The sequence below is a fragment of the Ceratotherium simum genome, chromosome 39 (assembly GCF_057802395.1).
Source record: "Ceratotherium simum simum isolate JZ-2026a chromosome 39, ASM5780239v1, whole genome shotgun sequence".
Lineage (NCBI taxonomy): Eukaryota > Metazoa > Chordata > Mammalia > Perissodactyla > Rhinocerotidae > Ceratotherium > Ceratotherium simum.
The window spans coordinates 16,414,915-16,475,862 of record NC_141938.1 but is presented as its reverse complement, the minus strand read 5'-3'; the positions used below and the strand labels follow the sequence as shown (position 1 = coordinate 16,475,862).

The window sequence follows — 60,948 nt, the reverse complement described above, 5'->3', positions numbered from 1 at the left end:
GAGGGTCCTGGGGAGACACGGGGGTCCCTCTGGGAGGGCGGGTCTCAGAGGTCACGTGGGGGAAGGTCTGGAGGAGAAGTCAGGCATCGGGGACAAGTAGGGGCTTTGAGGGCGACGTCTGGAGAAAGACGTCTGGAGAAAGAAGTCGGCCGTATTTGGGGTAAGTCAGGAGCAGTTTGGAGAAGAAAACAAGAGGCTTCTTGCCAGATACATCGGAGAGTCTTAGAGTTTTGCGGCATTTGGAGATAAACTACGGTGTTTCATAGAGAAGTCGGGGTGTGCTTTCTCTCGGGATAGAAACGGGGGTGCCTGAGAGATGGGGGGACTCAGGAGAGCGTGGACGCACCCACAGGCCCAGCTCCCCGTCTCCATCTCCCGCCCTCGTCCCCGCCTCCTCCAGCCCCGGGGAGGCCAAACCTGGGCCCCCTCGGCTTTCCCGCGGAGACTGACCCGGCCCCCCAGCCCGGGGGGCCCTTGTGTGCAGGGGGCTCACGCTCCTCTCGGTCATTCCCAGGTTTAATTACAAACAGATTCCAAATGTCGGGTCCAGGCTGACAGCCGGGAGGGCGGGGGCCTCACCACCCCCTGACATGTGTCAGTTGTCTTGGAGTTGCCTGGATGCCCCCCTCATCCCAGGGGTGCCCCGAGCTTGCCCCTCACTTCCAATCAGCACGTACCCCGGCCTGAGGACGCAAACCACCTCAATTCTCCCCCAAAAAGACAACTGTGCACCAATTTTTCAGGTGGAAAAACCGAGCCCGGGCAGGACAGGAATCCATGTCCACCAGAGAATGGGGAACCCCCTCCCCCCCATTCCAGGGAGAGACGCTGAAGTCCAGCCAGGAAGGGACGGGGCCTGCTGGCCCATCGGGGACCTCGGCCAGCACTGCTTTTCGATACATTTTCTTTAAAGGCAAGAAGAGGCCCTGTCTTTGGTATGTACACCCCCGCTCCAGGCGGAAGGCAGAGGCAAGCAGGGGGCTCGCAGAAAGGAGTCTTGGGCCCCGTCTCCTGGCCTGGTTGACCCAGCCCAGCCAGGGCCGGCTGGAGGAGGAAGATTCCAGAAGCCCACGCGGAGGAAGGAGAGACAGCGGCATTCCGGACTGACCAGGGTCCAGAGAAAGGCTGAGGAGCCCATAAGGCCACGACAGGGGCGTCTGGGGAGCTGGACACGAGCCAGGGCTGAGAACCATCACCTGGGGAGAAAGCAAAGGAGAGGTCAGGGATCAGCTGAGACAGCAACCAGACCCCTGGGTCCCAGGCTCGGAACCTCAGCTACAGTGAGGGGCCTCAGGCCCAGGGGCCTGGGTTCGAGTCCCAGTTCTTGCTGTGTGACCTAGGGTCGTGCCCCGAACTTCTCTGTGCTGTTTCTTCTTCTGCAAAACAAGAATGCTAATAACAGTGCCTGTCTCAGAACTGCGTGGAGGTCAGTGAAGATTCAGGGAGGGGAAGGCACGGGGCCTGGACACAGCTGCGTTGGCAGCTATCATTACTGCCGTCGCTATTATTTCTTGGTTCACAAATGCCTCTGGGGACAGGAGGGGAGCAGGCGGTACCCACAGCCCCACAGCGCTGCGGGTCATCTGGGTGTTCCGTGGGACCGCCCCCACCCCCGAAGCCGTTCCCCAGATTGGGAACCCCTTCTCTGCCTTCGTGAGGCCTGGCTGGGGGCAGGGAGGAGGCCGGGCGAGTGGGGGAGGAGACAGGAAGGAGACCGTTGTCATGGGGACCGGAGAGCAGCCCAGCCAGGCCCAGAAGCTCCTCTGGCTCAGCCCCTGGGGAAATTCCACAGCCCCTTCCCCTGAGGCCCCTCCTCCCCAGCTCCTGGCTTCACCGTATCCCGGTCCTGTTCCTCCCCCCAAAGTCTGCTCTGCCCCCCCACCCCTCTGCACCCAGTTCAGACGCATCCTCACCCCACAGCCCCCCCCTCACCAGAGACGTCCTGGAGTCGCCCACAGCTGCCTGCCCCCCCACAAAACCCTCCCATGGCTCCCGTCACCCAAAGTGAAAGGGGCACTTGTCCATCTCAGCACCAGGACCCCCGGGCCAGGCCCCGCCGGCCCCTCCTCCAGGAGATTTTTACCAGCAGTCAGTCACAGAGTTACCATAACAACTCAGCAGTTACACCCCAAGGGCAACGAAAACACACATCGGCACAAAACCTGCACACACACGTTCACAGCAGCATCATTCACAGCGGCATCGTCCATAACGGCCAGAAAGTAGGAACACCCAAATGCCTATCAACAGGTGAATGGATACACAAGACGTGTCCACCCACACACTGGAATATGATGCAGCCGTGAAGAGGAGTGAGGCCCTGAGACAGCCACACCGTGGACGGACCTTGAACACACGACGCTCAGTGAGAGAACCGGACACAGAAGGACACACGGTGTGTGATCCCATTGATGTGAAATGTCCAGAACAGGCGCATCCACAGACAGAACGTGGGTTTGTGGTTGTCAGGGGCTGGGGAGGGGGATGGGGAGTGACTGCTGATGGGGACGGGGTTGCTTTTGGGGTGCTGGAATGTTCCGGAATTAGATGGGCGATGGTTGCACAGCTCTGTAAAGATGCTAAAAGACACTGAGTTGTACCGTCTAAATGGGTGAGTTGTGTGGTATGTGAATTCCTTCCCAATTTTCAAAATGAGAAAAAATCCCGGCGACAGGGCAGACGCCGGGAGCCGCGGGCCGACCGCACACCTGGCTCAGGGCTCCCGCTTGACCACGCCACGCAGGTGCAGCTCGCTCTCGGCGGCCACGATGGGCTGCCCGTTCTGCAGGTGGTAGTCGATCAGGTGGCTGATGCTCTCGAACAGCACGTCCTTCGTCCGCACCTGCGGGACCAGAGGCTCCGCATCAGCACCACGGGGGCCGGTCAGAGAGGCAGTCACTCGGGCCAGCCCCAGACCTCTGAGGCGGGTTCGGCGTTCTCACGAGTCCTACGGTGGCTCCCACGCACGCTCACGTCTAGAACCACCGGATCAGAGCCTGCCAGGACCCCAACTCCAGAACCAGCCTCAGGATTCCAGAACCATGTATGGACACAGGCTCCAAAACCACTAGGATCCTGGGGCCACACTTCCTACAGGGGTTTGAATCGTGGCCCCCAAATGATGTCTACGTCCTAACCACTGGAACCTGCGAATGGGACCCTGTTTGGAAAAAGTGTCTTTGCAGACGTGGGTTTTTTTTGTGTATGTGAGGAGATCAGCCCTGTGCTAACATCTGCCAATCCTCACTTTTTTTGCTGAGGAAGACTGGCCCTGGGCTAACCATCCGTGCCCATCTTCCTCCACTTTATATGGGACGCCGCCACAGCATGGCTTGACAAGCAGTGCGTCGGTGTGCACCCGGGATCCGAACCAGCGAACCCTGGGCCACTGCAGCGGAGCACGGGCACTTAACCGCTTGCGCCACCGGGCCGGCCCCTGCAGACGTGTTTAAGGGAAGGGTCTTGAGATGAGCTCATCCTGGGTTACCTAAGTGGCCCCAAATCCAATGACTGTCTGTGTAACAAGAGCAAACGTGGACGCAGAGACACAAGGAGGACACCGCGAGAAGGCAGAGGCCGCGACTGGAGCGATGTGGCAACAAGCCGGGAGAACAGCAAGGATCAGCAAGGATCGTGGCAGCCACGAGAAGCCAGGAGAGATGGAACAGACACTCCCTCACGGCCTCACAAGGAAGCAGCCCTGAGACACCCTCCACTCAGACCCCTGGCCTCAGAACTAGGAGAGAATACATCTGTTGCTTTAGGCTGCCCAGTTTGTGGTCGTTTGGTGGGGCAGCCTTAGGAGATGAATACACCCCTGGAATCTTGGACACACAGGTCCGGAAATCAGAATCACCAGATCCAAAAGCCACGTGTGTCTTAGAATGAGAAACCCTCGGCACCACTGTGAGCGGAACCGGATGCAACGCTGTCTGCAGATGCCCCTGGACGCTGCTGGGCTCAATAGACACACCACCCGGGGAGGAGGCTTAAAATGCACATTCCTGGGCCTGATGGCAAACCCTCTATTTCCACGGCACTGGGGATGGGACCTGGGAGCCTGCATTTTCACCAAGTATGAGGAAGTTCTGAAGCTTTTCCAGGGTTGGGAGCCACTGGTCTAACCCTGGAGGCCCCTTTAATGGAGAGGAACGCAGGCCTGGGAGACACCCCACGCCAGGCCAGAGGTTGTGGCTGTGAGCAGCGAGACCCGACACAGGGGAGAAGGTGGCTCAGAAACCGAAAAAGCAGGCACTGGGGACACGGCCCTAGTGGCCCGACGTACGACCGCCCCCCACCTGGGTGTACCCCATAGAGAGACAGCAGCACCCAGCCACCAACGGCAGGTCTGAGGATTCAGCTGGAGGGTAAACTTGGAGAAGGCTCTCAACGCCCCAAACACCTTCTCACCTGGGGAATAACCTGTAGGGCCCGAGGCCCTGGGACACTGAGAAATGCTTCATAAACCCTACAACTCCTGGTAAGTTGGAAAATGCTTTGTAAACCCTAAAATACTTTAGGAACTGTAGAATACCAAATCTCATCGGCTTAAAGCAACTGTAAGATGCATCACTATTTTATGCACCACAAGGAGACAAAAAAAAAAAAATCCCAATTAAATAGTGATGCAGTTCAAAGACACAATTATGGTTAAAAAAAATCCAGACTTCAGAGATGTCAAAATGAGAGACAAGAGAGCTGTGGACCAGAGGCTTGAAGCAATTCAGTAACTCGACCCCACAACTCGTAAACTGAAACGTGCTTTGTGAGCCCTAAAATACGTCAGAAACCCAAAATACCGTATTTATCACTCCAAGATATCACTCCTTGTAAGATGCTTTAGCAATGATAGAATGTAGGGGGGGAAGTGCATCTTACAATTGATGAAATAGGGCACTTTGTATGAAAGCATGAAAGGCCTTGAAATTGGAAAAGGTTTTGTAACTCCCAAAATGCTTTATAGACTGGGAAATCCTTTGTAAACCCTAAAATTCTTCTTCAACTGGAAAGTACTTTGTAATTCTGGAGTACCTGGTAAACGGGAATAGAATCTGTAAACATAAAGGGCTTTGTAACCCAGAAAATACTTCCTTAAACCTAAAGGACGCTAAGAAGGTGGGCGCCCTAGGCCCTGGGCGGAGAGGAGCTGCCCCCGCCCTCCCCGCCTCGCCTCTCCCCCTCCCCTCCCGGCCCCGCCTCGCCCTCTTTGGCCACGCCCTCTTCGGTCCAAGCCCCGCCCCACCAGGCCCGCCCCCACCTCTCTCGGCCCCGCCCCTAACCGCCCCCTCCCCTCAGGCTCCCCGCCCCGCCTCCAGCCCCTCCCCACGCCAGCCCTGCCCCCTCCCGGCACCATCCACCGCCCCCGCGCCCACCTTACCACGCCCTCGGGGTCCACCAGCAGCAGGTGCTTGGGCTGCCCCGCGTGCATGCCGGTGAGGACGTACTGCCCAGGGTTGGTGACGCTGTCGCGCACGAGGAAGTCCCCGTCGGCTCGAAGCAGCTTCTCGGCCGCCCGCCGGCTCATCTGGCCGTGGTACCAGGGCTCCTGCCGCAGCTGCTCCTCCGTGGGGGCGATGGGCGCCCGGCGGGTCGGGGGGCTGGGCCACTGGTCCTCCACGGGGAGGGGGGCTGCCGCCGCGCCCGCCGCCACGGAGCACTCGTGCAGCTTCAGGGCGTCCTCAAAGGGTCCTGCGGGGAGGACGCGGTGGGAGTCAGGGGCGGGCAGCTGCCTCCTGCTGGGAAGGGGGGGCTGGGCTGGGAGGAAAAACCTCCCCTGGGGGACTGGGCAGCACTGACGGACCACCCGCTGTGCAGCAGACCTTGCAGGGAGCCCGCCCCAGTGCGTCCTTGGCTGTGCGCCAAGTGTGCTGTGTGTGCTGAGTGTGCAGTGTGCACTGAGTGTGCTGTGTGTGCATTGAGTGTGGGCTGAGTGTGCACTGAGTGTGCTGTGTGTGCGCTGAGCGTGGGCTGAGTGTGCAGTGTGTGCGCTGAGTGTGCGCTGAGTGCGCTGAGTGTGGGCTGAGTGTGCTGTGTGTGTGCTGTGTGCAGTGTGTGGGCTGAGTGTGCACTGAGTGTGCTGAGTGGTGCTGTGTGTGGGCTGAGTGTGTGGTGTGTGCACCGAGTGTGCTATGTGTGCTCTGAGTGTGCAGTGTGTGTGCTGAGTGTGCTGTGTGTGCGCTGAGTGTAGGCTGAGTGTGTGGTGTGTGCACTGTGCAGTGTGTGCACTGAGTGTGGGCTGAGTTGCTGTGTGTGCACTAAGTGTAGTGTGTGCTGAGTGTGCTGTGTGTGCGTTGAGTATGCGCTGAGTGTGGGCTGAGTGTCCTGTGCGCTGAGTGTGCTGTGCGTGCTCTGAATGTGCTGTGTGTGCTCTGAGTGTGCACTAAGTGCACTATGTGTGCACTGAGTGTGCTGAGTTGCTGTGTGTGCACTGAGTGGTGTGTGTGAACTCAGTGTGTGGTGTGTGCACTGGGTGTGAGCTGGATATATACTGTGTGTGTGCTGGGTGTACGTCCTGTGTGCTGTGTGTGTGCTGTGTGTGCACTGTGTGGTACCAACCTTGTACCCGGTCACGTCTTCCCAGCCTCATTGGCTCTGTCCCTTATTGACCGTTCTCTGCTGGGTTTCCAAGCACTGTGTGTGCAGAGAACGGCAGCATTTCTCTCTCCCCAATGTGGACAGTATTTCTTTTTCGTGTCTTGTTACATTGGCGTCCTGCCCACTGTTTGTGCCTGGTGTTCCGTTATCCTGTCTGACCACACTGGCCACACCTCCCATACAACACTCCATCTCGGGGGCGCGGGGCAGCAGGCACCCCCTCCTTCCCCAGACTTTCACAGAAAAGCTTCTGCTGGTTTGCAGAGGTTTGCTAAGGCCCCCAACAGGCACCAGTGTGACACTGGACAAGCCACTGGCCCCCTCTGAGCCTCAGTGCCCTGGTTGTAAAGTGGGGATGTGGGGTGGCACAGCTCAGCCCTGACCCCTCCTCCGGTGCATCTATGCTTTGGTCCCCACTTCTGGTCCCTCGGGACCCCTCCTCCCTGACTCCTCCAGTGGCCGGGGTGAGGCCCAGCCAGCCTCCAGCGCCCAGGACACGTGACCGAGCCTGGCCAATCAGCATATTAAGCTCACCCTCCTGGCCGGTGATTGGCTGGGGGGTGAGTACATGACCCAGAGTGGGCGAATCAGAGGCAACCCCAGGCTATTTAAGGGAGCCTGCAGGGAGCGTCTGCTTCACCCGGGTGGCTGGGCCGACTGGTGCCCAGGGGGACATCCTGTCTCTGAAGGTGCCCGCACCTGGAGCCCCTCCGCTCCCACCTGAGAACTGTGGGTCGTGGGGCCGGGCTCCTCGCCCAGTGCCCGGCGCACAGTAGGCGCTCAGTAGATACCAGCTCGTGTCCTTATCGCTGTGACAAGAAATCCAGCTGTCAGGTGGCAGGGGAGGGGGCTTTGCAGACTTTGTGAAGGAAGCGACGTGCAGCTGGCTGGGAGGTTCTGGGGGCTCTCCAACTAGGGAGGCGTCCCGAGGGAGGGCGACGCCCCCGCCCGGGCCCCACAGTGCCCGTGGGAGAGGGCGGAACCGATGTGGTGGGAGATGAGAACATTTGGACACAAGCCTTCTCCTTCTGACCAGTGGTCCCCAGGCTGGGGCTTCCCCCAGGGCGGGAAGGAAGGGGCTCCATCAACATGTGGATTCGGCCTCCCTCATCAGTCTGGGGGTCCCCCAGAGAGCAGATGGTGCCCCCCTCTTAGGCTGGGATTCCCACAGAAGAGGTTGGAGCCTCCTCCCTCAGACCAGGGAGTCACAGGAGGAGGAAGCTTCAATGCCCTCACCAGACTGGGGAGACCCAAAGGCAGGGATCAGGGAAGGCCTCCCCCATCACACCGCCCACTCTTTCAAGGTATGAACTAGGCCTCTCCTGTCAGACTGGGGACTCCCCTGGAGAGGAAGCTGGGTTACCCTCAAAAGACACCCTGATGGGGTGAGCCACCCCATCAGACTAGGGAGTCCCATAGGAAACAGACGTCCCCACCCCCGCCCACTCAGAAAGTCCCCAGGGGAGAAAGCTGGGCTGTCCCCCTGGACCACAGGTGGCACAGTTGTGGCCTCCCCCCGCCCCGGGCTGGCTTGCCCCCACATACGCATGTCGAACAAGTCCTTCTTGGGGCTGTCCTCGGGCTGCAGGGGCTCCGGGGCGTCCAGACCCTGTGTGTTGACGTACAGGTGGTCCTCGTAGTCTTGGGGGCCCCGGGCGTCTGCTTGCACGTAGCCGTCTCCGGGCGGGGCTGGGAGGGCAGGAGGGGTGGAGGGTCAGGTGGGAGCAGGCAAGACCCCCCCTGGGAGCCCCCTCCCCCGCGCATCTGTCTCCCTCCAGGAAGGAAGCCACATGCCTTTTTGTGCCGCACCATTTATGGGAGTGAAAAACCCCATAAATGCCCACCCAGGGGCTGGGGGGCACCGAGGTCCACGCCCAGGGAGGGGGCGGCCACCCACCCAGGCAGGAAGGCGGCCCAGCTTCCAAAGAAGCCAGAAATCCGATGTTTATGTTCAATCTCCACATTTAAAAGATAATAACAATAAACTCTGCTCTCCCTGTAATTACGTTATCAACACGATGCATAGGTCATCCGCTTGTTTGCGTTCTATTTTAGGATTCGCTTTCTTTTCTCTTTTGAATCTCGTTCTGAATGTGTAAAGCATTTACATGGTTCAAAAGCCACATTGAAAGGTATCCTTGGAGGACGTCCTGGCTGGGTCCACTCACTCACCTGGCTTTGCTGGGCCCTGCCCGGGGCCCCTGGCCTCCCCCCAGTGTGTTATCAGACTTCTTGGTTTTTGCTGACCTAGCAGGGCACAAATGGCATCCTGGGGGACCGTAACTCCCATTTCTCTAATTTTGAGTAAGGTGGGGCATCTTCTCCCAGATTCGAAGGGCATGCCTCTGTCTTCTCAGAACTATCTATTCATTTCTAAACGTCTCCATTTTTAATCCTTGGCAGGGAAATGACAATCTCTTAATACCCCACGTAGCCAGATGCAGCCCGAGGGCCTGTAGTTTGCAGTCTCTATTTTAGGCCAATTATATGGTTAATCCTCCTGGACACCTGAGCTTTCGTACCAGCTCCGCCCGAGGTGGGCGTGGGCAAGTTAGTAACCTCTGCGCCTCGGTCTCCTCCTCCGTCAGACGGGGAGAACAGGAGGGTCTTCTTCATAAGCAGAGGTGAGAATTAAAACCTCAGAACAGTGTCTGGCAAAAGCTATGATTCAATACAACTGCTCACGCTGTGCCAGCCCTGGGTGGTGATGGGGGCAGAGGCTTCCTAGTCTGCCCAAAGGAGGCTCAGATTTTCCCAGCCTCTTACGGTCAGGTCTGGGTGAGAGGGAAGAAACCCAGGTTGCAGGAATCCAGAGTGAGAGAGATTCCTGGACATTGGAGCTGGGGCATTGACGTATTGGTAGGAGTTCTTGGCCAGAGAACTGAGAAAGGCATGACAAGCAATCACAGCATGTGCAGAGGTTCAGGGGTAGGAAATGCTGGTGAAAGGCTGGCAGTCAGGGGTGAGCAGCCCTAGTCCCCGAGAAACAGTAGACCAGGGCCTGATTACAGCTTGGCGCCTGGTGGGTGGGCGCCCGACGACACGAGTGTTCTTTAAGCACAGGCTCTAGGAGCCAGTGGCGGTTCTGATGGTTGGCAGTAAAATGCCCAGATTATTTGGGAAGATCTAAAAAAAGGCCCCCACAGATGTGAGCAAGGCTGTGAGTACACGGCAGAGCTGGTGGGCGAACCAGCTGGCACGGCCATGTCGGCGAGCCGTCTGGCAGCCTCCAGGAACGTGACTGAGGTCTGCACCCCGGTACCAGCAGTGCCACAGCTCAGCATACGCGGGAGGAACACACGGGTGGGCCTAAGGGACGTCGGCCGCTGTGTGTCTAAATGGGGAGCTGAAAGAGACTAATGCCCATGGAGAGGGGGCCGGGGAGCAGCACGCAGCTGTTCAAAAGACCGCACGGACGTGGCAAGGACCCTGGAGTGACCGAGGGTGCCCGCGGCAGGCCCGAGGGTCGTCGTTCCTTTGGGGGCCTCTCCCTATAAAGTCTGAAAGCAGACGCAGAGGTGCTGGGGGGTGAGCTCCCAGCCTGGGAGCTGGGGCCAAGGCCATTCGAGCCTTCTCTGTCATTTTTAATTTTGTTTAACAGGATGAAATGCTCGTGGGCTGAAAACTTAATCATTTTCTTAAAATAAAAGCTCGCAGCAGCAGGTGTGAATCTAAATCAAGAGGGTGATTTTGTGATTTCTGTCAAAATGGCCGGAGCAGCCGCCCTCCTGGGGATGGACCCTGTTGAAATCCTTGACCACGGCTGAATGACAAGCGTCGCACCCCTGCCGTCACAGCAAACGCCTGGGAACTGCCCGGTGTCTGTGAGTGCGGGGAGGGCAGAATAAAAGACGGTCCCTCGTGTGATGGAGTATTATGCAGTGATGAAAAAGAGGGAGGGTGTCTGGCGGGCACTGATATGGAAAGAGCTCCTGGGGCAAAGAAAGCAAGGCGGGCACGTATACGGGAACCCCCATCTGTAAAAACGCAGACAGTGATATAACCTGAATTGGCTTGACTATACATGGAAAATTCTGGAAAAATAATGGACCCTCCTAACTACTGACCCGACAGGGAGGTGGCTAAAGCAGGTTGGGGCAGGGACGAGAGAGTGACTTTTCAGGGAGTGCTTTTTGGTGTGTGTTTGAACCATGTGAACGCAGGATCTGCCCCCAAAATGCAATGAAACTCGTCTGTACAGAAAAAAATAGAAACTGAGGCAGGCCAACCTCGTAAGAGCTTGGGAGTGAACACAGTCCCGGAACCGTGAGGGGGAGGCAGTGGGGGACCCAGGCCTCCGGCGGGAGCAGCTGGGGCGCCCCCGTGGCCCCGAGGGCATCCTACCTGTACCTGAGGGGCCCAGGTCCCACTGCAGGCCACAGGCGTCTCTTCGAGCAGGAGATGCTCCCTGAAAAAGAGAGCGAGGGGTCCTCCTGCGATGCGCGAACCCCAATTTTGAGCCGAGTGCCCCTGATCTCCCCGCCCCGACCCTCCTAAATGGCTGGAGACGTCAGTCAGAGGGGAAGCTCGGCTCTGAGCCACCTAAACTCTTCCCCCGCCCCCTCAACTCTCAAACTGCCCACGGCCCCACCCCCCTGCTCCTCATCTGCCCTCTCCCTCTGGAAGGCGGTCTGCACCCTCCTGCCGCCTGGCACATGCTGTTCCCTCCACCCAGACACCCTTCCCTGCACTGCTCGCCTGAGGAACTCCTATTCACCCGTCAGGGCCCAGCCCAACGTTGCTTCCTCCGGGGAGGCCTCCCAACCACAGACAAAGTCAGTCTCTAGTTGAACGTTCGGGTAACCTTCCTCGGAAGCCCTTTCACGGCCCTCGTTAAATCGCTGGTGTGATTTTTACACAATGTCTGAGGGCAGGAGTCACGTCTGAAGTGTCTAAGGCCGAGTGGCTCTGTGCAGCTTGGGGAAGGGGAGAGGGACGGGTGGGGCGTGAGGGACCCTCCTGGCCGTTGTTCCCCCGAGTCCGCAGAGGCTGACCTGGCCGACGGCCCCGAGGGCGCAGGGCTGCGTCAGGGCGAGCCTGGAGTCCACCAGCCCGCCCAGGGGCGGCTCCTTCCCAGGGATGCTGTTGTAGTAATTGTGCTCCGTCTCCTCCTCGTCCCCCCAGGCCGACTCCTCCGGCCCAGTCAGCCTGGGGACAGACAGCAGGCAGGAGCCCAGGCCGGGCCCAGCGCGGGGGCAGAAAGAACGGGGCTCCCGGGGCCACCAAGGCCTGGCGTCTGAGCTTCCCGGCGGGTGGGACGAGCCAGGCCCCAGGGTCTCTGACCCCCCAACCACGAGCTGGGCTAAACTACGGCATGTCCTCAGACGAGCGGTCCCCACTCCTTCCCGCCCACCTCCGGCCGGCCAGGCAGCCGGGGCGCAACCCCAGCCTTGCACCAGAGCCGGGTTAGGTGGCAACACCCTCGGCATTGAAAATGCCCTCGCCCTCTGGCCCCGTGGAAATCGATCCCATGGGAGCTCAATCAGGCGGGCGTGGTTCCTCAGAGCAACACGGGGAGTCCCGTGTGCCCCCCAGTCGGGAGGGACAGCAGGTTACATGCGGCACCGGAGGGGGGCCGTGCAGCCCGAGAGGACGGGGCAGCTCCAGGTGCCCAGCTACGGGAGGGGAAAGCCAGCGCGTGTGTGATGCACACAGGCGTGCCAACCCATGTGCGACACCGTGGAGGCGTGCCAGTGGGGAGGGTGGTGGGGAGGAGGCCCACGTGGGGGTGTGTACTTGTGCCCACCGCTCCTGTCTCTTATCACGTGCATATTTGAGTTTCTCGAAACTCATTTACTTGTCATCTGTTCTAACGAACGTCTATTAAGATCTTTAAGTTGGCGACGAGGGGGTCGGCGAATCCGGCCGCCGCCTGTATCCGTGCAGCCCGGGAGCTAAGAACGGCTTTTACACTTTCAAACGGTTAAGAAAACATCAAAGAGCAATGTTTGGCGACACGTGCAAGTTACGTGAAATTCAAGTTTTCGTGTCTATAAATAAAGTTTTGCTGGCAGACGGCCAGTCCATCCTGTGACGTGTCTCCCCAGCTGCCTTCTCACTACGATGGCTGAGACAGGCGGTCTGGCCCGCAGAGCCAAGAACACTGACCCGCTGGCCCTGTGCGGAGGTGTCGGCCGCCCCCGTCCGACTGAGGACGGCGGTAATGACGGCAGCCGCTCCCTGAATCCCTGTCTCAGCCGGGGAGGGGGCTGTTCTGATCCCGGTTTTACAGACGAGGACGGGGGGTCCCGGTGGCTGAGCCGTGTTCCCACGGGGGAGCCCAGCAGGAGGAGGGACAGGCCAGGGGGAGGAGGGGAGAGCTGGGAGCTGCCCCGACCGGGGTCCACGGGGACGGGAGGAGGCGGGCCTGGTACCTTTCCGGGGGGACGGCCACCTTGGGCGGGCTGTGCACATACTGCTTGAAGCGCAGCTCGAAGGCTTGGCCCACGGTGCTGATGACGCTCTGGGCGAGGCCCTCGCAGCACTCCAGGATGTGGCAGGCTGCGGACGGTGGTTTTGTGACAAGGCGGCAGCGTGGCCTCAGCCGGCTGACAAACCTCGGCCTACAGGGCCCCACCCGACCCCACTGGGCCTCACCTCTCTGGTTGATGGGGTCCTTAGCGACGTAGGCCACATAGTCCGTCATGTCCTGCGGACACAGGGGATAATGGGTGGGAGGGTCAGCTGGACCTGCCTGGACCACCCCAGCCAGGATGCCCGGCCGCCCGCCTCCAGCGAGGGTCTGGGCGGAGGGTCTCCAGGCTGCAGGGGACAGAGAGGCCAGAAGTCCACCTCCCCCGTCCGGGGCCTTACCGTGTCGCCGCCCGACGCGAAGGAGATGGACTGCATGTGGTGGTTGGCGATGATCTGGCCGGAGAGAGACACACGCAGTCACGGGGGCCGTGGTTCCAGGGTCGGGGGCCCTGGGGCTCAGGTGAGTCACTGGACCGGGGCCACGGGAGGGGACCGGGAAAGGCAGGGGTGTGGGAATGAAGACGCCCCCTTGACTGGGCAGAGATGACCGAGACTCCAGCGGGACAGGAGCCCCCCAGCCAGGGCGGGATGCAGGGGCCACAGCCACACAGCCACATATGTGAACGGACACACCTGCCCCTCACTGGCGGACACCCTCTCACGTTCACACAGCGGAGCCCAGACACGGACACGCGTACACGTCCCAACACACAGATATACACGGACACACACAGATACACACGGACACACAGACGTACCTCTGACACGGAGACGCATAGACACACACTAACACACGGAGACACACACACAATCCTCACACAAACCACACCATGCGCACACTCACAGACACACTTCATTTGCCGGCACACACTCTCCCACACACAGATGCTCGAACGTCATCATGTCCAGACACAACCACTCAGACGCACTCAAGCCCACCTTCACACCCCGACACATCACAGACTCGCCCTCACAGCCTCCCACACAGATGCCCAGGCTGGCACTCGCACACTCACACACACTCACACACACACACACCTTATGCAGCCCTGGAGGTGCTGAGGGGACACGAGCAGGACCCACTGCAGGCTCCTGACTCTGCGCTATCACCCCATCAGCATCACCTGCATGCTCATTTGCATGCTCACCTACATCCATGCACTCATTTGCATGCTCATTTGCATGCTCACATCCATTCCCTCATTTGCCTGTTCACTACACCCATGCACTCATTTGCATACTCATCCATTCCCTCATTTGCATGCTCACATCCATGTGCTCATTTGCATACTCACTTGCATAATCTCTTCCATTCCCACATTTGCCTGTTCACTGCATCTATGTGCTTATTTGTATACTCATTTGCATAGTCACTCACAGCCATTCCCTCATTTGCATGCTCACTTACATCCATGTGCTCATTTGCGTGCTAATTTGCATGCTCACTTACATCCATTCCCTCGTTTGCATACTCATTTGCATCCAATGGCTGCCGCTCATCGCATTCCTGAGTGCTCACATCCCTCCACGACCCAGTGACCAGCAGCGATGGGGCCAGGCAGGGCTGAGTCAAAGCACCAGGCACCTCCCTGGGTCCCCCACAGATCACCCAGCCGGTCTCGCCCACAGGGATCCTCAGGGCTCCCCCCTTGCCGGACCCCACCCCACGGAGGACCCAGCCGGTGGGCACGTCACTCCCCTCTCAGCCCCTGTGTCCTGGTCTGCAGGCAGAGTCACTGTGGAGATGGGGAGGGGCTGACCGTGCTGGCAGCTGCCCCACACACAGCTTCTTCCCCAGGGCCGGTCCACGCCCTCCTCCCCAGGGCCCTGGCTTTTTCAGCTCCCCTCCTGTGTGCGCCCCAGCAGCCAAGCTCATACCAGACCACACATCACAGCACTTCCCTGCCTCGAACTCCCCAAGATCGCAGTGCCCTCTGGACAAATCCCAGCTCCTCACCGTGATCCTCACTAACCTCTCCAGCTCCGTCCTCCCAAAAGCTGACCTCTGCCAGGGACACCCTCTCCTCGCCTCCTCACTCAGCGCCAGCATCACCGCCTCCAGGAAGCCCTCCATGACGCCCCTGCTAGGTCACAGTGCCCTGCGCATGCTCACAACAACCCCTGCCTGGCCTCACAATGCTTCTCAGAATTTGTAATCATTCCCTCATTTCCGCAATTATATTTTGATTGCTTGTTTCCACCAGAAGATTCCAAGCCAGGGTCTCTCCCCCTCGGCACTGCTGACATCGGGGCCGGGTCATTCTCTGTGGGGGGCCGTCCTGGGCACTGTGGGGTGCTGAGCAGGGCCCCCCCACTCGATGCCAGGAGCCCCCCAGTCATGACAGCTGTGGGGCTGCATCCGTCCTCTGCTGGCTCCAGGCGGGGCCCCAGCAGGTCTCCAGGTGAACACGTTCATACCAGTACCCACAGGTCACAGGCAGCCCTGCACCCACCGTCCCTCCAGGCCTCACAGACGCTGCCCTGCAAGGGGTCTGGGGAGCTGGGGCAGCACTCACCTGGCGCGTGGCAGGCACCGAGAGGTTGAGCCCGTCGATGGAGATGCTGACGGCGATGCTCATGCCGGCGAAGCGAAGGTTGCTCTTGCCCAGGATGGAGGCCAGCGCCTTGTTGGGGGCCTGGGGGGGCGGGCAGAGGGCAGTGGGGGCCTGCTGGGTGGGGCTGCAGAGGGGCTCAGCCCGGGGCAGGGTCTGAGGACGGCCAGAGCGCCCCCCCACAGGCTCCAGCCGCGCCCACCAGCCCCACTCGGGGACCACGAGCCCCTCACCCACCTTCTTCTTCCAGGAGCCCCGGACGCCGGGCACCACCTCGTGGAGCCTGTTGATGGCTTCCCTGTGGGGGGAGGGCGGAGGGGCTTAGAGAGCTCGGAGGGGAGGGGGCTGGGGGGTGGGAGCTCAGAGGAGGGAGGGGATGAGGGAGGGAGGGATGCTGGGCTGCCTGGAGAGAGGGGGAGGCATGAATGGGGCTCCTCGGGCACCCGGCCCCCACCCCGTTTGCATCCGGCGGGTACCCCACCCTCAGCCCTCTCCCCCTGAGTCTGGACCCCAAGTTCTGTGTGGCCATAGGCCGGTCAAGATTCCCATTGGTGGCAGGAGAGGTCGACCTCTGCTCTGAGCTCCCCCAGACGGCGGCAGGAAATGACCCCCAGAGAGCATGGGAGACACCCCTGCAGAACTGCTAATCCCCCGGGAGCGGCCAGGACTGTTACAGGATCCTGAAGGTCAGAAGGTCAAACAACAGGCTCTCAAAGATGCTGGTGCCAAAAGGAGAAACTAGACACTCACACCCGGCGGGCGGGAAGGTAAAATGGTGCAGCCGCTGTGGAAAGGGCCCAGCAGGTCCTCGAAAGGTTAACAGAGTCACCACACAGCCCAGCCGTCCACTGCCAGCACACACCCAAGAAAAATGAAAACACACATCCACACAAAACCTGCACACGCGTGTTCACGGCAGCACGATTCACAGTAACTGTCAAAAGGTGGAAACACCCAAATGTCCATCAACTGATGATGGATCCACACGTGTCCACCCACAAGATGGACTATTACTCAGCCATGAAGAAGAGTGAGGCCCTGACACAGCCACACCGCGGATGGACCTTGAACACACGACGCTCAGTGAGAGAACCAGACACAGAAGGACACATGGTGTGTGAGTCCATTGATGTGAAATGTCCAGAACAGGCACATCCACAGACAGAAAGTGGGTGCGTGGTTGTCAGGGGCTTGGGGAGGGGTGGGAGTGACTGCTGATGGGGACGGGGCTTCCTTTATGGGTGATGGAATGTTCTGTAACTAGAGAGAGGTGTTTGCATAACTCTGTGAAGATACCAAAAACCATTGAATTGTGCACTTTCAGTGGGTGAATTGTTTGATATGTGAATTATGTCTCAATAGAGTTTTTTTAATGCATTTCCATATGCGAGAAAAGATGCTGGTCCCTCCTGCCTGAGCCCTGCTTGTCTCCTGACTCCGTGACTCCGTTCCAGGCGGCTCAGAGCATCAGGAGAGCGGCGTACCTTCTCTGCATTGAAAACATCAAGGGCGACGGAGATGCGGTTCCCGCCCTGGACGGGCCCCCAGCCCCCCAGCCCTGACCCGACTCACGTCAGGAACGAGCCAGCACCCGCCCGTCCCCCGAGGTGCCAGGGCGTCTCCCAACACCCCCGTGGAAACCGCACACCCTGCGAGGGGAGACGTGTGTCATTCCCAGATGCTGCTGCCGCCTGCCGAGCCGAGCCCCAGCTGCCCGTCCCCAGGGCCCCAGCAGCCCGGCCGCAGAGGCTCACCTGGTGACCTGGGTGCGAGTGTTGAAGTCCAGGGAGCGCATGGAGCGGAGGACTTCGATGCAGCCCATGTACTGAGGGGAGAGAGGACAGGCGTGAGCAGGCGGCCCGCGCGCAGCCCAGGAGAGCCCAGCCGGGGACCGGCGGTCGAATCCGGTCCATCCCCCAGCCAGCTCTCCACTCTCCTCTCCTGCACCCACTGGGTTCTAGCCCTTTCCTCCGTCCTCGATGACGGCTGGCCTTGTTGCCCCAGGGCCTTTGCACCTGCTGTCCCTTCCCCCAACTATTTGTGGACTGGTTCCTTCCTCATCTCAAGGCACCACGTCCCCTCCCCGGAGCCGCCTGCCCCGCCTGTAAGTTGTTGCACAGAAGCTGGTTGTTTCCTCCAGGCTGTTGGTTGAACCGTCTGCTGTTGACTCTCTGTTTCTGTTCCTCGAGAACGTGAGCCCAGGAGTGGGATGGTGGCGGCCTTGCTCACTCCCGCATCCCCAGAGCCCAGCAGAGGGCCTACAAGCAGACGGACGAGACCCTCTGGCCCATGGAGCCCAGAGCATTGACCCTCTGACCCTTTAAGGAAAAGTGCGCCGACTCTGGCCTAGACCACCGTTTCCACGGAAAGTAATTCAGAGTCTCCGGGAGACAGAGGAGGCGAAACAGCCAGCAGAGCTCCCAGTGGCTTCAGCCGCCGCCAAGGAGGGGGAGCGAGGACCAGACGACGACCACGAGCGTCCTTCCATCACGGCGTCCGTGCCGCTGGGAGGGTGACGGGACCACGTGGACGGGGGGCCACATGCACGGAGGGCCACGTGACAGCATCTCTCCTACGATCCCATTTAGATGAAACGTCCAGAACAGGCAAATCCGCGGAGACAGAGAGTGGGTCCGTGGTTGTCAGGGGCTGGGGAGGGGGATAGGCGTGACTGCTGATGGGGACGGGGTTTCCTACCAGGGTGATGGAATGTTCTGGAATTAGATAGTGTTGATGGTTGCACGACCTTGTGAATGCACTAAATGGCACTGAATTCTACACTTGAAAATGATTCATGGTTCATTTTGTTATGTGAATTTAGTTCAATTTTTAAAAAATGATAAATGCACGCATGCGGTGTCCTTGAAATTCCATTTTTAGGACTCTACCCCACAGACCACCAGCCGTGGGCCACCGATGTGTGTGCAAGTTACTCTGTGGGGGGCATGCTCCACCCTTCTCCGCTGGGCTGGGCTGGGGAACCGGCGGGCTCCAGCCCCCCAGAGACAGTCCCAATGCCTGCTGATTCCCTCTGCCCCCCGAGCTGCCCCTCGAGCGGCCCCAGGACGCCCTGCGTCCAGGCTGGTTCCGACACCGGCCCTCCTCCTCTCCTCCGCGAGTCCTGAGTCCCTCGGTCTCCCCTCAGGCATGCACGGGACATCCTTACACTGAAAATTACCTGTGTTCACTGCAACTTTACGTTTAACCGGGCGTCCCGTATTTTCACAAAATCTAAACAAATCACGGTACTCGGGATGGAAGAGTGTGCGGTTGTAAAAAGAAACGAGAAATGTTTTACGTATTGGTGTGAAATTATCTTCGAGATACGGCGCTAAGTAGCAAAGCGAGGCGCAGAACGGAGGCGCAGAGTCACCGTTCGTGCAGATGAGGTCACAGAGGAGCGTGTGTGTGCACAGGCGTGTTTGCACGTGTGCATGTGTGTGGAGGAATGGTTCTGGCAGGACAGGGCGCTGCTTCTGAGGAGAGGGACCGGACGCCATTGGCCAACTGTCTAATGGCCACAGGTTGCCCCTCCCCCGTCCGGGCTCTCGGCCACGTGACTTGTTTGGGTCAGCAGAGGTGACACAAGCAGAGGCCTAAAGGGCACTTGTGCTCCGGGGCTCCCTCCCTTGCTGCCCTCAGGACCCTGTGACCTGCCGGGCCAGCCTGCCTGACGATGAGACACGGGACCCGTCCCTATCACCCCAGCTGACGTGGAGCCCGTCGCCACGTGGACAAGGACACTGCTCAGCCCCAGCCAACCCACAGAACCACAGGAAACAAAAAATGTTCGTTGTTTTCATGCACTAGATGGTGGGGTTGTTTGTTCCACAGCAAAACCTGACTGAGACAGTGACCGGGGAAGAGAAGGAGAAGTCAGACGAAGATCCAAACACAAGAACAAGCGCAGAGGTGGAAGAAGCTCGGAGAGACCACGGTCTCCAGAGAGACCGGAGCAGAGATAGATGAGAGGACGGAGGCCAGGGGGCAGAGGTTGCAGGACCCGGGGCTGTGACGAGGGGTGGGGTTTCATTCTGAGCAAGCTGGGGAGCCACGGGGGAGTGTGAAGCAGAGGAGTGAACTGATTCATCTCACCTTTTTTTGGTTGGATGGATGTATGATGAATGGATGGATGATAGATGGATAGAGAGATGGATAGATGGATGAAGGATGGGCGGATGGATGGATGGATGGGTGGATAGATGGAAGGACAGATGGATGGATGGACAGACAGATGGATGAATGGATGGACAGTTGGATGGATGAACACATGGATGATGGATAGACAGGCGGATGGATGGATGGACGGATGGGTGGATGGATAGGTGAATGGATGGACAGATGGACAGGTGGATGGATGGACGGATGGACAGATGGATGGCTGGATAGACACATAGATAGATGGATGGATGGACAGGTGGATGGAGGGACAGGTGGATAGATGGATAGGTGGGTGGATGGATGGATGGATGGATGGATGGATGGATGGATGGATGGACAGTTGGATAGATGGACAGATGGACGGATGGATGAGCAGGTAGATGGATGGATGGACAGATAGATGGATGGACAGGTGGATGGATGGACGGATGGATGGATGGATGGATGGATGGACAGTTGGATAGATGGACAGATGGACGGATGGATGAGCAGGTAGATGGATGGATGGATGGACAGATAGATGGATGGACAGGTGGATGGATGGACGGATGGATGGATGGATGGATGGATGGACAGTTGGATAGATGGACAGATGGACGGATGGATGAGCAGGTAGATGGATGGATGGATGGACAGATAGATGGATGGACAGGTGGATGGATGGACGGACGGATGGATGGACAGATGGACGGATGGATGAGCAGGTAGATGGATGGATGGATGGACAGATAGATGGATGGAGAGGTGGATGGATGGACAGACGGACCAGCATGGACTACATGCTAGGCACATGTTAGACACGTGGGACCTCACAGGGCATTAGCTGTGGTCCCTGCCCCCAGGAGTGGTTCTCCCTCTGAGTAGACGGAGGTGATGGGGCGCTGGCTGCCCAACGGTATCTTCCCTCCAGCAGAGCGTGCATCTGTGGGGTGGGTGTCGATGGGCCCGGGGTGAGGGGGTCTAAGTCACGTGCCTGCCGCAGGCTCACCCTAATCAACGCCCACTCTGGTCGTGCGGAAAATCCTCCTGTGAGCCTCTCCCTGGATGAAGCGTGGGCCCTGATGGGAGGCACGGGAGAGGCAGGGGTCCACACGAGAGGAGGCGGTGGGGTGTCACCACCCTGCAGGGCTGAGAACAGCGACAGCAAACTCGGAGCCCACGGGCCCAGGCGGGGCAGGTGGACAGCGGCTGAGTGGTCCATTTAGGGAGACACCGGTCAGTCACTAACACGCCACACGCCACGCCCTGCTCCAAGCCTCTCCAGATGTGACCTCTTAACCCGCCCCCCAAACCCCAGGCCACAGCAACAACTGTCACCTCTCAGGAAACAGACGCGGGAGGTTAGGGAACCTGCTGTAAGTCGGAGTAAGTAGGCGGCAGAGGCAGGATTTGAACCCATACCCTCGGGCCCGGAGTCTCACCACCACAGTACAGGATGTGGTGGGGGCTGCGGCCAACCCCATACTCCACGGCCAGAGGGGCCGATGTTGCCAGACCACCCGATTGTATCCAAGGAGACCAGAAGTCTGGGGCTTCTGTGTGAAACCCCCCAAATTGTGAATGGTGACCAGAAATGGAATTTTTATTTTTAAATAGAAGGGCAGAAAAAAGAAGGTGAAAGGTCAAATCAGCCTTGGGCCAGCCAGATGACCTCTGACCCAGAATCACAAACTCTCCAAACACTGTCATGGGTTAAACAGCGGCCCCCAAAAGGGTCCGTCCACGTCCTCGGCCCCAGAACCTGCGAACGGGGCCTTATTTGGAAAGGGAATCTCTGCAGACGAGATGGACACCCCAAGACGAGATCAGGATGGGCCCTTATAAGACGGATCCCGATAAGAGAAGAGCAGAGGGACGTGCAGCCACCAGCCGAGGGCGGAGAAAGCCTGGAACGTTCTCCCAGAGCCTCAGGGGGAACCAGCCGCCGACACCTCCATGTCGGACTTCCGGCCTCCAGGACCCGGAGAGAACAACTTCTGTTGGTAAGCCCCCAGTTCACGGTCATTTGTGACAGCGGCCACAGGAAACTACGAGAGAAGGTCAGGGGAGACCCAGGCGGCTTTGCACCCACCCTCCGCTCTGCAGATGCAGAAACTGAGGCACCCCAGAGCCCACCCTGGGATGTTGCAGGGAAGGAATCAGTTTACAAGTGGGGAAACTGAGGCCCAGAGAGGGGAGGGGACCGGGCCAAGCTCACACAGCGAGCCAGGGCGGATAGAGAGTGAGCACCCGGCACACCACACTCCCAGTGTGGGAGGCTCTCCCCCACTCCAGCCCACCTTCCCAAGTTGTGCCAGAGGGCTCGGACTATTATTTACTTAATACTTTTATTTTAAATAAACTCCATTTTTAACATAACTGTGCTTATTTTTAAAGGAGACTGCAAGAAATGACTCAGACGTCCATCAGCTGATGAATGGATCCATGCAACGTGTCCATCCACACGCTGGAATATGATGCGGCCATGAAAAGGAGTGAGGCCCTGACACAGCCACACCGTGGATGGAGCCTGAACACACGATGCTCAGTGAGAGAACCAGACACAGAAGGACACACGGCGTGTGATCCCATTGACGTGAAATGTCCAGAACAGGCAGATCCACAGACAGAACGTGGGTTCGTGGTTGTCAGGGGCTGGGGAGGGGGATGGGGAGTGACTGCTCATGGGGACAGGGTTGCTTTTTTGGGCAATGAAATGTTCTGGAGTTAGATCATGGTGAGGGTTTCACAACTCTGTGAATGTACTAAAAACTTCTGAATTGTACAGTTTAAATGGGTAAATTTTGTGGTATTGAATGATATCTCAATTTTTTTAAAGTTTGTACAAGGAAACTGCACGTGGCTGCCATCACCCCCTGGTTTGATGCCCAACCGTGTTTTCCTAAGAGCCATTAAAATAATCATAAAATTATCAAAATGAAAAGCGTCCACCCAGGCAAGAATCCTCGCTTTTTGCTAAAAGAAATTAGTGAAAGTTTGTCAGGAACCAGGCTGTGAGCAGAATCTGAGTCTCCGTCCCAGCTGAGGGTCAAGAATAGACAAACCAGATGGTGGTGACCGGGCTGGGACGGCGGGTGGTGCGGGCGGTGCCGGCCGGGGGACTGGGCAGCTCGGGCCGGACGAGGCTGCGCTGGGGCGCACGCACTGGAGACTTCCTTACATGCCTCACCTACGTCATCCCTCAATTCTAAAGGTCCGACCAAAAAAAACAGTGCACCCCACAGATCCTTATAAACGGTAAAGGAAACAAACAGGACCCTCACCAGGGAGAGACGTCACCTTAACCAAGGGTGTCAGTCTCCCGAAACAAAGCAACACAGACGGCGGCTTGAAAGATCAGGAGTTTATTCTCTCGGTTCTGCTGGCTGGACGTCCAGAATCAAAGTGTTGGCTGGGGGGCTCCGGCCGACAGCTCGAGGGGAGGGTCCTTCTCGTCTCTTCCAGCTTCTGGCGGCCCGCAATCCTTGGCTTGCAGAACATCACTCTGTCTCCCTCTTTACGTGGCCGTCACCCCACGCCCGTGTCCAAATTCCCCTCTTCTTATAAGGCCACCAACCATTACCACCCTACTCCAGGACGGCCTCATCTTAACTGGATTACACCTACAAAGACCCTGTTTCCAAGTATGGCCACATTCACAGGTTCCCACGGACGTGAGTTTGGGGGGACACTACTAGCCGAGTACCTGGGGAAGGGGGACAAGAGGTGTGGGGTCTGTTGTAAAGGAGGCAACGACTTGACCGGATGCAAACACAAACTTCCCGCATCCTGGTCCCCAAAAGCCGACTGAGGAGATGGGAATCCTGCGGGGGGCTGAGGACATCTCGGAACCCCTGACAGTTTTCTCGGATGTACAGTGCGCTGCGGGCGAAGGAGGACGCCCACCTCGGAAGACTTGACGGCGAGCGTCATCCGAACCCACACGCAGGGACAGAGGTACCGAGCAGAGGGAACGTGCTCAGTCGCAGGCGCGGGGACGCGGGTTCACTCCAACTTCTCTGTGCGTTTGAAAGGTTCGTAATAAAAAGCCGGGATAATCGAAGACCCGTTTCTTTACACCACATTCCAAGTCCCCGGACGGTCGCATCCCGAATCCTGAGGTCTGGCCCCGTTCCGGACGCCCCTCCCCGCGCCCCCACCTCAGGCCACGGTCTCTGCACGTTCCGATTCTGTCGTCTGCCAAAGAGCTTTCAATGCGGGTTCAGCCCCCAGACTCCCGCCCATCCAGAACCGGGGCGACGCCTAACCTGCGCATGCGCGCCCCCCACCCACCTGCCGCCCTCTCCCCGCCCCTCCCCACGTGACGCCGTGGGAACCCCGACCCCTCCGCTGGGTTCGGGTGGAGATGGGGGCCCGGGTGCGGGGAGAGGAGGAAGGATGGAGAGGAGAGACCAGGCTCTCGGGTCCCGGGTGTCCAAGGCACAGAAGTGGGGGAGGGAAGCCCAGTCCCCAGGCTGGGGGTCCGGGGAGGATGCGATCTGGGGGACCCGGCCGGCGCACTCACCCGCACGATGTAGGAGACCCCAGGCCCCAGGACCCTGGCGTCTGGGTGGAGCCAGCCGTGCGCCGGCTTGTGGATGAAGCTGCCTTTGCGGATCCACTCGGCGGCGGCGGCGTCTGGGGTCGCGGCCGCCCCCCGCGCGCCCCGCGGCCCGCGCGCCCCGGGGGTCCGGCAGCGGCTGAGCGCCGGCAGCGGGCAGGGCGCGGCGCAGCGCGGCTCGCAGGCGCCCAGGACGGCGGCCGCCAGCGCCGGGACGCTCGCGGGGCCGGCCGGCTCGGGCTGGGGTCGGCGCCCCCCGCCGCCCGCGCCGCCGCCGGGCTGCGGCCCAGGAAGCCGGCGGGGGCCGCGAACTTCCACTGCGGCATGCGCGGCAGCAGCGCGCAGAAGGTGGTGGGCGCCTCGGGCTCGGGGGGCGCGGGGGGCGCGCGCCCGCCCGGACCCTGCGTCATGGCCGCGGCCGCCCGACCGAGCCCGACCGGGCGCTGCGCCTGGCGCGGAGGCGGCCCTCCCGCTCCCTCCCGCTGCCTCCCCGCCCCCGGCCCGGTGATGTCATCCGCCCGGCCCAGCGCGCAGCCGCGGGGGGCTGCGCCCCTGGGACCCCGGCCCTCGGCGTCCCGGCGCCTGGCGGGGCGCCCGGGGAAACTGAGGCCCGCCGAGGGCGCGCGCGCTGACACGGAGCCGGCAGCCGGGGAGGGAACGATGTTTCCAACCCAGGACCCGGGCGGGGACCCTCTACTCCGCCCCCCACCCGTCGCCCAAGTTCCTAGAAGGACAGAAGTGGGAGAGACTTAGAAATCACCTGTTCTTCCCTTTTTGACTTATGGGGAAACTGAGGCCTGGAGAGGGGCAGAGGCGTGGTCTGGGAGGGAGAGATCCCCAAACCCTAAGGTCAGCCCCTTCCCTACCCACGGTCCCAGCCAGAAGGTACTTGAAAACCACGCCCTGCTTTATTTCCTAAGGGGGAAACTGAGGCCCAGAGGGGGAAGGGGCGTGCCCGAGGGCGCACGGCGGAGACGCGGACCCAGGAGCGCCGGGCTGGGCTGCCTGGGTCTGGGACGGGGAGGGGGACTCAGGGCGAAGCCGAGTCCCCGTCTGCTGCCTTTCTCTGGGCCTCAGTTTCCCAGCCTGGAGGGTCACGGGTTCCTCCGTTTCTGGGCAGCACTGTCCGGCATCAACCAGCTGAACTCTTGGGCCTCAGGCTCCCAGGCCCGCCGGCCCCGCCGGCCCCCCTCCAGGCCTCCTGGGTCGATTCCTTCTGCGCCGGGGATGGGATGCGCGGTCACCCAGGCCCCAGGCCCCCGGCCGCAGTCTCGGCCACCCCTCCCCCTCCCCCTCCCGGCTGGGCCGACTGCCGGGAAACAAAGGAGGGGCCGGGCGCGGGCAGGTGGGGAGGCGGGGCGAGGCCGGGAGTCGGATCAATAAATCAGAGAAATGAGATCACCGCGCCCGGGGGAGGGGGAAGGGGAGGAGGGGGAGGGGGAGGAGCGGGAGGGGGAGGAGGCCGCGGCGGGAGGCGCGCGCGGCCGCGATTGGCCGGCGGTGGGGGCGGGGGGTCGGCGATGCTGCCCGAGGCCGAAGCGTGAGGCCGAAGCGTCACACCACGTCACATTGTGCTGCGGTCCCGCGGTGAGCCGGGGGGTGTGGAGGGCGTGGCTTCGGGCCAGTGTAGGCGCGGCGTTTGCCAAGCCCGGAGCCCCCGTCTGCACTTGTGTGTCCCTGTGTGTCTGTGTGGTCCACACCCATGCGGACTGTGTGAGGGGTGGGTTGTAGTATATTGCGTGCAGACGTAAACATGTATGTGTGCATGTGTAGGAGTCCTGGTGTGTGTCCAGGGGTGTGTGTGGGGGGGTGTACGGGTCCTGGTGTGTGTCCAGGTGTGTGTGTGTGTGTATGGGTCCTGGTGTGCATCCAGGTGTGTGTGTGTGTATGGGTCCTGGTGTGCATCCAGGTGTGTGTGTGTGTGTACAGGTCCTGGTGTGCATCCAGGTGTGTGTGTGTGTATGGGTCCTGGTGTGCATCCAGGTGTGTGTGTGTGTGTATGGGTCTTGGTGTGTGTCCAGGTGTGTGTGTGTGTGTGTAGGGTCCTGCTGTGTCCCCCTAGTCTGTAAGGGGTGTGTGTTCAGGTTCAGCACCCCCAGGCTGAGGGAGGGGACAGAGTAAGGAGAGGGCTGACACCCACCCCAGGACCCTCTGCGTGCTGCCTGTGGTGACACCCGGGTCCCTCTCCCCCAGAGACAGGTGGCAGTCCATCCCTCCCGAGCTCCTGGGTCAGAGGTCTAAGGCCTGGGCCCAGGTGTCGTCACACAGAGGACTCGGTCACATGGCACCGTCCGTGTGTCTCCTTCCTGTCCCTGGGAAAGAAGGGCAGAAACAGACCCCAGGGGCCGGGATTCAGATCCTGGCGTCAGATGGATGCAGGGCTCACAGCGGGCTGTCCTCAGACCAATGTCCGTCTCTCTGACCCCATTTCCTCAGTGAGCATCACCTGCCTCCTGAGCTGCTGTGAAGCTTGATGATCATTATCAATATCTAGAACATGGTGTGCGCCTACTGATGGCAGATTAGAACACATCAAACTCCTACACATCCTTCAAAACTCAGCTTCAATGTCCCCTCTTCCAAGAAACCTATCCGGCTCCCCCGACTCAGAGCCCTGGCCCCACTTCTGGCCTCCCCCAGCTCTCGATCCCTCCTCTGGGCCCATCCAGACCCCCAGGGGCCGCAGAAGTGGGGTCTGGATCCTGAGAGCAGTGTTCAGATCTCCATGTGACGTGAACAGAAAGTGGGTTAAAAGCACGCGTGTGTGTGATGGTGACAGCTCTTGGTGCCACACAGAGATTTATTGGCAAGCAGTTAGAGGAGGCGGGGAGGGGGGCATCGGGGCAGCTTCCAGCCTGATTTAGGGCTGGGCCCGGGCGGGCAGCCGTGCTCCAGGAGAAGCAAGGATGAGCCCAAGTTTGGCAGAAACCCGAACCGTGTCGGGGACCCAGGCCCTGGCGGGGCGGACGCCGAGTTCCAGGACACAGGAAGCTCCATGTCCGGTCAGCCGCAGTGGGAGGGCCAAGGGTGTCCCTTTCTCCACCTGGCCTGGCGTGACCAGGACAGAAGAAACTGGGGCGCTGGGAAGAGGCTCCCTGCCCGGGGCCACGGGGTCACAGCCCCCAGGGACTGGGGGGAGCAGGCAGCCCAGAAGGACCTCAGACAGCTCAGAAGAGGAGAAGGAGGCACCCCCCAGGAGGGGCCGCCCGCACCCCACTTCGCAGCTAGGAACCCGGGGCTCGGCCTGGGCGTCAGGGCGTGGTGTCAGCCGCCACGGTGGCGGCCTGTCGGGAGCGGCGGACGCCCATGGTGAACGCCGGGGCCCTGGCTTTGGTAACAGTGACATGCTCGGGGCTGTGGGTGCCCGGGCCGGGCGTCTCGTCCAGGGGGCGCGGGGCCCGGGGCCGCCCCAGCATGGTGAAGGCGGGCCGGCGTGGACGGTAGGCATTGGGGTCCGGGCTGTCATAATGGCCCGGGCCCGGTATCTCGGCGGGGTCCTGCGGGGGGCGGGCGGGGGGCGTGCGGCCCACCACGGAGTAGCTGGGGCTCCTCGGCTTGGTGAAGATCTGGGAACCCCAGAGGGAGGGCAGGGTGTAGGTGTTGGGGGCGGGGGCTGAGGTGTCCAGGGGCTGCGGGTGCAGACGCCCGCCCAGGGTGAACGCTGGGGGCGTCCGTTGGCGCACAGGGGCCACCTTCTCTGGGCTGTAGGCCCCGGGGCCCGGCGTCACCTCCAGACCTGTGAGGACGGGGCAGGAGGGTTGGGATGGACAGAGTCCCACCTGCCCTTGGCCCACAAGGTTCCTGGAGGTCAGACCACTCCGCGAGCAGCCCCTTCCCCGACCTCCCAGCACAGTCTGCTCTCTTTCAAGCCCCCAGGCCTTGGCCCAGGCTCAGCCCTCTGCCAAGCATGCCTTCCACTTCCATTCCCGCCTTCCACCGCACTCTTCATGGCAGCCTCCAAGTCACCTCCCTACTGCCTTCCCCACACCCTCCTCCTAGGCAGAGCCCTCACAGCCCTGCCCAGGATCCCCGGCCTGGGTCTTCCCCTCTCTCCAGACATGGCCACGCTGAGGGGGGATGGTCCCCCCCTGGGTCTAACTCCACAGCAGACTGGGGTCTCATAAAAAGCAAAGACATGTCGAATCTACTTCAATTCCCCAGCAGTTGGCCTCACGCGTGTTTGAGTGGATGGGTGAGTAGAAGGATGGGTGGTGAGTGGTTGGATGAGGAGTGAATGAGTAGATGAATGGATCCATGGATATGTAGGGGGATCATGATGAGTCATGGATGATGGATCATGGATGGATGGATGGATCAGGGATGGATGGATAGATGATGGATCATGGATGGATGGATGGATGGATGATAGATCAGGGATGGATGGATGGATGGATGGATGATGGATCAGGGATGGATGGGTGGGTGGATGGATGGTGGGTGGGTGGATGGATGGATCGGTGGATGGGTGGATGGATGGATGGATGATGGATGATGGATGATGGATGGATGGATGGATGATGGATGATGGATGGGTGGATGGATGGATTGATGGATCAGGGATGGATGGGTGGGTGGATGGGTGGGTGGATGGGTGGATGGATGGATGGGTGGATGGGTGGATGGGTGGATGGATGGATCAGGGATGGATGGGTGGGTGGATGGGTGGGTGGATCAGTGGATGGATGGATGGATGGGTAGATGGATGGATGGTTGGATGATGGATGGGTGGATGGATGGATGATGGATGGGTGGATGGATAGAAGGATGGATGATGGATCAATGGATCAGTGGCTGGATAGATGGATGGGTCCATGGGTGGATGGATGGATGATGGATGGGTGGGTGGGTGAGTGGGTGGTTGATGGATGGGTGGATGGTTGGATGGATGGATCAGTGGATGGATGGGTGGATGGATCGGTGGATGGATGGATCGATGGATGGGTGGGTGGATGGATGGATGATGGATGGGTGGGTGGATGGATGGAGGATGGATGGGTGGATGGGTGGATGATGCATGGATGAGCTGATGGGTCAGTGGGTGGATGAGTAGATGGGTGATGGGTCAATAGATGAAAGGGTGGGTGACTGGGAGACCGCAATCAGGTAATTGAATCAGGTGCTTTGTGTGAAAGTGAGCTGGTGGAGCCCGTGACGGGGACTGCTATGTTTGCACAGTGCCCCCTGCACCCCGCTGCCACAGTGGGTCGCCACGCATGCAGAGTCTCCCTGGCCTGCCTCACTCACTCAGGCTCTCTCACCGTCCCGGCCCCTCCTCTGAATCCCGTGGATTTCATCGGTCCAGAGACCCTGAGGTTCTAAGAACTCGGGGACGGGAGAGTCGCTGAAAGGGCAGGGTCCCATGGGCAGCGCGGGTCACTCACCCCGAGACTTGCCCCGGCCCTGCATGGAGAACGCAGGGGTGCAGCTTCGGCCAAACCGGGTGACGCTCGGGTCCAGGAAGTAGATGGGCCCGGGGCTGGTGTCCTGCGGAGATGCTGGGAGAGCAGCCCGCTCATTACCCTTGGGTGGCCTGGGCACCTCCACCCTCCGGCCACCCCCAGCTGCGACCTCAGACCACGGAGGTGGGGTAGCCCTGCCCCGGGGCCCCGGGTCTCTGCTTGGACGGTGCCCTTGTGACCAAAGCCGTCCCAGCCCTCAGCCTCTCCTCGCCGCGGACCAGGGACCAGGGTGGGGGTATGGTTAGGACTGTACAGGATTCTGTTCTGACTAGGCTCTGAGTGGTGTCTGGGGGTCCCCCTCTGTGCTTGGGCGGGTGGCACATGACATGCTGAGGGGAGGGGCTCTAAGGAGGCCTCTGCGCAGTGTCCTGGGCACCTGTCCATTACTGTGACGGCCGTCACCACTATTGTTAAGTGGGTGCGTCTCTGTATAGAAGATTTGGCAAGGATTAATCGGTTTACATCCTCTGTGTATGTGCACACACGTGACACCGTGCACGCACGTTCGTGACAAATGAGTGTGGCCCAACTCAGGCCGTTTCCCACCTCGAGGCCTTTTCCTATGCTGCAACCTCTACTGGAGTCCCCTTCTTCTCCTGGGGGCTCCACCGAACTCCTACTCATCCTACAAAGCCCAGATCCCATGCCTCCACATCCAAGAGGTCCTCCCTGGACATTCAGCAATGTCTACACTGACCTCCACCCCCCGACTCCCCAGCATGTCTGTCCCTCTGTCCCAGGATGTATCCTGTGACAGCATTGGGACCTGGGATCCCAGCTGGCTCTGGGCCACCAGCTAAGTTCACAACCTCTCCTAGGGCAGACGCGAGGCTGAGCCCTCATTACCTTCCAGGGCCCCTGCAGCTTCCCGAGTTCGTTTCAGCTTCTTTTGGGCCTGAAGGCTGAGAAGAGGCTGCTGTCCCAGCCACCCTCTCCCAACGAGCCTCGGTCTGCGTGGATCAGACTCCCCACACAGGACCCGTCCCCACCCCAGCCCCCGTGGCACCTCAGAGCAGCTCCGGAAAACGGGGAGGTGGGATTTGCAGGCACCAATGTGCAGGGCACAGGCCTGCCGGAACATGGAGGGAACACCACGAACAGGGATGGATGGCATGCTGTGGCAGGGCCGCCGTGTCGGCCTCATCCCTGCATCCGATGCCCGCTCCCACCCCACTGCCCCCACGCTGGGCCGAGAAAAGTGGACGTCAGAGAGGCAGGTCACCTGCTGACCTGCCAGGCCCCTGCCTGTCCGAACCACAAAGAATTCTCATACCACCCTCGCCACCACACACTCCTCCCTCCATTCTCTCCCTCAATAAGAAAACATAGGACCAGAGAGGCACAGCATCTTCTCCGAGGTCACACAGCAAGCCAGGGTTCGGGCAGCCCTCCCAGCTTCCTGCCGCACTCAGTGGGGGCCTGGAGCTAGCGGAGGGAGGGAACGCTCCCCAGGGGATACCGGAAGCTGGGGAGGCCCCCGTCCCACCACCCTCATTCCCCCACCCCCCACCTTACCCTCGCTGGGCCTCGGGAAGAGCGAGTAGGCAGGACCAGCCACCTTGGTGCAGTCGTGGTTGGTGTAGCCAACAGTGGACGGCAGGACGTACAAGCCGGGCCCGGAGCCTGTGACCAGAGCCCTGGGTCAGGGCCTGAGAGGGGGGGATCCCGGGGCCCAGCCCCTGAGCCGCCCCCTGGCCCCCAACCACAGTCCAGTGCAGGGGGTGGGGGGCTGCCTCTGTGCAGGGGGCAAAGGGTGTGACACAGGCATTGTGAGTCACAGGTGAGGGGCTGCAGGGCCAGACACAGACACGCTGTCCTAGGAGGGGAAACCAAGGCCCGGACACGGACACGCCGTCCCGGGAAGGGAAACTGAGGCCCGGACACAGACACGCAGCCCCAGGAGGGGAAAGTGAGGCCCAGACACAGACACGCTGTCGTGGGACAATGTCTGATGAACTCTGCAAAGAGGTCAGGGCCACAAGGGCCACAGAACGTGACTGCAGCTGCTCTGTGACAGATGGAGACGCTGAGGCAGGGCCTGGCCCTCAGCGAGGTCCCACAGTTAACATCAGAGTCAGGATGTTGGCCCCCCGGCCGCCGCAGTGTCCCCTGTCCACACAGGCTCCCTCTCTCTCCTGCTCCTGTATCTTCTCCAAGGCTCTTATCTCCGATAAGACCCTACAAACCTCATGTCTGTCTCCCCCCCGGGACCCTCATCCTCTGCTGAACCCTCAGCCCTGGAAAGGTGCCGGCCCGTAAACGCTCAGGTCCTCTTGGGGGGAGGCACCCACAAGAGCCAGCAGAAATGCCCTGTTCACGCCTCTCCTCCCGGATGGGAAACTGAGGCCTGATGAAGGGCAGGGACTCCTCAGAGGCTGCTGCCTCCGCTGGGCTCCCGAAACATGCCAGAAGCCCCGGAGATTGGGAGGATGGAGCAGGAAATGTCCCCCCGCCATGGCCCCTGCCCCACCGCCGGCGCGTACCGTTCTCCATGGTGGCCGTCCGGCAGGACTTCCTCTGGCCAGTCTCTGGGATCTGGCACTGGGGGGCCCGCCGGCCCAGGGGTGCGGTGGTCGGCCGCAGGGCGGGGTCGCAGCTGAGGGTCCCCATGGTGAGCAGGTAAGCGGCCGCAGGTCCCGGCCTGTCCCCGGTCCTACGGCTTCTGCTGAGCCCCGGCCTCGCCACACCCTCCCAGGGACCGGGGACGGCACAGATAGCACCTTGTCCCTCAGCGCGGAGTCTGGGGCCCTGGCCCTGGCCGGCCGGTCGGGCGGACGCTGCCTGGAAGTGGGGCCGGGATCGAGTGTCGGCCGGGCGGCTGGACAGCCCGGGAACGAATCCGGTGTCGGCAGAGCAGGTCCCCAGGGAGCCGGCCGAGCTGGGCAGCCAGGGCCAGAGCAGGCCCCAGGGAGCCGGAGCCGCGAACATGACACCCACAGCCTTGCAGCCGGAGGGACTGGGGAGGTCGTGGGTGGCAGGGTCCCATTGCTACAGTGGAGAAACTGAGGCACGGCCTGAGCTCATACAGCAAGTTCATCAGTCTGGGAATAGCAACTTGGGCCCAGAAGCCTGCCTGCCTTCATTCATCCAATCAGCACTTATTGAGCACCGACTGTGTACCAGGTTCTGTTTGGGTTGGTGGGGACAGGACAGGAACAGACAGGAGCCGATGTTCTCAGGAGGAGAGAGAGACAATAAACAATAAATTAGTAAATGAACACACAGGATATTAGAAGGTGTTGAAGGTTCTGGAAAACACAAACCAGTTGGGAGTGTGGGTGAGGCCAAGGGTTAGGGCCGGGTGAGAAGTCACGGCACTGAGAAGGTGAGAGAAGAGCGTTGCAGGATAAGGGAATGGCCGTGCAAAGGCCCTGGGGCGGGAGGCGATGGTGGTCCTCCAAGACAGCCTGCCGCCTCCCAGAAGCCGCCAGGATTTACTCCGGCCCAATACAGAGTTCACTTCCCTGGCCGCACCGAGGCTTCGGCGGTGCCAGGCTCCGAGGAGGGGCTGAGGGACACTCGGATTCCGATTCCCATCCTTCATGGTGTCCCCGTCGGTTGCTGGCTCGCGGCCCTCTTGCGCTGTCATGTTTCAACAGCTTGATTGCGTTATAATTCACACACCACACAATTCACTCCGCCGTGTCATGCACGGGCTGCATTCCGCCCTTTCTAAAACTTTTTCATCAAAATGTCACGGTCTGTGTAAAAGATCGTAAATCGAGCTTTAAACGCTTCTCTTAGAAAAGAAGGAAGATCTTAAAATCGGTGACCGAAGGGTCTGCCTTAGGAAGCGAGAAGAGTCAGAGAAGGAAGGAGGTGAAGGGACGTAGCAGAGAAGAGAAGATGGGGAGGAATTAGCAAAGGCCCCGGAGGCCGCTTCTTTAATGGGATCAAGGGATTTGTTAGCCTCCAGCCGGACGGGTCACGGACACGAATCCTGGAGATCAGGAGGGGAAGGGGACGTTACAGGGAGAACGCGGGGCCTGTGCAGCCGCGGACAGAAAGGTCCCGACTCTGGCGCAAACGAGATCTCCCGACGAGCGTCTGCTGTGCCCGCCTCCCACCGTCCGGAGCTCAGGGGCCTTCTCCACGGCGTCACCTTGTTCCATGGTCACAGCGTCTCACCGAGGAGGGGCTGCTGCTGGCCCTCATCTGTGGCTGCAGGGGGGGAAACTGAGGCGCAGAGGGGGGAGGTGACGGGCGCAGGTCCCTCGGGAACTAAGTCATCGGCAGAGCCGGGACTCAACCCCGGTACTCTCCGACGCAGGTTTTAGATCGAAGCTCAGGGTCAAGGCTTCTGGGTTCTGATCCCGGCTCAGCCTCCTGGGAGAGCCGAGAACCCTCCACGGCTCCCGCGGCCCTGAGGAGAAACCTGTGTCCAGATGTCACACCGGGCCCCCACCGGCCTGCCCCGCCCCTCTGCCCTCGCACCCGGCCCTCAGTCCTTGCTGTCTCCACTCTGGCCACGTCAGCCAGCCGGCTATTCCTTGAGCCACTAAGCTGGAGCCCACCGCGGGGCCCCCTCCTGCCCTCCCTCCCCCTGCTCCCCCTCCCCGTGACCCCCTCCCCCTGCCCTCCCTCCCTGTGCCCTCCACCCCATGCCCTCCCCCCCACTTCGGATGCCCTGGCCATCAAGTCCGCCCACAGCTGGCTTCGTCCTCAGTCACCTGTGGGCCCCCCGACATTGGATGAGCCATTTGCTTCTTTCCAGAAGCAGCACAAACTGCAGAGCTGTGGACAGAACCGGGCACTGAGGAGGGAGACGGGAGATGAATACCCCACCCTCTCTCCTCCTGCTCGTCAGTGCCCCCCCAGAAGTGCAGGAGCCCAGAGACAGCTCCACCGAGGCCGGCCTCGAGGACCCGGGTGGACGGAGGGCAGGTGGACAGAGGGCAGGAGGGCCAGGCAGAGAAAGGACAAGGGTCCCGTGGAGGTCGTTCCCAAACCCGTCCTGCCCCATGCCTCGGCCCCCGCCCAGGCTACATCAGCCAGCCCTGCGGGGCAGACAGCTGGACACACTGGTTCCAGCCCAGGCTTGGCCCCCACTGCCTCGGTTTCCCCTCCGTGTCATGGATACTACCCCTGGCCTCCCTCCCAGGGACAAGACCCTACATTCAGACGCCATCCAGAACTCGGCCCCAACTGCCTCGGTTTCCCCATTGTGACGTGGGAAGGAGCCAAGAGCTGACCCAGGGAGGACAGACTGGAACAGCCGCCGAGCCTGTGAAAGGTGGCTTTGGGGACCTCGGGAGCCCAGCAACCTCACCAGACTGAGCTCCGCCCCCTCCAGCTGGCCAGGCCACCCCCCCAACCCCGGGGCCAGCCGGGTGGTGTAGTAGTTAAGTTTGTGCACTCTGCTTCGGCGGCCTGGGGTTCACGGATTCGGATCCAAGGCATGGACCTACACACTGCTCATCAAGCCATGCTGTGGTGGCGTCCCACATACAAAATAGAGGAAGACGGGCACAGATGTTAGCTCAGGGCCAATCTTCCTCAGCAAAAAAAAAAAAAAAAGAAGGGAAAAAGAGGCTGGATGGGGAGTGAGGGTGCGGCTCCCGCCCGCATAGGAGCCGAGCCCAGCTGTGGGTAGTGATGGATACAGCACCCAGGGCCTGGGATCCGGGGAGGAGGCTGCAGGGGCTGAGCTGGCAGCACCGAGACGGTGGACGCTCCTCAGTTACAGCCCTTATGTTAATTCAGCCGGTGTGCGTCTGTGTGCCAGGCGTGAACAAAACACACCAACTCCCGGCCTCGCCTTTTTGCCGAGAGAGGCAGACAAATGCGAGTCTTCCGTTCCTTTAAAGGCCAGCAGGCCGCGGGGAAGTCAGGGCAGGAGGTCCTGCGCGTGTCGGGTCTGCAGTTTGAAGCGGGCAGGTCGGCGCCTCACTGGGGAGGTGCCGCTGGAGCAGAGGCCTGAAGGTGAGAAGGGAGCGCGGGGAGATCTGGGGAGAGGCCCGGGCGGAGGGCACAGCGCGTGCAAGGCCCTGAGGCCGCAGTGAGTGAGGGGGGAGGGGACAGAGGGGCAGGGCCCCGCGGGGGGCGGCGGGCAGAGCAGGGACGGCGACTCGGTGCCCACGGCGCCCTCTGGCGGCCGCGGGGAGAACAGACCGAGGGCGGCGCCGGAGACCCGGGCGAGGAGGGGACGGCGCTGGTCCAGGAGGGACGGTGGGGGGATGGATGGGGATGTTGGGGAGGGATGGTGGTGGAGGGACGGTGGGGGATGGATGGGGATGGGGAGGGATGGTGGTGGAGGGACGGTGGGGATGGATGGGGGGATGTTGGGGAGGGATGGTGGTGGAGGGACGGTGGGGGGATGGATGGGGATGGGGAGGGATGGTGGCGGAGGGACGGTGGGGGGATGGATGGGGGATGTTGGGGAGGGATGGTGGTGGAGGGACGGTGGGGGATGGATGGGGGATGCTGGGGAGGGATGGTGGTGGAGGGACGGTGGGGGATGGATGGGGATGTTGGGGAGGGATGGTGGTGGAGGGACAGTGGGGGATGGATGGGGATGGGGAGGGATGGTGGTGGAGGGACGGTGGGGGATGGATGGGGGATGCTGGGGAGGGATGGTGGTGGAGGGACGGTGGGGATGGGGGAGTAATGGGGGGGATGGGGAGAGGAATGGGGGGTGATGGTGAAGCCGGCCCAAGGGGGGTGGAGGAGGGCCCGAGAAGCAGGCCGGTTCTGGGTCTGTTTTAAAACCAGGACCAACAGCCCGATGTAATGTGGGGCTGAGGGAACTACAGGTGTTGAGCCGCCTCCAGGACTGGGCCCTGAGAACCGGTAACCAGGGACGTGGAGGGGGATGCGGCAGGGGCAGCTCTCAGAAGATCAAGAGTTCGGTTTTGGAATTGTGGGTTTGGGGCTCTCGTGGGAGACACTCGTGGACACCTGATGGGCAGCCGGCCGTACAGCTCTGGGTTGATGGCTGTCTGTCTGTCCCCAGTAACACATTCCCCCAAACACAGCGGCTTAAAACAGCACATGCGTTTATTATGCCCCGGTTTCCGGGTGGCAGAGCTGGCTCTCTGCTCGGGCTGCACTGACCGTGTCAGCCAGGGCTGGGGGCTCGTCTGGTGGCTCGACTGGGGAAGGGTCTGCTCCCAGCTCCCTTGGGCTGTTGTGGAATTTAGTTGTTGTTCTAGCACTGGGCGCCCCCTTCCCGCTGGCCGTTGGCTGGAAGCCACTCTCAGTTTCTGGCCACGTGGCCTCCTCACGTGCATCCTCGCGTGGCCGCTTTGTTCTTCAGAGTCAGCAAAGAAGGTCTGGGCCGACAGGCAGGTCTGGAGCTGACGTTACTATGAGGAACCCCAGCCGGGAACCCCAGCACGTCCCTCTCAGCTCCCTCCGTCTCCGCCTGGACCTGTGGGTTCCTTCTTCAGTCGCTGAAAACATATCTCTGCCCCCAAGACTCCCCGTCTCCCTCCCTCCCCTGTAACCCACTTTCCACGCGGCGACCAAATGATCTTTTGAAATCAGAAGTCACCTCACACCCGCGTCCTGCCTACAAGACCGTCCCCCGGCTCCCGATGTGCCACGAACAAACCCACACTCCTAACCTGGCCTCTGGGTTCCGGCCGTGAGGGCAGGGACTGCATTTATTGGGCACCTACTGTGTGCCAGGCTCCGAGCTGGGTGTCGGGGACTCAGGGGCAAGCAAGACAGCCCACGTGACACAACGCAAACCACAGGCGTCATTTCAAGTTTCCTAGTGGCCATGTCAAAAAGTAGAGAAATTAACTTTAATAATACATTTTATTTGACCCCAAATATCCAAATTATCGTTTCAGCATACAAACATTACGGATGAGATATTTTGCATTCTTTTCATCGTGCTGTGTCTTCACACCCTGGTGTTTTGCACTCGTGGCACATCTCGGTTTGAGTACCCGGTGACCACGTGTGCCTGGTGACAGCACAGTGCCCCCTTCCACTGTTTCCTTCCCTCCACCTCAACACGGCCCTGACTTCTAAAGCAGGGCTGTTTTGCCCCTTTTCGCTCTATGTAAGCGGACCTGTGTGCTGCATTCTCACGAGGCCTCTTTCCCTCGACCTCGTGTGTGACTCACCCTGTTGTGGGGTGCCATATCGATGGGTGTGATATTCCACTGCCTGAAGACACCACTTTATTCAATGAGCTTCTAGGGTGTTTCCATTTGGGGCTACTGCAAATAAGAGTGTTCAGAGCATTCTGGGTGGGGGGGCAGAGCACATGCAAAGGCCCCGGGGCAGGACCGTGCCTGGCATGTTGGAGGAACAGCGAGGAGGCCAGTGTGGGTGGAGGAAAGGGAGCCGGGGGAGAGAGGGAGGAGGGGAGGGGGGAGAAGGGGAGGGGGTGGGGGGGGCAGGGAGGACTTGGCTGTCACCCTGAGGGAGGTGGGAGCCCTGGAGGGTTTGGAGCAGAGGAGGGACGTGGTCAGGCGGAGTGAGGATCGGCTGCTAGGCTTGACCTGAATCTCCTGAAGGACAGATTTGACGCCAACCCAGACAAGGGGCCCAGCTGATTTCTTCAGTTGTTTACTGTCTGTTTCTCCCACGTTCCTCCACATATGTAACACGCATGTACACGCACAGGAAGAGGCAGGAGCTACTCCCCCCACTTCGTTCTGAAATTGTCGGGGGTGAAGCGAGGACGCCCCGGAAGCCAGGTTTACTGCATGACCTCTTGTTCTCTGTCCCTGGCACACGGGTGGCAGCAGGCCAGGTGTTCACGGGGGCCGCCGCCCCACCCAGTGTCGCCTCACGCTCTGTCCTCCCGGCCGCCGCCATCTGTCACTTCCCGCCTCCCCGGGGCCCTCGAGATTGTCCCTCGTCCAGCGGCAGGCCCCTGACTCAGACTCATGCGCCTCTGTGGCCGCCTGCCCCTTTGTCCGGCAGGGACTCTAACAAGGGAGCCTTGTCCTCCCCGAGGACGAGGACGCCGCGCACCCGCCAGGCTCCCCTCCCGCCTCCATCCTGAAAGAGCGGCTCCCCACGTGGGACAGAGCGGGGACGGACGGGCTCCCGTGTCTGTGGCTCCCAGCTGCGTGTCCGCCGAGTCCCCATTCTGCAGATGAGGACACCGAGGCTCAGAGGAGGAAGGGCTGGCATTCGGAGGACGGGGGCTGGACGGGGGTCCCGGCAGGCTTCCCTGGACCCTGCAAAGTCCCACCGCCCAGGCCCTCTCCCCTCTCTGGTCCACCTGGCCCTCCAGCCTCCCGATTTTCTAGAACACTCTGGGCAGCTCCAGCCGCGGGGCCTTTCCCACGTGGATGCTCCTTCCCTTCGCCTCCCTCACCCCTCCGTCTGACCGAGTCTTCCTCTGACCCGACTTATTCTAAACCTGCCCGTCTCCACGCGCCAGCCCCCTCCAGCCTTTCTCGTTTTCCCACAGCTTGGTCACCAGCTAAGACCGCGCACAGCGCTGGCCGGCCGCGCGGTGGTGGCCGGAGTCCCTGAGGGCTGACTTCAGCCTGCGGGAGGTCCCTGAGCTGGGGGCGTCCTCGTGTGGCTTGAAATCAGCCGCGACGGGAGTGTCTACACCACGGGGACCAGCAGGGGCTGCACCTGGAGGGCCCGCCGTTCCGCATCTGCGGTCCGTTTCCTTCCCCGCCTCCCACCAGCTCCCTGGGGCGGGGGTCTCTGCGCCGTCACCCCGGCACCTAGGACGCTGGGCTCTCGGTCTAGCAGGCACTCAACACACATCTGCTGAACCAACGAGAGGGACCTCACCCCAGCGACCGCTCTGACCCTGACATCAGGCCCCGTGACCCCTCTCTGGCCCCACGAACGTCCCCCGACCCTCAGATGAGACGCTGAGCTCCCGAGCACCGGACCGCAGGCCGGGCCGTGAGACGCCATCCGGGCGACACGTGACCCCCGCCCCCGCGGGCCCCGACGTCGCGACCCCAGCCCGCGGGAACGCCGAGCCGCCCGGCTGTCCCAGCCGCGTTCCCGTGTGCGCTCATTCATTCGTTCATCCCTTCATTCATTCCGCACCTGCGTCCTGAGCGCCTGCGGCCCCGGGAACCGGGGACCCCGGCCCTCCCGCCGCGCCCCCAGACCCACCCACAGCCACCCGCCCCTGGGCCTCCCTGGGCCCCCAGCGAGCCGGGGCGGGGCGCGGGGCTAGACAAGCACGACGTCCCGTCAACCCCGCTCCACACGAGCGGCGGCCCCGCACGCCCGGTCCCGAGCAGCCAGCGGGACCCGCGGGGCGGCGCCATGTCGGCAGGCGAGTCGGGGGCTCCGGGCTAGAGAGGCCTGCGGCGCGCGGCCTGGTGGGAAACGCAGCCCCGGGCCGCGGTCCTTCGGCTCCCCCGGCATGCCGGGAGTTGTAGTCCGGCGGGGCGGGCGGGCGCGGGGGCTGCCGGGACTTGTGGGCGGGGCCGGTGCGCGTGCGGCTGACCAGCCCCGCCGGCGGGGAGCTGACCGCGGCTGGAGGTCCCCCAGGGCCTCGGCTGCAGGATGGGGCGCCGCACAAGGCCGAGCATGACCGGCGAGAAGAAGTAGCGGCTGGACCGCAGCGTCCGGCTGGAAAGGAGGACGGTCAGCAAGGACGGCGGTGCCGTGAGTGCCGAGCCCCGCCTGACGTGACTCTCAGCGCCGGCCGGACCCCGGACCCCAACCCCGACCCGGGCCTTCAGGACCGGCCGGACCCTGACCCCGGACCTCACCCTGACCCTGACCCTCGGCACTGATCAGACCCCAGATGCCGCACTGACCCCGACCCTCAGCGCCGGCCCACCCTGGACATCGCCCCTTCTCCTGACTGTCCTGGTCACCCACAGCCCGCCTGGACCGGCTGGTTCTCCGGTCTCCGCCTCGGCCGCTGAACCCTGGCCCCGTTCCCTACCCGGGACCCCCAGACCCAGCCTGTCCACCCAGACCCCTGCCCCGGACACCAGGCACAGTTCTGCAACCCGGCTCCCCACCTCCCTGCAGGAGCCCCCAACTCCACCTTGATAGTGGGGGGCTCTGAACTGGCCCCACCGCATCACCCCCACCCGGGTGCCAGGCCCCCATCCGGCCCCACTCCCGTCCCTGCGCCTGGAGGAAGCCCCTTGGGCAGGAAATTTCCCCGAGGGGTCTGGTCCGGCGCTGACTGCGCCCCAGCCCCGCCTCCTCCGCAGGTCCCCGATTCTCCCGGGTCCCCCAGCCCCGCCCCCTCCGCAGGTCCCCGATTCTCCCGGGTCCCCCAGCCCCGCCCCCTCCGCAGGTCCCCGATTCTCCCGGGTCCCCAGCCCTGCCCCTCCGCAGGTCCCCGATTCTCCCGGGTCCCCCAGCCCCGCCCCCTCCGCAGGTCCCCGATTCTCCCGGGTCCCCCAGCCCCGCCCCCTCCGCAGGTCCCCGATTCTCCCGGGTCCCCCAGCCCCGCCCCCTCCGCAGGTCCCCGATTCTCCCGGGTCCCCCAGCCCCTCGCCCTCCGCAGGTCCCCGATTCCCCCGGGTCCCCCAGCCCCGCCCCTCCGCAGGTCCCCGATTCTCCCGGGTCCCCCAGGCCCTCCCCTTCCGCAGGTCCCTGATTCTCCCGGGTCCCCCAGCCCCTCGCCCTCCGCAGGCCCCTGATTCTCCCGGGTCCCCCAGGCCCTCCCCCCCCGCAGGTCCCCGATTCTCCCGGGTCCCCCACCAGCCCCTCCCCCTCCGCAGGTCCCCTATTCTCCCGGGTCCCCCAGCCCCACCCCCTCCACAGGTCCCCGATTCTCCTGGGTCCCCCCCCTGGGGTTTCCCAGCCTCTGACATCCCACCCTGTTGGCGTCGGCTGGATTGTTCTCAGGGCGCTGTGGGGTCTGGAGCAGCATGCCTGGCCCCCACCCCTCGATGCTAGGAGCACCCCCAGTGTGACAACCACAGATGTCCCCAGACGTGGCCCCGGGTGAGAACCACCGTCCTAACCCTTAGAACAACAGGTTCCCGGGTCCCAGCCTGGACTCTGGTGGAGAGGGAGACGGGCAGCTCCTCACCTAACAGGACATTTCTGTTCTGTGGTCCAGACAGAGGCCAGAGCCCCCACCCACGGGACACAGAGCTGGCCACTCAGGTCACCCACCGTCTCCAGCCGCCATGCTGAGAAACGGAGAGAGAAATGGGCGGCATAAACCAAACAAAATGAGTTTCATAAAATGTACTATATTTAACCACTATGTCCAAAATATTGCTGTTTCAACGTGTGATCAATATTTAGTAAATATGGAGATTTTTCACATTCTTCCTTCATACTAAATCCTCAGAATCCTGAATCTAACACTTCATTTTCATTGGAAGTATCTCATCTGTATTTAAGATTTCCTAAAAGCATAGCTGAAAAAGTAGATTCGGGGGGCGGGGGGAGCAGAATTTGCCACCTCAACAGGTGTGTCTTGGGGGCCGGCCCCGTGGTGTAGTGGTTAAGTTCACGAGCTCTGCTTCTGCGGCCCGGGGTTCTCCGGTTCTGCTCCCTGGCGAGGACCTACTCACCGCTCATGAAGCCATGCTGAGGCGGCGTCCCACACAGAAGAGCTACAACTCCACAACTATGATACACAACTATTACTGGGGCTTTGGGGAGAAAAAAGAAAAAAAAGAGGCAGATTGGCAACAGATGTTAAGGCAGGGCCAATCTTCCTCCAAAAAAAAAAAAGACCTGTCTTTTTGGCGTGAGGATTATTTTATTTTTGGCTGGTTTTTGTTTTTGTTTTTGTTTTTGTTTTTGCTGAGGAAGATTAGCCCTAAGCTAACATCTGTGCCAATCTTCCTCTATTTTGTACGTGGGTTGCTGCCACAGCATGGCTGACAAGTGGTGTAGGTCCACACCCGGAATCTGAACCCGAGAACAAGGGTCACTGCCAAATTTAACTACTACGCCATGGGGCCAGCCTGTCTTTATTTTTTTAAAAACTGTAGACAGAAAAAGCTCTGAAAACCGCTAGAAGTGACCCTTTGTAAGGGACACTTAGGGAAGTTTCTATTTGTAAAGGTGTCTCCGTTACCCGGAAGAAGGGGGGATGACCTCATTTCTAGAAACTCTTGTCAATGCGGAAGAGGACTTAAATCTGCATGATAACCTTGTTCTTGTTGACGGCCTTTCTGGTAATCTCCCCGTAACTGAGCCCCCCACCCTCAACATCCGCCTTTGTCTTGAGCCGAAGCTAGTATGTAAGGTGGCGCCCTCTGCCATCCTGGCGAGTTCCCCGTTTTTCTGGGTCTCTCCCGTGTATACGTGTTATAAAGCTGTGTGATTTTCTCCTGTTACGCCGACTAATGTCAATTTAACTCGTAGCCCAGCCAGAAGGACCCAGAGGGTAGAGGATTAGTCTTCCTCCCCTACAATGGACAGACGGGTGGGTGGATGATGGATAGATGGACGATGGGTGGACGGCCAGATGGACAGGTGGGTGGGTGTTGGACGGGCAGCTCTCTGGTTAGACAGACAGATGATGACCCCAGAGCTGCCCCCTGGTCTGCCCGCATCTCCTAAGGCCAGTTTGGGCCTGTTCTGCCCCCGCCCTGGGGGGTGTCCAGGAGGGAGGTGACTTACCTGCTGTCCTGTCCCCAGGAGAGGTGCAGGGCGTGGTCACCGGCCTCCGTGGCCTGTGCAGCGGGCTGGGTCCCCACCTCCACGGCTTCGTCCTCCACCTGTTCCTCGTAGAGCTGAGCGAGGCGGTGGCCTGTGGCCCCAGGGGCCCTTTCCATCCCCCAGCACAGTCCCCTGGCCCTGAGCACCACAGCTGGGTGGTGGGACCTGAGCCGCCCCACAGCCCTTGGTCCAGAGCCCCCCGTGAGCAAGAGCCACTGTCGGGGGACAGCACAGCCTCGTCCATCCCGGGGGAACGAGCCACAGTCCCCGGGGAGCTGGGCCTGGCTGCAGGGCCGTCAAGGACCCCCACCTCCACTGGGGGCTTCCACCCGTCTGAACCCAGACATCACCGCTCGAAGCCTCTGCCTGCCTTGATGCTCCTGACGACTCAAGTCTCAGGCCCTCGGACGGCCCGGGGGTTCCGGCAGCCGCAGACCCCCAGCTCTGATGGCTCTGACAGCCCTGGGTCAGCCGCCCGGCCACCTCCCTTTTTGCCAGACTCGGTTCAGCTTCGGAGAAAGAGACTCACTAAGCGACCTGTCCTCGCGGGCTTTCCGTGTTGGTTGTTCATTTGGGGTCCTGGCCCCCCGCCGTGGTGCCCTCGGTGTCACCTTCCCACCACGCTCCTCGGCCCAGCTCAGCCGGCTGATTTCGGGGACCAGTGGGCCATTGAAGGCCCAGTGAACTGACAGCTTCTTCCCGCTCTAGAACCTTCTGGCAGTCATTTATTAAAGGACCACTCACAGCCTCATCTCTCTCCTCCCTGGCATCCCCGAGACCCACCGAGGCAGGAGTGACGTCGGATCTAGGGTCCTCCAGCACCCGAGCTGGCAGGGCACCCAATGGGGACTTAGCGGCTCAAGCCCACCCCGAAGAAAGGGCCATGAGGCCCCCAGTGGACCAGTGGTGTGAGTAAGGGCAGCTGAGGTGGGAAGGGAGGGAGCAGGTGTTTCCTGGGCGGGGGGCGCACTGGCCCCTCCTGGACACCCTCTGAGGCCTGAGGCTCTTTCCCTGGCAGAACCCCGCTGCTGTCGAGGGAAGGTGGACGGGGAGGCCAGGATGTCGAGGCTGGGGGGCTGGGACCCTCCAAGGGAAAGTGGCTTCCTGCGGGGCCTCCGAGGACTTCCTCCAGGCGGGGACCATGCCGGGAAGAGGTGATCGGCCAGCCGGCCCTCAGGAAGCCCAGGCTGGGGAGCAGAGGAGAACCCCAGCACCCACCACTGGCTCCCGTGGGCTCAGTCTCCCAGGTACAAGACCAGCGTCCCAGGTGCAGGCAGGAAAAGTGTCCCGTCCCCACTGGTGCTGGCCTCAGGCTCCCAGGGGTCCACTCAGACCCTCCGTCCAGGCCCCCACCCCATCCCTCTTCTCCTCGCCCCCCATTTCTCTCTCTCTCTGCGCCCCCAGGCTCCCGCTCTTCCCCACCTCTGCCCAGAACCTTCAGGGTGGCCGCTGGCCGCCTCCCCATCATTTGTCCAAAGGTTCCTCCTTCACACGGGCAGAACATCATAGCTCTGCCTGAGCATCAGGGATGACCGGTGAGGGCCAGGCCATGGGGAGTCAGTGGCCGGAGAGCTGGGTCACACCCTGCAAGGGCCTCAGCTTGGAGGGTGGCAGGATGTGGGGTCAGGGGCTGGGAAGAAGGCCATTCATCAGGCCCGCTGCCCCCCCCCCCAGGTCAAGTGCCCAGCTTCCCGCGGAGGGCCCACACCTCCGGCCCGGGGAGGGCCGCACCTTGGCGTCCACCTTCCTGTGTGGCCTTTCCCGGCACCCGGGGCCAGAGGGGGATGGGACCAAGAAAGACCAACTCAGAGTTCATGCACCTGGACCCTCGCCCCGCAGAGGCCTCAGATTCCCCCTCTGCTCCCTGCCCCTCCTCAGTTTCTGCCTCTGACAATCAGGAGGCTGAGAAGACAGCCGAGCAGAGCAGGTGGTGCTTAGAAGCCCCATGGCCTGGCTGCCCCATCTCTTATCCCAAAGCCAGGGAAACTGAGGCACAAGCCACACTCTGAGGCCGGTCGGGGGCAAACCAGGACCCCTCCGTGCTTCTCCTCCTGCGTGCCTGCTGTGCGTGGGGTCTGGGGTCACAGCAGGGGCCACAGCAGACAAGAGCTCTTTGGACAGGGGAGATGTGACTGGCTACACGACCTCGTTAAGTCTGCAGGGAAAACGCTCCGGAAGAAAGTTCCACAGAGGAGGAGGTGGCAGGAAGGTGGCTGGGGAGCACTGGGGAGGCAATGCCTGGGCAGAGACCGAGCAGGGTGAAGGCACAGCCATGCAAAGGCCCTGAGGCTGCCCAGTCCTGCAGGGCTCCGGCTACAGCCAGCAGTCTGGATTTTTTGCTTTTGGCCACAGGCAGCCTTGGGGTGTCGGCGTGCTCAGAAGGGTGTTTCTAAACCGCTCTGGGTGCTGGGTGGGGACCGGCCACGCAGGGCAGACAGGGAGAGGGGAGCAGCCTGAGGGGTACAGGAGATGGGGGGCAGATTCAGGTGTTCACAAGAGAAGGACTCTCTGACAACCGTTGTGAGTGGGGGGGCCTCTGTGGGGGGACCCTGTGGACCCCAGACCCAGGTCCCCGTGTGGAAGGGAGCCCAGAGGCGGCCCCATGCCCGGGGCTCCCAGGTTCCATCAGGCCTCCTGTTTGATGGGGGGAGACAAGGTCAGAAGCGGGTGGTGACATGTCCCAGGCCCTGGTGGGGTCCACAGGGCCTCAGCCCCATCAGCCCCAGGAGTCCCCACCACCCCCCCAAGACCCTCATCCCCAGGTGACCCCACCCCCAAGGACCCCTTCCTCCAGGAGGGTCCACCCCTAGGTGACCTCCACCTCCAGAGACTCTCACCCCCAGGTGACCCCACCCCCAGGAGGTCCCCCAGCCCGCACCCGGCGCCCGGAGGAGGCTGCTCTCTGTCGCCCCCGCGCGGCCGCTCCGGGCAGTGGAGCCGAGATTCCGGCCGACGGGGGACCGGCGGGGGCGGCGCGGACCCTGGGCCTGCTTCCGATTTCCCTTCAACTGACCTCGAGGGTCACCCCCCTCCGGCCCGCATTTTCCGATCTTCCCGTTTCTAAAAGTGAGACTTGGAATCGGCCCAGCGCCGCCGCCCCGGCTGCTGTTACCTCGGCCCCGCCCCCGTCTTGGCCCCCAGCCCCTGCCTCTCTGTCGCCTCCGGGGTCGGGGGTCAGGGCGGGAAACCCCCTCGGGAAACCCCCGGGGAGCCGCTAGGGGAGGGGGCGGCGGGAAGGAGCTCGGGGCGCCTCTATTTAAGCCGTCTCCCCGCGGGCCGGGGACACGCAGGGGACGGCATGGAGCGGGGCCTCGGCCTCCTGCTGCCCCTCCTCGTGGGGCTCCTGCAGCGGGGCCGCGGTGAGGGGGGTCCGAGGGGGAGGGGGCTCAGGGAGAGGAGGGGACTCCGGGAGGGGACAGCTTAGGAGAGGGGAAGGTGCTCCGAAAGAGGAGGGGGCTCTGGGAGGGGAGGGGGCTCCGCGAAGGGAGGGTGGTTCCGGCAAGGAGGGGCTCCTGGAAGAGAGGGGCTCCGGGAGAGGAGGGGTTCCGGGAGAGTAGGGGGCTTAGGAGAGGGAGGGGCTCCCTGGGGGAGGGGGCGCCGGGGGAGGGCGCCGGGGGAGGGGGCTCAGGGAGGAGGGTCTCCGGGAGAGGAGGGGTCTCCAAGAGGGAGGAGTCTCCTGGAGGGGAGGGGCTCCGGGGAGGGGCTCAGGGAGGAGGGGTCTCCGGGAGAGGAGGGGTCTCCAAGAGGGGAGGAGTCTCCTGGAGGGGAGGGGGCTCCGGGAGGGGAGGGGGCTGGAAGAGTAGGCCAGTGGGCTGGTTCCGGGAGGTGACAGGGTCCTAGGAGGAGGGCCTTCGCGGGGGCGGGGCTGGCAGGGGCTGGGGTCCGGGCGGAGGCGGAGCCCAGGACCGGTTCTGGGGCTGGGGTCCCGGTGTCGGGGGCGCGCGGCCGGGCTGAGCGCGCCCTCTGCCCGCAGGTGCCCTGGAGGTGGAGCCCCCCGAGAGCGTGGTGGCGGTGCCCGTGGGCGGGTCGCGGGAGCTGACCTGCCGCCTGGCCTGCGCGGGCCCCGGGGCCGCCCCGGTGCAGTGGCGCGGCCTGGACACCACCCTGGGCGCCGTGCAGACGGGCGCGGGCATCAGCGTCCTCTCCGTGCGCAACGCGTCCCTGGCGGCGGCGGGGACCCGCGTGTGCGTGGGCTCCTGCGGGAACCTCACCTTCCAGCGGACCGTGCGGCTCCTGGTGTTCGGTGAGCGCCGCCGCTCCTCCCGCCCCCCACATCAGCAGCGCTGCTTCACCTCCGTCTCTTTGCCGCCGCCTCCCGGGAGGCTTCCCGGACTGCCCGCCCCGCCCCAGCTCGAAGCCTGCTCGCCGCTCCTCCGAGTCTCTCTGCAATCCGTTCCCTCCTCTCCGCACCGCCTCCTCTCGGCGGCCTCCCGGCCTTCACTCCGCCTGCCCTTTCTGCTCTGGATCCTTCTCCAGCACCTTATATTGTAGCCACACAGGGCGCGGCCGCTGGGTTTTGCCTGTCCCTGTGCACCCCTTGACCCCGTCCACCCCCTCAGGGCCCAGTCCGGACCCTCTGGACTCAACCCACCCCCTCCGACCCTCCGTCCGCAGCCTTCCCGGACCAGCTGACCGTCTCCCCAGGGGCCCTGGTGGCCGGGTCTGCCCAGGAGGTGGCCTGCACCGCCCACAACGTCTCGCCTGCCAGCTCGGACACCCTCTCCTTGTCCCTGCTCCTGGGGGGCCAGGAGCTGGAGGGGGTGCAGGCTTTGGGCCAGGATGTGGAGGAGGAGGCCCAGGATGGCGAGGACTCGCTGTTCCGAGTGACAGAGCGCTGGCTGCTGCCCCCCCTGGGGACCCTCGCCCCACTCACCCTCCACTGCCAGGCGACCATGACGCTGCCCGGCTTGGAGCTGAACCACAGCCGGCCCATTCCAGGTGAGTGCAGGGCCGGCCGGCCTGCGAATCAGTGCCCCGGGGATTAGACAAAGTCTCGACACTGGGTGCCCAGCTCTGGAACCCTGGTTCCACACCTCGCCCGCTGTGTCCCCATCTGGGTGGTCACAGTACCCACAGCTGGTGGGAAAATTGCCACATCCTACCCCAGGGCCTTTGCACTGCTGTGCTCTCCACCCAGAATGTACTTCCCCGGCATCTCTCCCCGGCTCGCTCACTCACTCCCTCAGGTCACCTTCCGAGTGAGGCTTCCCCTGACCCAACCCCCCACACACACACGGGAGAGCCCTTTCTCTTCCCTGTTGATTGTTTATGACGCCTTTTTATCAACACCCGACGTCCTGTAAGTTCTCTTTCCGTTACCTGTCTCCCCTGCTGCCGGCTTCACCAGGGTAGGAATGTGTCTGTCTTGTTCACGGCTGTGTCTCCAGGGGCTGAATGGTGCCCGGCGCACAGTAGGTGTGCGACACATACGTTCTGAACGAATGAGTGAATGGATGAATGAATGTTCTCACTGTGCACAGCACGGAGTAGGTGCGCAATAAATACTTGAGGGGTGAACAATCAGATGAAAGCATTTCACCTGGAGGCCAGCACACAGTAGGTGCTCAATTTGTGCCAGATGTTGTTATTAATTTAACTGACGTGTGTCTGATCCGGGACACGCCCTGCTCACGTCATGAAGCCCCCCGGCAGCCTCTCGCTAAAGAAGCACTGACTCACTCTCTGACGGGGCGCCTGGAAACTCACATTAACGTGCTTGGGGTCATGAGCGTCAGGAAGAGTTTGATCAAGTGGAAACAGGAGCTGGGGTGGGGTGTGGCACGCAGGGAGGCCACTGGATTGGAGAGATTTTGTAGGAGGATGTGCAGAGCCTCTCCTGGGGCCTCAGTCTCCCCGCCTGCACCCCAGGGTGATGATCGGAAAGCTCAAGGACCCCCTGACTCCAGGGGGACCATTCTCCCCTCTCTCCATCTCCGAGTTCTGTAACAATAAACCCGGTATTCACGGACCCTGCAACCCAGGCACCCGTGAACCAGGGCACTCTCCATGGCAGCCCCCCAGGGGCAGTGGCCATCGCCCCCTCTACAGTGGGGGAAAGTGAGACCTGGAGATTCAGCAGCTCGCTCAGGGCATGGAGGGCTGTGACGGACTCCGACCCCGCTCCCACCCACTGAGACACCCTGCGACTCACCCAAGTGGCCAGGGATGGGCTGGGAGCGGTTCTGGTCCAACTCCATGGTCCAGATGGAAAGACTGAGGCAGGAGGGAGGCTGGGGCAGCAGGGAGAACAAATGGCCATCTTGTTTTCCAGTCCTGCACAGCCTGACCTCCCGGGAGCCCCCCATCGTGACCTCCCCGGAGGCGACCCCCGAGCAGGGCTCCACCCACAGCCCCTCGAGTCCTGGTCCTGAGAGTCCTGGATCTGAGAGCCCTCGCCCCACGAGTCATGGCCCCACGAGTCCTCGCCCCACCGGTCCTGGCCCCAGGAGTCGTGGCCCCACACCTGGGAACAGCTCCACCAGGCCCTGTCGCCCTGTGATCCGCCGGTTGACAACGCCACGGGGTCTGGAGCTGCTGTGTGAGGTGGTCTGCAGCCCTGGCGTGGCCGTGCACTGGACCCAGGCTCCCGGCGGTCTGGAGGCCTACAACAGGCGGGAGGCCGGAGCCCGGGCGTGGCTGAGCGTGCCGTGGGCCGAGTGCAACCCCGAGGGCTGGTTCCAGTGTTGCCTGGACCCAGGGGGCCAGGTGGCCAGCCTGTACCTGGTCCCAGAAATCTGTGAGTTCTGGCGGGGGAGCCCTGGGAGTCCCTGGGGGGAGGGATGCTTTGCATCAGATCCCAGACCAGGAGGCGCCCTGCCTGGCCTCAGCAGATAGCGGGCTTCCCCGACATCGTGAGATGACAGTGGCCTGGCATGACCGATGGCCGTAAATTTCAGGGACCGTGTAGATATCACACCACTTTGTAAACTAAACTTTATAATACAGACCCCAACAGCCTGTGGGAGAGAAATGAAACTAGGATTACAGCCACTTAGGGAATTTCACATTCTCTAGTAGCCACATTCAGAAAAAAAAAGGAAAATAAGTTTGATAATATATTTTACCAAACCCAATATATCTCAAATATTATCAGTTCAACATGCAACCTGTAAAAACGTACGAATGACATATTTGACATTTTTTTTATTTGAAGAAATACACGTCTTCAAAACGCGATGTGTGTTTACACCGAGGGCACTTTTCTGCTCTGACGGGCCACGTTTCGACGCAGACGTGGTGCGTGGCCGCCTCAGTGGACCGCCCACTTCCCACTGTTTTGTCCCATGGACCTTTTGAGAGATTCACTCTAAAGTCCTCTGGATGTTCTGGGGGATTTGTACATTTCAAAAGACGTTCCAAACGGTCAAGTCCTTTGTGAAATTTCAGGGAACGCAGGAAATTTGGAAGCCCTGAGCAGACTCAGCAGGCTTCTCCCCAAAACCTGCAGAGGCGGGCTCAGGGCTCCTGGTGCTTCTCTCTCCAGGCTCCCCGGCGTCGTCCGCAGCCCTGTGGACGGGCAGTGTGGCCCTGGGGCTGCTCCTCCTGGTGTTCCTCGCCTATCGCCTGTGGAAATGCTGCCGGCCGGCCACTGACCACCACGCCCACCAGCTCCTCTGGGCCCCCTGCCCCGCTTGCACCGGACTGGGGGGGCGGGATTCAGGAGATCACTTCTGAAGTGACCTGCCACTCCTTCACTCAGCTGCGACTGGAGGACGTCTGCAGGGTCTGGACAGCATGAGGACTGACCGCAGGCCCCTCACCCTGATGGCCAGCAACCAGGCTGCCCAGCTGGCTGGGTTTCCCCTGGGTGGGGCCCCTGGGGAGCCACCCGCCACGTCCACAGCTAGAGAATAAAGATCTGGTGTGACTTCAGTAGTCCCTGTCATGGTACGAGGATGCTGGAATCCTCTGCACGGCCCCTCTGAGCTGGGCGACTCCCCAGCCACACTTGGCCAGGGCTGGGGAGAGAGGACAGCTGGGGGTGGGAGATCCCTTCCCTGGATTTCGGGACACTGGAGCCTAAAGAATAACTAGGACTCCTCAAAAGAAGTAGGGGAAAGTATTTGGCGGAGGAACGGCGTGGCCAAAGCCGCAGAAGAGAGGTGGCTTATTAAGGGAAACAGCATCTCTTTTGGGGTGGCTGGGGGCTGAGGATGGGGGAGAGGCGAGAGAGGCTGGAGATGAGATCAGCAGATGAAGGGCTGTAGGTGCCGGGCACTGGGGAGCCACGGGAGACTCTTGAACTACAGAGGATGCAGTGTGAGAAAGATCCCTCTAATGGTGAGGAAACGTAACAGCCTGGGACAGTGGGGACCGTGGGAGGGCCACTCATTCCGCGAACACGTGCTGGGGACTGGGCGCCGCGGGAGCCCAGAGCAGACCCCAAGCCCACCCTGGTGGGTGGCTGGGGGGAGAGGGGGCCTTTCCCCACGAGTTGAGCCATAAACTCCGACGGAGATTGGGTTAGGTTTACGGCCAGGCTGAGCACAAAGGCTCAAAGATGAAAAAGAAAAGAGGGCGGGGGCGGCGCTCCGTCATGGAGTCTGGGCGCATCCCTCCCCGCCCGCGCTGGACCGGCTTCTCTGGTAACCAAGGAGACTGGTTGCTAGGGGACCATGCTAATGAAGGACTCGCCCACTACCAAGATGGCAGACAATGCGGCTTCATGCCAGGAACCAAGCCCTTCCTGAGGAGCCATTTTGGAGTCTGGCAAAATTCAGGTTCCGGGCCTGAGCCAGAAAAGCCAACCGATACGCTCAAAGAGGAAACCCGAGAGAGAGTGCCAATTAGAACCCAAGAAAGGGCGTCCTGCGCTAATCACTTCCCAGAGTCTCCCCGCGGGATCCCGGAGCCCTCTGCCCTCAACCAAGATGGCCGCCACGCGGCGCCAGCGCAGTGGAATATGGCGGCGCTTCCGGTCCCGCTGCCCTCAGCGAAGATGGCGGCAGTGGACAAGCGGCGGCCGGCCGTGGCCCCGGCGGCCAGTTTCCCGGACAGCGGCCGGCCGGCGGTGTCCCAGGCGGCGGCAACTCCCGAGAGCGACGAGGACTTCCTGCGGCAGGTCGGCGTGACGGAGATGCTGCGCGCGGCCCTGCTGAAGGTGCTGGAGGCGCGGCCCGAGGAGCCGATCGCTTTCCTGGCGCACTACTTCGAGAACATGGGCCTGCGCTCGCCGGCCAGCGGCGGCGCCGGGGAGCCCCCGGGCCAGCTCCTGCTGCAGCAGCAGCGCCTCGGCCGCGCGCTCTGGCACCTGCGCCTGGCTCACCACTCCCAGAGGTGCGGGGCGGGGCCGGGGCGGGCGGGGGTCCGCCGGACTCCAACTCCCAGCGTGCTCCGCGCGGCTCCCCGTCCCCGGCGCTGGCGGCGGCGCGCGGGGCGTGCTGGGGACCGTAGTCCGCAGCGCCCCCCGGGTGCGGGGTGGCCCGGGCCGCGATGGGCTTGCTCTGGCCGGCTGCGTCCCTTGTGACGCCCCTTTGCAGGTGCTGAGTTCCCCTTGCAGCCAACACCACTTTGCAAATTGTGGTGCCCAAGGTCGCAGGGCAAGGCGTCCGAGCCAGGTCCCCCCCCCAGCTGCCTCGTTACCAGCATCGCAGCATCCCCGTCCATTCAGGCAGAAAATGAGTGCTTACAGGGTTGGGCCTGAAGACAGAAAGCTACCCCGGGGCCAGGCTCCCAGCGGCAGGAGGGGCGTCCAGGAGGCGGCCTGCGTGATGCGCAAGTGGCTGCAGAGCTGCAGGGTGGGAACCACAGGGGGAAGGGAAGGCCGCAAAGCGGAGCCTGAGGCAAGCGTTCGTGTGGGGGTGATTTTATAAGGGGGCGCTCCCGGGAGAACCCAGGAGGGGGGAGGAGGCCAAGCAAGGGAGCGTTTCGGCCTAATCCCCAGGTGCTTCCAGCACCCACCACCTGTGGGCGCCCCTCCCGGAGGGTCACACGGAGCACAGAGAGGCTGGGGCGGGAGCCCGGGTGTGGGAAGCGGTGCGGAGGGCGGGCGTCTCAGCGCAGCACCCACGCCCCCACCCACAGGGGGACAGGGAGTGTGGGGTGTCCACATGACAGCCAGACAAGGAGCCGCGGGGCATCTGGAGGCCAGGGGCCACCCCTTCCATGGGGACCTGGGAAGAGGAGCAGGTTGGTGGGACGTGCTCTGAAGGGCGAGCTGATGGTGGTGCTGGGGTCAGGGTGGGAGGGGCGTGTGCAGGGAGAGTCCAGGGTGGTCCTTGGAGCTATCTGCTGAGATGGGAGGCCGCTGGTTTGGAGGAAGTTTCTAGAGTCACTGAGGACTGTTAAGGGAGGGGCTGGGAGGACCTTGCAGCAGGAAGGTGGATGCTGAGACCTGCATCTGGGATGGGAGGTTGTCAACTGGGAGGGGTCGTGAAGGCCTGGGGAGAGCTGAGAAGAGCCCCGGACCCAACGCTAAGAAGAACCCACAAAAGGGGCCGGCTCCGTGGCTTAGCGGTTAAGTGCGTGCGCTCTGATGCTGGCGGCCCGGGTTCGGATCCCGGGCACGCCCCAAGGCACCACTTCTCCGTCCAACGCGAGGCCGAGTCCCACGTACAGCAACTAGAAGGATGTGAACCTATGACATACAACTATCTACTGGGGCTTTGGGGGTAAAAAAATGAATAAATAAAATCTTTTAAAAAAAAAAAAAAAGAAGAACCCACAAAAACTCATGAGAAGGCAGAGCAGACATGAAGGAGGGCACCAGAAGAGAACGGCATCCAGGACATCTTCCAAGGAGAACAAGTAGTCAGTGGCGGGACCGTGTACAGTTGTTCAGGTCGAGCACTGCACAAGCCACTCGCCCATAGACAGCACAGACAAGGATGTTTATATGAAGGCTTTTTGCAGAGCTTTTTCCTAATTCACACAAAGGTGCCTTGTGGGCTGGCAGCAGCCCTGTATCTGACAGCCCAATGGATGAGGGCTGAGAAGCGTCTGTTTGTGGGTTTGGATCCCTGGCATGGACTTACACCACTCGTTGGCGGCCCTGCTGTGGCGGTGACCCACATAAAAAGTAGAGAAAGATTGGCACAGACGTTAGCTCAGGGACAATCTTCCTCAGCAAAAAATAAAATAAAATGAGCTCTCAGTCAGAGCCCCTTAACCTCACAGACGGACCAGAAGCAGAAGCGCGTTGGGCGGGTCTCGGGTGCAGAGAGGGGGGCTCCCTCTGAGGCCGGGCAGCCTCGCCCCGACGCCGAGGGGTTGCCTGGACGTGCTGGGCTGTTCTGAGAGTGTCATCACAAAGGATTTGGGGAGAAGGCAACCAAACTGCCGTCTGCGGCGTCTCGGGGCATCGGAAGAGCTGGCCTCCAGGACGTCCCGGCGGCCGCCCCCACTGGCCTCGAGGCCCCAGGAGCACAGTCGTTCTGGGACTTGCTGGGGGCTGTGCGGCTGCCAGGCATCCTTCTCAGCCGCCTCGTTGCTATGGTAGCAGCAGGAGAGCCGTCCCCGGGGTCCCTGTGACCCAGGGCCTGCAGAAGGCACCGGCCGGTCTGGCCGGAGTCCTCAGCTCAGATCCCCCTCTGGGGGCCGTCCTGGGCCCTGCAGGGGGTTGAGCCACATCCTGCCCCACGCCATCCAGCGTGCTGACCACAGACGTCCCTGGATGTCACCCAGTGTCCCTCGGGGCAGAGTCACCCTGGGTGAGCCCAGGTCTGCCATGAGTCCGTGTCTCTTCTGGAGACATTCCATGCACGTATCCTTATTTTAACAAACGCTCACGCGGTTTACGGATTGAGCTCTGTAGGCGCTGCACGGATGGAGCCCCTGTGAATGCCCGACCCCACTTCACAGACGGGGAAGCGGAGGCCCGGAGCCCAGGCTCCCCCGCAGGGCCGAGACTCGAAGCAGGCCGCCCCCCTGCAGAGCGGCCGCCGTGGGCTCCCCTGGTGGTTCAGCAGGTGGCGTGGGTGCCCCTCGTGGCGCAGAACCGCGGGGGAGCCCCTGGGAGGGTCTCGGTGAGGTTGGGTGTCACCCCCGCTGGGTTCTCGAGGATGCTCTGTCACAGCCCCAACCCCACTGGGTAACAACGACCCCTTTCGTGTCCTCCTGCCCGCGAGGCCGGGAGCCCGAGAGAAGCAAAGTCTGGACGCCCGGCTGCGTTCGGCCCTGTCACAGCTGACGACGGCGCACGTGGAGTTGCAGGCCGGGCACTGGGCACAAGATCTGCCCTGTGTTCTCATGGGAGTGAGGGACAGGAGGAGGACCCTCCTCTGGGCGAGGAGAGCGGGCGGCGGTGAGGCCAGGCCGGAGCAGCCAGACACAGAGGTGCCCAGTGAGCACCGGGGACCGGGTGGCCCCCAGACATCGCCCCAGCTGCCGCCTCCAGGGGCATGAGTGAGCTCGAGATCTGGGGGGGTCGGCTGGTCCCTGGAAAAGGCGTCGGGGTGGAGCTGACGGACGGGGCACCCGGACAGGACGGGCTGCGTCACACGCGGGAACAGATGACCCCGGAACCTCCACAGCCTTGACACAGCTGAGGTTCACCTGCCCTCACCGCAGGGTCGCAGGGGTCACACCGCTGGGGCAGCAGGGCGTGGACCACGGAGAGGGGTGCAATGGCTCTAAAACCCCCGTGGAGAGGGGACCCTGCGGCTCCAGCCCGAGCGGCACCCGCGTGCCGGGTGAGGGTGAGCCCTCCGCGGCTGAGCCTCTGGAGGACCGGGCCGCGCCGCAGCCTCACTGCAGCCTCACAGGACCCCGAGCTGGGACCCCAGCCAAGCACCCCCAAGTCCCCGACACAGAAAGCGCGTGACGTGATAAACGCCGTTGCCGTCTCAGGCCGCTGGGTTTGGGGGTGATTTGTTCCGCAGCCACTGGTGACACCTCACTTACTCACATGGGGTCGCCCCCCACGGGGACTCTCCTGGGGAAAGTTAATAAGGAAGGTCTTGCGAAAGTTCTCATGAGGCCTCGCCGGCTAACGTGGTGACGGTCCTATAACGGGAGGATGTTCATGAGCGCGACGCTGCGTCTGGCCCACCCTCAGCACCTGACAGGGCCGTCTCACTGCCCGCGAAGCTCCAGCACAGCGGAAGGGCCCAACGGATGGGAAGAAAAGGAGCTTGTAGTCTGGTGGGCGAGGATTAAATCCCAGCTGGGAGAGGCCCCAGGCTTCTGCCCTCTCGCCCTGGGCCTTGGTGTCCCCCTCTGTCATGGGGCTTTACCACTGGAGCCCCACAGAGCCACTGGGCCCACACATCCATCCATGGGGCAGAGCGATGACTAGAGTGGCCAGCATTTACTGGGCGCCTGCTGCATACCGATCAGCATGTACTGGGCGCCTGCTGCATACAGACCAGCATGTACTGGGCACCCACTGCATACGGACCAGCATGTACTGGGCAACTGCTGCATATGGACCAGCATGTACTGGGCAACCGCTGCATACCAATCAGCATGTACTGGGCGCCTGCTGCATACAGACCAGCATGTACTGGGCGTTTGCTGCATACGGACCAGCATGTACTGGGCACCCACTGCGTACGGACCAGCATGTACTGGGCAACCGCTGCATACCAATCAGCATGTACTGGGCGCCTGCTGCATACAGACCAGCATGTACTGGGCACCCACTGTGTACAGACCAGCATGTGCTGGGCACCCACTGCGTACGGACCAGCATGTGCTGGGCGCCTGCTGCATACTGATCAGCATGTACTGGGCGCCTGCTGCATACAGACCAGCGTGTACTGGGCACCTACTGCATACGGACCAGCATGTAGTGGGTGCCTGCTGCATACCGACCAGCATGGACTGGGCTCCCACTGCATATGGACCTGCATGTACTGGGTGCCCACTGCATACAGACTAGCATGTACTGGGCTCCCACTGCATACAGACCAGCATGTACTGGGCGCCCACTGCCTGCCGGCCCATAGAAAGGTGAGGCGACCTGCCCAGGTCACACAGGAGATGAGGGAGCTGCCATGTGTCCCCTACCCTCACCACGGAGCTGAGCCCCAGAAAGGATGGATGGAAGCCCCGGGGTCGGCCTTTCCTCTGTGGGATCCTTGGGCCACCGGCAGCCCTGAGCCTCACCCCCACTTGTCGCAGTGGAAACGGTGACAGGCCACCCGCCACGCTGGCACTGGGCCACGGGCCATGCACTCGGCTGTCAGTGCCACAAGGGGGTGGGACACAGGGTTAACCAGCCGCCAGGCTCACCCCGCAGACCACGCGCACAACCACTGTGCGCCCGACTGCCGGTGAGGCTCACGGCGCGGCCGGGGCACGTGCTGGGTCTTCAGGTTCCTCGTGGGGCGAGGGCTCGTACCCCCGCATGGCCGACGGCGGGTCGACAGACTCCCCTGTGAAGGGCAGGTAGTCACTGTCTCGGCTTTGCAGGCCGCTCCCCATTGTGACCACTCGCCTCTGCCTTTGCAGCCAGAAAGTAGCCACGGGCAGTGTGTCAGGGACGATCGTGGCCGTGTGCCAATAAAACTTTATTTACAGAAGCGGGCGGCGGGCGGGGTCTGACCCACGGCTGTAGCTGCGGACTTGGCCCCTGGGACTGTGGACTGAAAAGAGTGGACCCACGTTGTCAGCCAGGCACAGTGTTTGGGCAGGGGTGACCCCCCATAAGTGCAGCCGTCATCATGGGGGCAGTGGAGGGTCCCAAGGGGCAGAAGCCTGTGGGCTGACTCACAGACATTGAGCACTTGCTGTATGCCGGGCCGTGTTCTAGGCACTAGGGCTGTAGCAGTGACCCACACGAACTCCCTGACGTGGCTCCTGGGCTGACGTCCTGGTGGGAGGGACACCGTGTCTCAAGGATGCCACACACTAGGTGGGATGGTGGGAGCTGCTGTGAGGAAGGATGGAGGAGGAAGGGGTCAGGGAGTCGGTGGGGCTGCCCTGGGGAGGAGCCGAGGGGAGACCAGGGGAAGGGCATGCAGGGCGGAGGGCACAGCGGTGCAAAGGCCCTGAGGCCGCGCCAGGGCTGGTGTGCAGGAGGCAGGGGCGGGGCGGGATGCGGGGGCTGGTGTGCAGGAGGCAGGGGCGGGGCGGGGCGGGAGGCTGGGGCGGGGCGGTGCTGGGCCCTGCAGGCCGGCCCGACGCCCCGTCTGCCCGCAGGACGGCCTTCAACAACAACGTGGGCGTGGCCTACGAGTGCCTGAGCGCCAGCGGGCGCAAGAAGAAGCCGGGGCTGGACGGGCGCACCTACAGCGAGCTGCTGAAGCGCGTGTGCCGCGACGGGGAGGCCCCCGAGGAGGTGGTGGCGCCCCTGCTGCGCAAGATCCAGTGCCGCGACCACGAGGCCGTGCCGCTGGGCGTCTTCCGCGCCGGCATGCTCACGTGCTTCGTGCTGCTGGAGTTCGTGGCGCGCGCCGGCGCCCTCTTCCAGCTGCTGGAGGACCCGGCCCTGGCCGTGGCGGACCGCCGCGTGGGCCAGGCCGTGCTGGACACCTTGGAGGGGGCCCTGCAGGCCGGTGACGGCCCCGCCGCGCCCGCCCGCTACCTGGAGGCCGGCTCGCGCCTGGGCCCCGACAGCCTGGCGCTCGCCATGGACCGCGCGCTGGGGGCCCGGCGGCCCGGCGCCCCCATGACCCGCGAGGAGTTCCTGGAGAAGGCCGCCGCGCTCTTCATCGCCAAGGTCAAGCCGGTGGGCTGAGCCCCCCTCGCCCGCCGCCGCCTCCTTCGTGTCCCGGGCTGGACATGGGTCTGAGACCAGGACTGGGGTGTCCCTGCATGCGGGGGGTGCGGGGAGCCCCCCAACCAGCTTGGGACCTGGAGCGACGCCCCAGCCTCTGCATGGGGGAACCCGGGGGTCCCGGGAAGTGAGCCCCCTGCCCGCACCCCCGCAACGGCCCCCCGCCCCCCGGCAGTAATAAAGTCCGTCCCCGAGCCCGGCCTGGTGTTTGTGTCCCCCCCCCACCTGTGTCCACGCCGGCCGCACGCCAGGTCCCACCGCTGTCCCAAGGCCAGGCTCGCCGCCTGGAAACGCCAGGACGCCCTGGACTGCGCTGTACGGGAGCAGAGGGCACCGGGGCGCCTGGCGGGGTGGGCTTACTGCACTCACCACTGCCCATGAGGAAGCAAATCACTACCCACGCCAGGCAGATGGGGAAACCGAGGCCCAAGGAGGTGAAGGGTCACACCGCCAGCAAGGGGCTGAGCCGGGATTTGAACCCGGGTCCCGCTCCAGAGCCCACACCCTACACTGCCTCCCCTGCCTGCTGTCAGTCCCTCCAGCATCCATGCCCACCCGTGAGACCCTCCAGTCACTGTTCACCGGGCACCGGCCTCCCCTCCCCCAACCACAGAAAATCCGCAGGGAGCGGAGTCCCGGCCCGGAACCACCGCCAGCAGTGGCTTCACGGGGTCCCGGTCTCCTCTTCCGTCAGGGGGGTGAGGACGGCCCCTCTTCTGACCGAGGGAGACCCCCACAGGACCAGAATTTAAAGCTTTACAAGCTGCCAATGGCAGGGACCCCCTTGTCCCCCCCAGATCTGCCTTCGGCGTAGGGCCAGCATTCAGTGGACCTAGGAGCCAGCGCACCAGGCCGGTTTTCCAGAAACAGCCACGGGGATATTTCCGCCCCCACACCCCATCGAGAGGCAGATCAGGATGGAATCTGTGTCCCCTCCCCTGAGCTCAAGTGGCTTTTGTGACACCACATGCCTTCCATGGCTAGGTCACAGAAGGTGACACCACCGCCCACGGGAGGCTGGCCTGGGCCTCAGGGCCACGTTGTGGGGAAGCCCGGGCCACGTGGAGGTTCCCGCCTGGTAGACTCGTGGGCTAAATAAACGATTGATTTATTGATTTATGATAAAAGCCCGAGTTCTGGGCTCGTCTGTTACGCAGCAGTGGTAGCCGGAAGATTAACAAAGGTGCCCTTCAGTAAGTGTTCGCGGTTAGTACTAGAGTATGTCACCAGCCCACGCACGGGAACGCGCCCGAAGCATCAGCATCTGTGGCCTCGGGCCGGGGACCGCACACCCAGGAAGCAGCAGGGGACAGATGTGGGTGAGGCCGGGCGGACCTTCTGCGTTAGTCCCGAACTGTCCCCGAGACCAGGACGGGACTCACGGCCCGGGCACCCTCTGGTCAGCTCTGTGGTCCCCGGGCAACCCCTGCCTCCCGGTCATCAGAACCAGGCAGGGCACTGTGCAGTGGGTGTTGCTGGTGCCACCACATCCTCATCGCAGGTCGCGGCTGCCCCTCGAGAAAGGAGGAGCCACACGGCCCAGGAGGGTCCATCCCTCCCTCCGGGGCAGATGTCCCCAATGAGTGACACTGGGGGCACCAGAGCCGGCCCCATCGCCTCAGGTGGAGCTCTCGGGGGGCAGCTCACGCTCCAGCCCCCCATCAGGCTGAGGGGACCCCAGCCGGGACCACCTCCCTGCCTTGTCCAGCTCCCCTCACCGTCGCCGAGTCGCCGCCACGCTTGGTCGTGGGTCCGGAAGCCCCCTGTTATCATGATCCCCACGTGACCTCTGCCGGCACCGCCCCGGGAAGCTGCCCTGTTCTCCTCACCTGGCCTCGCGGCAGCGTGGACCATGGAACCTCCCGCTTCTGGGAACACCCCCTCCCCCTCCCCCTCCGGCCCCACCTCGCGGTGGTCCCTCTGCTGCCCCCGAAGTCTCCTCCTCTTCCCAGCTCCCCAGGGAGGGCGTCC

The 60,948-nt window shown here is 62.2% G+C and overlaps 4 protein-coding genes across 5 annotated transcripts; 2 read left to right on the top strand and 2 right to left on the bottom strand.

The window, feature by feature from the left end:
- Positions 1-1,052: 1,052 nt before the first annotated feature.
- SHC2 (SHC adaptor protein 2) lies at positions 1,053-24,749 on the bottom strand. Its single transcript, XM_087425943.1, is given in 14 exon segments — positions 1,053-1,196; positions 2,709-2,842; positions 5,378-5,688; positions 8,140-8,283; positions 10,939-11,002; positions 11,589-11,742; positions 12,969-13,095; positions 13,192-13,243; positions 13,408-13,461; positions 15,585-15,704; positions 15,858-15,918; positions 17,375-17,445; positions 24,286-24,569; positions 24,572-24,749. Coding segments are annotated over 13 exon segments (1,731 nt in total). The 5' UTR covers positions 24,732-24,749; the 3' UTR covers positions 1,053-1,196; positions 2,709-2,713.
- Positions 24,750-27,547: 2,798 nt separating this feature from the next.
- Positions 27,548-32,390, bottom strand: CIMAP1D (CIMAP1 family member D). Of its 2 annotated transcripts, XM_087425259.1 has the most exons (5): positions 32,264-32,390; positions 31,270-31,403; positions 30,484-30,490; positions 29,703-29,816; positions 27,548-28,057 (listed from the first exon to the last, which is right to left on the bottom strand). In XM_087425259.1, exons 1-5 carry the CDS (start codon positions 32,388-32,390, stop codon positions 27,573-27,575), a joined length of 867 nt encoding a protein of 288 aa, XP_087281385.1. In that variant the 3' UTR covers positions 27,548-27,572. The 2 variants fall into 2 exon arrangements, with proteins under 2 accessions (XP_087281385.1, XP_014651474.2); XM_014795988.2 differs by lacking the exon at positions 30,484-30,490 and having other exon boundaries at positions 31,296-31,403.
- Positions 32,391-46,557: 14,167 nt separating this feature from the next.
- On the top strand, positions 46,558-51,187 carry MADCAM1 (mucosal vascular addressin cell adhesion molecule 1). Its single transcript, XM_087425942.1, has 5 exons — positions 46,558-46,678; positions 47,293-47,562; positions 47,934-48,257; positions 49,591-50,055; positions 50,803-51,187. The coding sequence occupies exons 1-5, from the start codon at positions 46,618-46,620 to the stop codon at positions 50,991-50,993; spliced, it is 1,311 nt and encodes a 436-aa protein (XP_087282068.1). The 5' UTR covers positions 46,558-46,617; the 3' UTR covers positions 50,994-51,187.
- Positions 51,188-52,206: 1,019 nt separating this feature from the next.
- TPGS1 (tubulin polyglutamylase complex subunit 1) lies at positions 52,207-59,171 on the top strand. The gene is made up of 2 exons (XM_004441383.3): positions 52,207-52,595; positions 58,401-59,171. The coding sequence occupies exons 1-2, from the start codon at positions 52,222-52,224 to the stop codon at positions 58,936-58,938; spliced, it is 912 nt and encodes a 303-aa protein (XP_004441440.1). The 5' UTR covers positions 52,207-52,221; the 3' UTR covers positions 58,939-59,171.
- The last annotated feature ends 1,777 nt before the right edge of the window (positions 59,172-60,948 follow it).

What these genes read in the sequence shown, in the direction of transcription:
- MADCAM1 (XM_087425942.1), top strand. Translation starts at nt 46,618, where the DNA reads ATGGAGCGGGGCCTCGGCCTCCTGCTGCCCCTCCTCGTGGGGCTCCTG. An exon ending in GCTCCTGCAGCGGGGCCGCG is followed by an intron (nt 46,679 to 47,292) that starts GTGAGGGGGGTC and finishes CTCTGCCCGCAG; the next exon opens with GTGCCCTGGAGGTGGAGCCC. An exon ending in CGTGCGGCTCCTGGTGTTCG is followed by an intron (nt 47,563 to 47,933) that starts GTGAGCGCCGCC and finishes CTCCGTCCGCAG; the next exon opens with CCTTCCCGGACCAGCTGACC.
- TPGS1 (XM_004441383.3), top strand. Translation starts at nt 52,222, where the DNA reads ATGGCGGCGCTTCCGGTCCCGCTGCCCTCAGCGAAGATGGCGGCAGTG. An exon ending in CTGGCTCACCACTCCCAGAG is followed by an intron (nt 52,596 to 58,400) that starts GTGCGGGGCGGG and finishes GTCTGCCCGCAG; the next exon opens with GACGGCCTTCAACAACAACG.
- CIMAP1D (XM_087425259.1), bottom strand. Translation starts at nt 32,390, where the DNA reads ATGGGGACCCTCAGCTGCGACCCCGCCCTGCGGCCGACCACCGCACCC. An exon ending in GACGGCCACCATGGAGAACG is followed by an intron (nt 31,404 to 32,263) that starts GTACGCGCCGGC and finishes CTCTGGTCACAG; the next exon opens with GCTCCGGGCCCGGCTTGTAC. An exon ending in GGGCCGGGGCAAGTCTCGGG is followed by an intron (nt 28,058 to 29,702) that starts GTGAGTGACCCG and finishes CCGTCCTCACAG; the next exon opens with GTCTGGAGGTGACGCCGGGC.